This window comes from Lichenostomus cassidix, chromosome 3 (genome assembly GCF_008360975.1).
Source record: "Lichenostomus cassidix isolate B80296 chromosome 3, HeHo_3.0, whole genome shotgun sequence".
Lineage (NCBI taxonomy): Eukaryota > Metazoa > Chordata > Aves > Passeriformes > Meliphagidae > Lichenostomus > Lichenostomus cassidix.
Window position 1 is genome coordinate 75520035 of NC_139483.1, and position 72089 is coordinate 75592123.

Consider the following 72089-nt stretch of genomic DNA (forward strand, 5'->3'; position numbering starts at 1 on the left):
TACTAATAAATAATAATGTTGAGTATCTAGGGAACAGGGCAGTGGGAAACACTAAATAAAACCAATCTTCATTTCTTTATTATAAGTGAGACAAGTTTTTTATTTCATAAAGATGTCAGCTACTTTGATGGCATTACTTTTAATAAAAACATGTTGCAGGGTACAGCATTACATTAAAAATCTATGGTCATATTAGATTTGGGTAATTGCAAGGGCTGAGTCAATGGAGAAAAGAGAGTGCTCTTATATTGAAAAAGTTCCCCACCACATCACTTGTGCATTAGCAGCAGGGCTGGGGGTGGAGAAGCTCATTGCTTTCACAAGGCTGGAAACAGTTCCAACATTCCCACTGCCAGAATACTTTATTAATATTCCTTGTCTTACAGCCTGGCAAGTGAAAAACTAGAGACCTGTCATCAATTAGAATGGTGATGATGAGCCAGCCTAAAATAGGCCAATGAACAGGGTAAGTGCCCCTGTGGTTTGTCAATTACCTGAATTATTTGCAGTAGTTTTAGTGTCATCTGCAATGAATACAAATAGAAAGCACATGATGTCTGGAATGCAGCATGTTTAAGATCAGCTTTGGTGTTAACAGAGGAGGGGAAACAACTGACATGTTTTAACAGAAATATTGCAGAGGAGGAGCTCTCATTCACGTCTCTTTCCCCACCTTCACACATGTTAAATAGACTCCATTCTGTCTGGTGGCCCCATGTTTTTATAGAGGGTGAAACCCGGTGGAGGGAAGTGCAGCTCTGCTGACCCTGCAGTCTGTGTCACAGTGTCACTGGCCACTGCCACCACTCCTTGTCAATGACTCACCCCGAATCAGGAAAATGGGCCAGCAGGACCTGTTGAGTAAGAAATTTCAGGGGATCTCAGCTCACCAAGGCAACTTTCCCCAGAAAATTCTGTTGTAGACAGAAGGTGACAATAAATAGAAGAAAAGGCAAGAGTAAGGAAACCCCATATTCCTGAATCCAACCAAATAATAAAGAATAATTAAAAAAAAAGGAAAAATTAAAAAAAATAGATTGATCTTTTGTTGTTGTTGTTTGTTTGCTCAAAAGCTTCTAAGAAACTTTTGTGGAAAATTCCATGAGTAATATTTTACAATTACTCAGAAAATATTGTCTGTGCGACAATGATCTTTTATTCTTTACTGGGAAAACAGCTGGACTACCACTGGTTTGGTGAATACATAGACTGATTTCTCATTTGTTGGTCTTCCTTTTACACTTCTCCTTTTCTTTATATCTTTCCACCCTTCTTTGCTTTGCATCCTTGCCTCCCACTTCATCTTTAACTTCTTCAGAGATCATTAGGTAATTGCAAGGACTTGACGTTTGTAATTATGTATCTAGCCGCACTGACATTTTTTATAATTTGAAAGAATGCATGCATAGCTATTGGCATCTCTTCAAGTTTTCTGCTGTCCCTAGAAGATATTATGCATTCTATAAAGCTTGATAAATTTCCAAATTTTCAGTAAAATCACTGAATACAATAAAAATTTGGAGTGCTACAAAGGGACCTATAACTCTAGAACCTTCTTGCTTCCTAATTGTTTTTCCTATGACTCTTGAAGCTAAATCTGTTGCATACATCTAACCTGTATCAAGACATTTAAAATGTAGACACTTAGAATCCTGGCACTTAAAATGTCTGGCTTCCCCATTTGCCTAAGCAGTCAGACCAGGACAGAAAAAGAGGTAGTTTTGTATCTGATTTTCCACTACATATTCAGTATGCACCAGTAATACAGGCATCCCTACAAAAAGCAGATTATTTAGGAGAATTAACGCAGAAGCTCAGCTCATCTACAGGAAAAGCACAAAGTTCATTAGTCTCTCCAGGGCAAGCATCACAAACAGGCTAAGAGGTCCTAACCACTGAAATGAAGCAAGTTCCAAGACCCAAAATGTGGGCAGAGATCACTGTTTTGGAAGGAGCACTCTAAGACAGTGCTAAAATATCAATTGACTTTACTCTGTCTACCAATAACAGTGACTGCATCTTTTATAACGAGAAAGAAAGCTCAAATAATTGCAAATTATTATTGCAAAAGATCTTGCAAACTTCTTATTTTAGAATATACAAAATATTCAAAAGAAGTTCACAATCATTGGGAACCACTCTTTAAAATTATCTCAAAATCCCTCATTCACGTATAGAGATACAATAGAAGTAGACTAGAATTTTGGCTACGTTTTTACTTGGTGCACATGCTGTCATCATGCTACGAACATTAAATGGGCTGATTCACTTCACAGAATATCCAGTATTGTTACTAAATTCCACAGTGACTGTTTTATTATGCTAATTGATAATCTAGTGTGCTCCAAAGATTAAAGAAAAATGAAATTAAAGCTACAAAATCAAAGGGTAACAACTTTATAATGCCTCTTTAATTTAGTGAAATACAATTAAAGTCACACAGAGATAGAATTGACTATGAATACCAAAATGAATGTAATTGACAGAGTAAATGTTACAGAGCAGGGCTGCATAAGAGCAAAAAGAAATGTCAATAAACTTCAGTGCCACTGAGCTATGCCACTGGGCAGGCGCAATGAACATCACAAGTCTTGAAAGTCCTTGGGGATAGCCAGCCACCAAGAAAATTATGATAAATGTTTATGAAATCACAAGTAGATAGTATAGGAAGGGTCTGATTTTACAGTCCTGCAAAAAGCACTGGAATTGTAATGTGGACTGTAATTACAGTAGAAGTGTAGTAATGCAATTTTCAGATCTCCATGTGCTCCCTTTGTTTCCCTGCTCTGTACGCTATTGGTTCATTTTGAAATATGCATCATGCTATACCTGAAAACCTATTGGTGTGTACCTTCCGCCAATTTTCCCTTCCTCCTTCTGGGACTGGCTCAGAGAGAGCCAGCCCCATCCCTTTCCTTTCCCTTAAAAGCCAGTGTCTGCATCAGAGAGCGGTCTTCATCTCTGCTCTGGCAGCCCCTACCCCATCTCTGCTTCCCTTCCCTTCTCCTTTCCCTGTAACCCTCTCCCCCCACCCCAAATAAACCTCTCTGGCAGAACAGAGATGGAGTTCCAGTTCGTTCCTTCATCCTACTTCATTTCCTGCTGAATCTCTGTGGCTACGAGACTCACGCCACGCCGCGGGACCCTGGAGGTCGCACGCCCCTGATGCGGTGAAATTACACGGACCAGAGACCCCGGTCCAGGGGGCAGCCAGTTCGTGCAGCCCTCCTGGACCCTGCTGCAACATAGAAGCTTGACAGTGCACAAGAAAAATGCTCCATTGATTGGAAAAATTTGAGCTGACCATGCTGCAATTTGTAAAACCTTCAGTGCTGGCAACCTGCATTTAAAAAATGGTTCCTTTTAGGTTGTAATCTGTGGAGAAGTTGCCTCAATATTTATTTTAAGTTTTTGAAGTTGGTAAAGACATTGTAGTATAACCTTCAAATTCATGCTATTGTAGACCAGTAATTCAATAGCTCTTTTGTACTGGCCTACTTATTAAAACATCTTTTCATATACCAGATCCCCTGACACCTCCTTACTGGTTGCATTCTATCTGGGACAACTGCACCAATCCTATTTAACAGAGTATCATACCTTCAAATTACTTTGTGGGTTGCTGGGATCAATAACAGTATAAGACCTTTTCAGTGGAGATTGCCTTTGCCAATACAACTCTGATATTAGAAATTTTAAGGTGCTACCTTCTACAGGCCTTGTGGCTATGGTGACAAATGAGTCAGTTGTGTTCTATATCCCATGTGATATTCATGTTTATCACAAAAATCATTAGCATTTTTTTATCCCTAGAAGTAACATGTAGGGCTCCAGAAAGAAATCCTTCTTGGGGTATCTTCACTAAGCTTATTCTACAAAGAGGAGTCCCGTTCTTCTGGCTGTCAACACAACATATTTTTGAAATTATGAATTTACAGCCAAAGAACACTTTGCAAAATTGCCTATATATCTAGCAGACTGAGTTTACATGAGTATAATAATCAGATTTTACACAGTCAGGTTTTCACAACTTGAGTATTTTTAAATTACATAGTAAAAATGAATGGACCTGTACTGAGGGATTCCTCTTAGCTTTTTAGACATCTACAGTGTAGATTTCTACATATACTAAGCATTTAAACAGCCTCTATAACTGAAGGGAAAAATACTACCTTCTGAACGATGATTTGTTTCATCAAGGAAAGATAAATCATGGCCAGTACATGTCTAAAAAGCTCAAGTGTAGCTATCTACACTGTCAGCTTTTAATATTGAGTAAAAAAAATCCTTTTATTCTCCCAGTCAGGAGAGTAGAGGTTACAGTTATATGTTCTTTAGAAAATAAGTTCTGTTTATGAATAAATGAATTAAACAGATTTATTTACATTTGACCTCAACATGATTTTTATTTTTCTGTCAAAATTTGGGGGTGGGGGAAGAAGCTCTTTGAAATAACTCAGTAATTACATCCTGCCTCAGATAAGGGGATTCTGCACTTAATTCCAAGTCTGAATGAGAATATTTTACTTATTTAAATAAGCTTTACATCATAACCTGGTATTTTCCCCACTAAATGCAGTTCCTGCAAATCTTTCAGTTATTGAGTTTATGTTATAGGAGAATTAGACTCAATGGCAATACATACACCAGTAAATTAAGGATTCACCGACTGGTTTTGACACTGAGATTCACCAGCAAAGAATGTCCCATTTCCCTACTACTAAACTTTCATATTCAGCATAACATAGGGTCTGCAAGTTATCTGCCAGGGATAACACCTGTTTTAATGTCATTCCTGAGCTCTGCCTTGACATTGTTTTCAGCTGCTGTTTGGTCTGGGTTCAAAATAATTCTAGGTGCTTCGCTAACAATTTCAATTATGAAATAAAGTCAGACAATTAAGATAATCAAGGCCAGTGATGTCCTCAACACTTCATCTGCACTCTGATGAAATACATTCAATTCCTCTGCAATTTTCAGAAGTCAGCTGATCACTGATTTATTTTTTTCCTTAATATTGGGAAGTTCATAGTCTCTACCAACCAGCTAAAATAGGTCTATATAAGGATGTGGGTTGACCCCCCACAGATGATCAGTCATTCCACACCCACACCAGAAGGGTAAAAGCAAGAGTAAACACTTAGGTCAAGATACAAACAGTTTCATAACTAAAGGAAAGAGAGGGCAAAACCAAACGTGATGTAAAGGCAGTCATTCACCAACTCCCAGCAGGAGAACATTCCCAGTCAGTCTCAACACAAGCACAATTTTGGGAAAATCTTTCCCAAATTCATTGTTGAGCACAATGTTATATGGCTCACAACATCCCTTTGATCAGTTTAGGTCAGCCATCCTGGCTGTGTCACCTCTCAACTTCTTATACACCCCCAGCCTATTCACTGGCAGCCAAAGTGATAAATAGAGAAAGCCTCTATGCTTCAAAATTACTGTTCAGCAGTGGCCAAAATGCTGATGTGCTATCAGAACCATTTTAGACACAGGTTCTTACAGGTTCCTAGGAAGAAGGTTAACTCCAAACCAGCCAGACCAATGTGGTGGTTTTGATTGGCCCAAAACATCAGTGAAGTGTTTTTAACATCTAGGAGAAATTTAGACCCCTCAGAAGCTGTTCTAGTAGGCTTAGGGAGGTGTCTGAGGGGTGGGGTGTGGCACAAAGATGGCTCCTGTGTATCCTGAGTGCAAGTTCTGGAAGTTTTTACATCAAGTCCAGCAGAGCCAATCTCTGATGGCTCTGAAAGTGATGGACATGCTGCCAGCCAAGTTTGGGCCAATTGGAGGTGCTAGTTACGCCTCTGTGAAAACATATTTAAGAGAAATTCAAAACAAAGCAGGCACGCACTTCTTTCACTTTGTAATTGGAGGAGGAGGAGGTGCAGGTGAAAATATGTGAGGGAGAACAGCATAGAGAGTGCCAGGGTCAGTGAAGAAGATGGGGGAGAAAGAGGTGCTCCGGTGCTTGAAACCTGTTTACCCTTTTTCGTGCGTCCTCCTGACAAAAGTCCTGTCTCAAACCCACAAATTCTGGCATCAGCGTGTCCCATAAATTATAGGATTTTGTAGATAGTTAAACAGCCATTTAAAGTATAGACAGTAAGTATGTCATGTCTATGAATGTTAAACACCTCTGTTTAATTGAATGGTGTAGAATAATAAAGACCTAAATTTTGATTTGCAAAGTAGCCTAAATCTAGCCAATTTAAATAATTAAGTGCAGACCAAGTCAAGGATGTATATTTCATCTCAGAATAATGCATCTCTTAGATCAGAAAACAAAGTTTCACATCCTTTATGGGTAACGTCAAAGTTGAGAATGGAAAAAGTGTTCACCTTCTTAGGCATGTGCACCATCCTATTTACAGCAAGACAGAAATTTGACTCAGAGATTTTCTGAGGTATGAAGTTCTGACTCCAGTATGCACAATGTCAGAACTGCCTGAGATTCAGCTATAGATTTCCTGGCCAGAAGTGTGGTACACTAGAAATAAACAGTCACAGTGAGTAAGAAATAATTTTGTCTGGGAAGTAAACAGTCCAAGAGTATCATATGCTCATCGTAGATTCTTTATTAGTCCAATAAGCCGATAAAGCTCATTTGGGAGCCCTCTGTGAGCTGATGACATCTTTATAATATGAGGTAGCAAACTAATATATGAGTTTCTGTATTAATCTGTGGGTGGCTGAAATGTCTTTCAAAAACTAATGTACCAGGAAAGCAAAAGGAGCATCTATGTAGTCAGGAAGAAAGCATACAAGAGACAAGATCCAAGCCTGTATAATAAATATGGCTAGGCCCTGGATGAAATCCTGGATATGAGCACTGCTAACTTAATAATTGTCCAAGTATGGGCAGAAGGAGGAACATTTCATACACAGTGGAGGAGGTGACAACTCCCAGGGCCTGCTGGGTCAAGGAAGCACCTTCCCCATCGTAGGAAACCCCTGGGGGAGATCAGTTACAAACTGGCAAGTTGAAGTGTCAGATAGTTAAAGGAATCCTATCTCAACCATAGGAAAATAGACAAAAATTTTTCCTATGATAAGAAAGCAAATTGGATGTAAAAAAGCATAGGAATGCAATAAAGGTTAAAATTTATTTCACTGGCATAACAGTGGGAGGGAGAAAGAGTTATTTCTCTTCCCCCTACTTCTTTTGCTGTGATATCTGAAAGTGAGTTTGAACATTTTTCCTTCTTCATTTACGAAAAGAAGCTGCAAAAAAATCCCATCTTCACTTCTAAGTCTATGGAGACAGAACTATTCTTACACCAACTGGGATGTAAATTCATCTGTTGTGGGCTTCATCACAGGTTCATGAACAAACAAACAGTAAAGTCTGCTTCTCTCAAACTTATGGGAAAGCTGTGATTTGGAGAGGTGAATTGCATCTCTATTTCACGTGTTCTGAAAAGACATTCTTGTCAAAATTTCTCTCCAAATGTTATCAGACAGTTCTTGTTTCTTTCTTTTTACTATTTGACAGACAGTGCAGGGGAAGGGAGAAGGTCTTCATTTGAGGGATTTAGTTGCATTGTGTCAAGGCTTGCCAACAATTTAAAAAGTGTGTATGGAGGATAATTTTACTGATGTAGTGCAATCTGATCCAGCACAACCATTACATAACAAAAATGACATCAGTGTATTACTGTAAGTGTTTTTTTTATGCCATTATAAAGGCAGAAAGGAATGTCTAGCAGAATACTGACATAACTTTTTGGTTTTAGGGATTAAAATCTGAAAATTTCAATTTTACCCTTCAAATTAGCTTTGCTCTGAATTGAGGTCCATTTTGGGATCCTTTTTGAGAGCTGAGCTAACTGATAGAGATGTACTTGCCCAGATCCCAACTGAGTAACCAAGTATCTATTCATAGACCTCAAGTCTCTCAGTTACTTTTTTAAGTTTCATCTTCACCTAGATGAACTCAAATAACTTTCCAGGATATGTAAATCTTTTCCATACTCTGCACCAAATGATCTTCAGCCTCCACTGCATAAGGCTAAAGATAGTGAATCTAATGGTGAATCAGCACAAAGGAATTCAGGACTGTACGAAGATAACTAGTTTTGGTCCAGAGAGACTTTCAGCAAACTTACTTGAACAGAAGGGGATAACATGGCCCTACGTATGAATGGTGTAGACAGCAGACATCCCTTTTCAGTTCACATGAAACCTTCTTCTTTCACTTCAAGTTGCATGGTCACTACCTGCTGAGATGTAGAAACTCGCAGTAACATTCTCTGCCTTCTAACTGACATGAAGGATTCTACGTATGTGTGATGTATGGCAGGGAGAGAGAGAGACACAGAAAAATCAGAGCTGCTTTTAGAAAGCCCTTAGGCACATGCCTAATACAGACTTTTGCTGCTGGGATCAGTCTTGCTCTGGTCTAGCTTCATAATACTTACGTGTTTTAGGTACACAACAGAGAACACAACCTCTAAAATTAAAATTTGGTATACACAATATAGTCAGGCTGCCTTTCTGCATTCAAAGTTGGATTGCATTGTGAATATTTTTCAAAGTTTGTTCCACTGTCATTCATCGTTGCACTCTGATGGATTTTAAGGACAAGTAAGGAGAAAGTTTGTAAACATGTTAACTTTTGGCACCATTATAATCACTTATGTATTTGATTTTTTTTCCCCCCAGAATTATAGACAGACACATTTACCCAGAGCAGTATACTCACTGAATTATCTAGAAGAAAAAACTGATTCATTTCATGCAAGGGGAATATTTAGAATGTACGGTCAACATTTCTGGGAATTCATGACTGACACATTTATTTGAGGTTGTTAAGGAGGTCTTGCTCTGACTAATAAGTCCTTTGAGAGTCATAATTTAGGCCTGGTAGATTGATTACAATGGATAATTCTTTGTTTCCCAGGCATTTTTAAAAAAATTCCTTGTACTCTTCCTACTCAGTTGTTTATAAAATACATTATCTTTTGTTTTAATCTTTGTAAAGAAGTTAAATTAAACATGCCTTTGTATATCTGTGTTACATTTTCTCAAAATATTGTTTAGAGTAAGTCTCCCATATATACAATTTCCTTTACAGTAATTTTTTACAGAAGTACAAGTGCTGATTTAACTGGCCATAAAAAGAGAACATTTATTCACAGCATCTGGCTTATATGCTGTGTTCAGAATGGCAAATGTTTTTGTTTGAAACAGCATTGGTTTATTCAGACCATCCCCCTGCCAGTGTAACTACAGTACATATTGCACCATTTAATTGAAAACTAAGAAGCCAAATGAATACTATTTTGCAGCATCCAGCATTCCTCCCAAAAGAACAGCGATAATACATTGTAGGAACTACTACAAGCGGACAACAGACATTTAGCAAATCACATCTCAAAGAAGACGGAAAGAAAAGGATTTCAATCACACTATATACCTACAAAACTCATGTTTGCTGTAAGTTCTGATGTCTGGATTTGCTTGTTTCTCTCTATCTTTCTCCAACCCCTTCTCTAACTGCATCGTGCAACATTTATTTCCTTAAAGTTTTGATGCCAATTTCAGTATATTGGATTACAGGTGAGAGCACTTCGTTGGTACAAATGGCAGTGTGAACATCATTACGTTTATGTCAGAGTGTTTTTACAAGATCAGTTTTCAATTTGGTATATTCCAAATTTTTTAATATGTGTACTTAACATGAAAACAACATGAACTTATGAATACTACCTCACATTTTTCTAAAAATCTATTCTCTGTTCTTTTGTTCACATGGATTAGTATGGGAATCTTGAAATATGAAAATTAATAAAGAATTTTAAAAATTCTTTATTATAACATTTTATTTCTTTATCATAAAATATTTTTGGACCATATCAAACATTACTATTTACAGAAAGGCAGAGAAACTTTAATTTTGAGTGCATGATTAGGACTCGAAAAAATTACCCAGACAGCTTAATTATTTCTCCATTTTCCTTTTTGATTTAAACACCACCTAAAAGCGTATCTGTCTGCATCTTTGCATAGCATTGACATAAGCTTTAAAGCACAACAAAGCAGGGTTATCTAATCAATTCAAAAAGCAGCGGCACCCTTTCTACAACTGTGATCACATCTCAAGCAAATCAGGAGCTGCCAGACTCAACATGGATTATAATTCTACTCCACACTGTGTTTTCTTCTAAATAACACTCCAGTTCCCAAGAGACAAGTTTTGCAGTAAACTCTGCAGTGAATGACTGGAGACCAGAGGAGGCAAGGAAAGTTTTCTCATGAAAGGAATTTTAATTTGATCCTTTTTCATAGTCAGTAAAAAAATGTATGCAAGCATCACGTTTCCACCCCCACCCTGTGCTGAGCATCATGACCCTGCTGCAACAAAGACTGCTTACATAGCACAGAAATATCATGTGATCTTCAATGCATCATTAGCCCATGAAACTACTTTTCTCAAGGACCTGAGCAGATAGTTTGATGCTAGAGTAGTCACTTAATAATTTCACATCAGGAAAAGAAAATGTGCTGCTAACATATATGCTGCTGACATATAAGATTCAATATAAAGGATATAGACAGAGAAGTATTTGCAAGGAAGTGGCTCAGTGGAACATAAATTCATAGAAAAACCTGAGAGATTACTCTAGTGCAACAGAAATGGATAATGTACTTTTGATGTGGTTACTCATTTCAGGCAAGATATGAGCAGTAAAGTGAAAATCTAGTAAGAAATTACAGTAAAACTGGACACGACAAGGATCAATACCCTTGAATGATCCAGGTCCACATCTGCCACTGATCTCTACTCTCAACATCAGAGAGCCTATCTCTTAGTTGCTGTTCTAGACTTAGAGCAACTGGGACGAAATTATTACATACTCTATTCATTATCTGCTCTATCATATCTTAGTAGATCCATCAAGTTTATAACTGGGTAAATGTAGCAGAAATCTGCAATGATACACTAAAGTAAGACAGAAAAAAATATTTAATTAAATGGTAAATTCATTGATGAAATATGTAGCCTAACAAGCAACTTGTTATTTTTGCTGTCCCATGCTTACCAGAAAAGGAATTTGTTCATTCTTGAATGCATTTAGAGCCCATAAGTAACAACTCACACCAATTCTGATTGATGTTAGTTTTCAGAAATTATCCTTCTCTTGTTTATACCTTGAAAAAAGTTACCAACAATACATTAAACAAGATAGAATGTTCCAAGCCCAACACCAAAAGCCTTCCAAGACAAATGAAAATCTTCCTAATCTTTAGGCCAAGAAATAAGGCTTTAATTTAAGAATAGATTTCATTTATTTATACAATTTGATTGCACACAGAGGTTTTTAACTTTTACCCCTGGGTTCTGTGATGAGAGTCATTATTTATCAATGAGTGCCAAAGTGATCACCTGTAAAGTCAGGTAAAGCATTACTTGAAGCTTACATTTGCAATCCTGGGTCCTTGGTGAATATGATGGATATGAAAGAACATGAGTTTAACAATCTAAATATGCAGCTTTGGGAAATCAAATTCATGGTCTCAATAACTGCCCTGAGACAGGGCTTAGAAAAATATTTTTTGATTCAAAACAAACCATATTCTAGAACCATAAAGAGGAATGTTTTTTTCCTGCATTTATTCACATAAAACTATAAACAATGTGTATTTTTGATGAAATTTTAAGTGTCAACATATATTTTAGAGGACATGAAGCTCATTGCACAATTTCTATCTCAGCAAGTGTTTCTGCTACAAGTCTTTGATGGCAAGAAATGTTAAATGAAGATCACCTTCAGATATCTTGACCTCAGGGGCAGACTTGCCAGGTTATTGTCTTCCTTTGTAACTCTTCTGTCTCATCCATCCTCTCTCCTTCAGTTCACTTGGTCTTTGAACCATGCTCTGTAATATATCATGCCACATTTTTCAAACTGCAATGTATGTTAAAAGAATCAAAAGCAAACAAGCAGGTGATGCTGTCTGGTACTCTGTTCCCAAGCTGTTGGATAATGGACAGTTCTGTGCTGCTTTTTCTGACTATTAGACAAAAAACTGGATTCAGTTTCTTCACCACAGCCTTCCCCTCTGCTTTCTCTCATGACTGTACTATTCTCCCACTATTGCTGTTATTTGCAAGAACTACTGTTCTTGCAAAACAGTAGAAGAATGCTGTCTGGACCACAAAAAAGCCAGATTCCCCCTGCACCACTTTAATATATCCTGGTTTCATGGCACATTTCAGTCAAAGCAGTCACTCACAGCTATTTGTCTAACTCATGAACCACCACAAGACAGTCAGGACCTTCCAACAAAAAAGATCTTACAAGAAAACTGTCTATTTAAGTACAGATAACACCTACTTCAATGTGTTTATATATGTGTTGTTAGGTGGAATAGATAATAGATAGAGGAATAAGGTGATAAACCAGACAAACAAGCGTATAGACAGACTACTGGTTAGTACTCAGGTCTGGCCATGCCCTGCATCTGATCTGCAGTCTGCCCTGTCTTCTCATTAAACTGCATTTCTAACTATTTTCCTGATTGACTGTACTTTCTATTCCATGACCATGTGTGTGGATCTCTAAGAGCCAGGAATCTCTAAGAGACCAGGTCATGAGCACCATGTGCTCACAGTGTCAGAAACTGGAGACACCACAGGGTGTGCACCTTGACTGAATCATGTCCTGATGTGTCATCATGAGCTAGGATAAAGCTGAACTAGCTGGTGAGTAGGGTAGAAGTTTGGTAGCCAGATTTTAGAGCAGCTGTAAGTCTGGGTGAGATATTGGAGAGACTAAGGAGTCTGAGCTCTTGCTACTGAAGGTACCAGTAGGTCTAATTCAGCATCTGTGGAGACTGGCTGTAAGGTCTGGCAGTTGACTACTGGTGAGGTCATAGGTCAGGATCAGCAAGAAAGCCCTTTAGTGAGTGTGAGTCTGTACACAAAACAGCTGGGATATCAAAGGATCCAGTTTACAGCTACAGGTTAAATTTGGAGCATAAGGCCAGCTGATGGAGGATCCACAGTGCTTGTGTCTGTGAATATGTGTGTAAGCCCATGTAACAGCAGCTGAACTAAATCTACATGCCAGCATACTGGATGAGAGAGCAGGGATACAAGGCCAGCCACTGGACAGACCTGAGTCTGTAAGGTCAGCAAGTGAATATTGTGTATATATATGTATTTATATATTTCCCACTAACAGGCCTTCCTCTGGAATAGAAAGCAAGGGAGACAGATCAAGCCAGATCAGGCCATTTGAATTTCGATCCTCAGTCATTGCTAGAAGAGTGATTTTGCTCTTGATCTCAACAGGTGCTGTTCAGAGCTGAAACTCATTGAAATCCCTACCATCAAAAGGCATTTCCATCCCTTAGGATTGGCAAACATACTTTATGTTAACCAAATGAGTTTCTATATCATTGGGGGACTCTGCAAACATAATGCCCCCTGTATCTTTGAAGCCATGGATGTTTCCACGCTTAACTACATTCTCCTGCCCAAATCTTAGACAATTTCTTAGATGAAAACTTTCAGTACACCTACAGCAATGCCCCTTTGACTCTTAACAGCAGAGTTCACACAGCTTCTCAATGAAAGAAATGTTTGGAGGCATTCTCAGATGGCCCTTGCAACTGCAGGTAAAAGTTCAGGGGTCTGGCTTTCTGTTTATAATTCATCTACTGTCGTGCTCACCTGCATGTTGACTCCAGTTAACCTACATTTCTCAAACTTCTCCCTGAAACCTCCTATTTGTACCACCCTGCTCACATGCTACTTTTGCAAAAGCTTTTTCACATAAGCAGTTCGAAAAAAACTTAGTTGGAGTAGGAAAGGGAGACACTAATCGAGGACCTTTCTAAGGACCATCTGCTCCCCACAGGCAGGACATCATTGGGTTATATTGCCTACCTTAAGCAGTCAGCATCTAGCATCCAAAAACATCTTCTTTTCCCCTAAATCACTTAAGTTAAGGGACCTAAGCTTTCTTTACACCCGAGAGTGGTCAAAATAATAATTGAAAATGTTATCTCATTGTAACATTAATTATTAATGTAAATACAAGAGAAAACAGATATATAACGATATGGAATTCTTTCTTTATACATTTGAGTAATTTAATTTCCCTGTATCATACCTGAAGCAAAGGCTATAGCACTGACCTTGTGGGCCTTCAGAAATCTGCCCACACATATTATCTGACAGTTCAAGCTCCACCATTCAACACTATGGTACCAAATACCCAGAATTTTATATAGGATAGTAAAGGATATTAAACTTCCTCACAATCCAAATACAATATCTTCCATCTACTACAGCAGATGGAAGCTTTCTTCTGGAAGATTTCAGTTGAATAATGAGTCTTTCTGATAATCTACTGCAAGAGTTTTGAAAATAAAAGCCTAAAGTTAACTGCATAAACTCACATTTAGATCTCTACCTTATTAAAAGCTGAGCTCCCATTAATTTCTTTCAGAGTGTTTCAGAATCAAAGATTGCATCAGCTGGAGAGCCAGAGAGCACTGCTGAAAGCCAGGCAGGGGTCTGAATAGACCTTCATATTTATCTGTTCCTGAAATTTTCTTTTTTGAAGGTTTTGGCCCAGCATTCAAGTCACTTCATTGTGGGGAAAGAGGTAGGGGGAAGATTACAATTAAAAAAAGAAAAGAAAACCAAACAGAAGGTCTCTTGATTCCTGAAAGTCTCTGGCTACCCTTTCTGATGTGCAACTCATTGCTGGCTGGGAAGGGAATGAGCTTTCATAATGAATAATAAACTCTGCTGAAGCTCAGATCTGTTATGCAAATAAACATATTAAATGAATGCATTTTCCATGCAGCATAGCTTCTGCCAGGAAATTTGTTGAAAACATTGTTTTGCCATTGACAAAGGCAATGTGCCAAATTCAAACCTGGTGTGAGTGGGCGCAAGTCTGATGGTTTCAGTGGCATTGTGCCCATTCACACCAGGTCTGTAATCAGCCTATTGTGTTTCTAAGGTTTTCATGATCCAAGGAGTGCCAAAGTGCAGATAAACAAATTCTCTAACTATACAAGAGCTTTTTCTGGGTCAACACTAATTTTCAGTTCACTTAGCAGGCATAAACTCCTTCTGGCTGAGTTCAGTCTGTGACTGTACCAACTTTCCAACCTACAGTCTCAACTCCCTCTCTGCAGAACTGCTAAAATGAGCCAGCCTTGAAGGCACCAGCTTCAGAAATTGTATCTCAGTAAAAGATGGGAAACTGGACGGATTCAATAAAAATTGACCTGACCTTCCTGTTCTGACTTCATCCCAGGCAAAATCTCTTTCAAGTTTTAGAAATATTTTATTTATTCTTTCTCTCCACAAGTTATGTCAAATGTCAAAATAAAGACTAAGCATACAAAAGAGTGTAAGATGGACTGTTTCTGTAAAATCTTTAACTTTGTTTTATGTTTACAAATTATGTAAATAAACATCTCAATTTTGTGTGATCTGTACACAGATTAAGTCATACTTCAGAATTTTTTGAAGTACACCCATGCAATTTCAGACAAAAGATGTTTCTGAACTCATATTTTCTTTTACCTTAGCTACACCAAACATTATCCTGAGGATTATCTTAATAACTCTCATAAGGACATGAAAACAAACATGAAATTGGGCAGAATTACTAAGGTGAGCAGCACAATATTTGCCCTGAGATAGGTCTAACTGCTCTGTGACACTCTATGATCATTAGAGCAATATGGGTATCTAAGTGGTTAGAATAAATACTGACCGAGAGATCTGGATTCCAATGAGAGAGAATCAAAGATTAATGTGAGAATTAACAGAGTGGTATGCAGCATAAGAATAACAAACCACATATGATACAATTTCTTATTCAAGCTGACTTCTCTAACATTTTTGTAATGTAAACATGAAGCTGGCTGTACAACATCAGGTCACCTATTGCCTGGGGAGAGCAGACTGAATTTTATTGCCTCAATTTTGGAAGATTTAAGTCCTGATCTGTCATCATTCAGGCATAAGAAATCCTGGGGCAATTTCTCTCATGTACAAATTACTGATTTTCACAATATTTTCATCATAATTAGAGTTTGATTTTCTAGTGCACCTACCTTTTTATTACATTAGAAGTACAGCTGTTACATATATGAGCAGCTTCTCTGGCACAAAGCTTAAAAATCAGGTTTCTTGCTGTACAAGTATGGCATAACAGCAAACAGCGCCGTTAAATCAAAGCTGCAATAATCTGCAGCTCCACTGACAGATATCTGCACATAACTTCAATGTGACTTACGTGCAAAGATAATGAATTCTATAATGCAAATTTACACATGGGGGTCAAATAAGGAACTTCTTTGTATTTGACAGTACATTGGGTATTAGGTATTTGTCACAAAATAAATAATTCATCTCGCATAGCTACTTGCTATGTAAATGATAGTCTATGTATATTAAAGCATTTAGCACTTAGAATAAAATGGACAGCTGGGGCCAAATGAATATCTCTCAGGACACATTACCATTAGAGCTCCCCTGTGAGTTTTTAACTCTTTTCACTTCTGAGTGCTGTCATGAGGACATTAATTGAATAAGGCACAGAATTCATTCTAATGCATGAAGACCCAGAAAAAAGGAGAGGAAAATAATGTAAAGCAGTGCATTAATCTCAGATTTGGCTTTCACCCACTTTTAATGTTTCTCAAATCCCCCATGTAATTTGGTTCTGATTCAATTTAGGAAAAAAGAAAGGTTAAATATTTTCAAAATATCAAGCAGATGACAATCAAAACATAATTTAAATATGTTTAACACAAGCTGAGTTTTAGGCAGAATTTTAAATCCAAAACTACACCTAAACTCCACATGAATTTAGACCATCATTGAACACATTTTCTCATTCCAGACCTCTAACAGATTCTTCTCCTATTGACTCAGACCCAAAGTGAACTTATATTCCTTTCCTATTGACTCAAATCCAACGTGAACTTTAAACAGAGCAAGAAGATTCACCCATCAAAGAGTGGCTGTGCAAGTGGGTTAAGGGCAACTCTCCAGACCCTGTGGAGAGGGTAAATTGGAGTGCATGCTCTCAGTCCTACCCAGAATTGCACAAATTTCCTGCAAAGATAAAAGAGACAGAGGCTGTTTTAACATTACATGCCCTGCTCCTGAGTTAGAAACACCATGAGAATCAAATTGTCTCTCAGACTTATAGCTGTGAATCCAAGTCCACTAAACTCAGTATAGCTGTCTGAGAGTTACACCCTGGGTTAATCTCAGCATTTTCTCTCCACTGGAACTGCTCTGAAATACACAGGACTTAAACCAAACTGGACCTGATTTACTGATCTAGCTGTTGCATATATTTCAATAATCTTGTTCTCAATGGTTTTGGGATGATTATATGATACCCCTGCCAACAACAAAGGCTTCTCTAGGGCTAATTTAACAGTTATAGATCAGATTACACAGAAATATGATAGACAGAGAAGTAATCTGGAGAAATTCATAATACCTGTAATGATCACTGATACTATTGTATCAGTGTGAAAGCTAAGCTACAGTAAAACACAATATAAAGCCAAATAGTGAAAAAAGACAGATAAAATATTCTGATGTTTTAATCATTCCCAAAATATGTCTACTCTCAAGCTGAACTCCTAAACCTCAAGCCAGCATGAACTGTTACTTTTTAATACAGCATACCAACATTTATTTCAACTTCAGTTTATATTATAATGATACTAGCTATCATAAAATGAGTTCCCTGCTGAATTCAGCTTTGAATTAAGGTGATGAAATTGAAGGAGTTAGACCTATGTGTGTCCTGGATTTTTAGTATCCTGGTTCAGCACAAAATATATTAACATAAGCAGCATTTGACCTCAACATATCCTCATCCAGTTCTGTAAAACAAAAGAAAGTGGAAGATAGTATTAGTTTAGTAAAGATACTTAAATATTTTTGTGTTTTTCTAAATGAGAAGTTATAGTTTCTGCTACAAATCCAAAGAAAATCTTTGTCCTTTGAACTCTTGGTCATTTGAGCTTTCGAGCCTAGCTCAAAGACACCTGAGCCAGTAATACTCTCATGGACAAATCCATCTAGAACAGTGCAAACTTTGGCAAAATTAATTTCAGCCTCGGGTAGCAATACTGGGATAGTGCTGGGGAGCATCAGGCTCTCCCCAGGAATCTGGTGTGGCTCAGGTCAGGCAGAAACCAAGTGAGCCGTTTGTGGGGTGCTCTTTATTCTGCAGCCAACACAGGTGAATTCAGTGCTCCACTGCCAATATGCCCTTAGGCTACCTAGGTGCTTTGCTTTATTCAGGGCTGTAAACAGCTTGCCACATTTTGAGGCAGAAAAGAAAGCCGCCAGTGTCTGTGAGGGCAGAGAGTGAGGAGGAAGGGGGGGTCTCTTTGGGGTTGGTTAGGGTCATCTAAACATAATTTACTTGATAATTTCAATATTATAGCCTTCCTTGCTGCTTTAACAATGTTGGTCTACAACCTGATAATGCCTCCACAGTCAGCAGTGTAAAAAGAAGACCTTAGACCTTTTCTGCAATAACTCTAGTCCTGGTGGATTCAAACTCTCATTGGTTTTGCTCTCAAAGTCACATTTGTAATATGGTGACAGCTGGCTCAGTGTTATTTCATGTCATTAAAATCCAATGTCTTAAAAGAGTAAGTTTTGTGAAGTCAAGACACCATTTCAAACACAGAAAACAAAACAGTATAGTAAAATCTCCGTTTTTTCTGAGTTAGAGGTTTTTTCTCTCTGAAATAACCTTTCCTTTTATTCAGCAATGACTGAAGGACACGAACATGTGGCATGAAGTGGGCATGCTGCTATCATGTCCGAGATAGTTTGGACCTCCAGCTGTGGAAGCTGGGAGAGAATGGGAGGAATATTTCAGTGTGACTAGTGAAAGTGAAGGTTTGTTTAAATTGAAGGAGCACAAAGGGGATCATGAATCCCTCTCTGAGACCACCAGCTGTGGCACACGTATGCAGTGCCCATTCCAGTGGCACCTGCATGATGCCTGCCCTTGCAGATGAGAGATGTTTTGGGGTCTCTCTGGGTGGCATGATAACTGAGACCATTGTCAAGACTGCCCTGGCCACTGGGCTAGTGGGAGATTGGTCTAATGTTGATATTTCCCTCCCCTGTGCTTCTTCAGTAGCAGAATGCACAGCTTCTTTGCAGCTGGAAAGCTACATAATCTTGCTCATGAGCTGCATTCTCCCCTGCCTGCCTCCCTCCGAGGTTGCCCTTTCTCTGTGTGCTCTTGTTGTATCCTCAAGGTCAAAAGTGTGGAAGAAACATAATGTTTTTCCAGGTGTTTTTCCTGAACAGCTTATTCTCTGAAGATGCCATTGTTAAAGGCTGCACAATAATAGGAGTAGTTACATGCAGATGATGAGTATTTAATGCAGCATACTGAGTTTTCAAAACTTTCTTTATTTCAATTTGGGATGGTGATATTGCTTTGAGAAAGGAAATAGTGAAGTGAATAACTGGAAATTATTTTGATCAACAAAAACATTTAATTTTTATGAAATTATTCCTGGAATATGATTTTGAATTATCTCAAAACACAGTGGATACATGTAATAATCAAATACAAGTTTAGTAATTTCAAAGGAGAAATTAAGCCATCTTGCTCTAAGAATGTCAAAAAGCAGGTTTTGTTTTTGACAAAATGAAATACCAGTTGGATGTGAATACCCCTACAAACCATTCCAGTTTCAGTGAAATGGTATTTGCACATGGGAATTTCTTTAATTTTCTTTCCTGACCACTGCTAAACAGACATCACTTTCGCTGCAAAAGGTAAAGAAACTCACATGCACAAAATAAATACATAGTTTCCATTTGTTTATTCATGTGTACATTTTATCTATTCCCAATCCAAAGGCCGTTGGATTTAATAGAGATTTCCTTGAACTCTCCATACTTTTAATTTTTGAGCAAATGTTGAGACAAGCACAAGCAGCTTATGTGATTCCCGATATCAGAATCCTTCCATGAGTCTGCATGCTAATCCACAAGTTAGCCATTCTGAGGTCTGTCTTGATGAACAATTAGTGTATTGTGATGTGCAATGCTTTGACAAAAGTATTCCCTAACTCATGTTTGCCTAAGCAAGGAATTTGAGGTTTTGATCCCAAGAGCTTGTAGCACTAATCTGCTTCTTGTATGACACACTCTTTTCCTCTCCTTCTAACTTTGATTACTTTGGAAGTCTAGTTTGCTATTTTTCATTATTTGTTATTGTTTTATTATTTGTTATTCATTTCTTAGTTTGCTCTTGTTATTTGTCTTTCTTCTTTGCTCTTGTTTTATTTGTTTGCATTCTGTTTCTGCAATATTTTTCCTTTTGCTATTACTTTTCTTCATTAGTTGGAGTGAACATTTATCTCTGCATATCATGTAGCTTGTTTTTATTTCATTATTTCCTGTGTTTGTGTTACACAGTCACCACTGCTCAGCCTCACAAAGTCTTCTAAAGGCAACTCTTATCAATACAGCACCGCTGAACCTCGCAGATAATGCTTTATTAAATGTTACACTGAAGCTGAAATCTTACACAGTAGGTAGCACAAAATCATTACCAGCTTGAATATTTTTGAGGATCAAGATGAGAATGATAAGAGCAATGTCCCAACAGGGGACTCGCCACTTATTACTTAATCCACAAGCCCCCTATAGGTGTATTCTGGTGTCATTGAATGCCCACCCAAGGACTGCATGAAAGCCTGAAGAAGCTAAGACACATCAATGGTTCTGTAAAGGTCTTGTAACACAGCCTAAGCTCTCTGGGTTTTTTAGGAACTTTATGTTATTAATAAAAAGTTAATGGGAAGTAAAAATATTGCGTGGGAAATGTGTGCATAAAAGCCTTGCTTTCTTTATGACTCTCTCCTGTCAGGAAAACTGCCCAGGAAATAACATCCCACACTGTCTTTTCTTTTTAAATAGTATATGTGAGTGATCTCTTATCTCTTCTTTATCTGTGGAATATTTAGATATGTAATATAAAAAGGATTTGTAAAACAAATAGTGGTCCCCACACTCTAGATTTCTCCAGTCAGAGCAAATGCAATGTTATGCATTTCATAATCTGAACTATATTTCAGACATGAAAGGCTAAAGTAAGTTAATATTTTCTTGAGAAAAACTATCAAGCAGACAAACACTATAAAAATGTTATATGATCTCTCCTTCTCCTCATGACAGTGTAGATCTTTGATCCTCAGATCCAGTTTTAGAGTCTTAAAGGACAGAGAAGATCTACAATTTTTAATAATATTGGCATTTTCATGAATTGTGCAATGTCCTCTATCCAGATGGTCAAGATTTTCAGGAAGATTATGTCTCCCTTTTGAATTATTAATACTGTTTTGAAGGTCTGTGTTCTACTACAAGTCTGCATTTCCCTCTAAAGCTCTTAGGATTTATCTATTGGAACAGTTGGAGGGTGGTTTTGTGGGTCTTATTTTCTTTTTTTTTCCCCTCCATTTTGACTCTAGCATAAGCAGGTCAAGTCCAGCACTTCCCAATGAGATCAGTGTTACAGGAGCATGGACTTAGCATGTTATATCTGCTGTTCAGGGAAGAGAGAGGTCCCCAAAGTGAATCTAATTTGTATAAAATAACAGAGATCTTCACTGTCTGTCACTCTTACCATCAACATGCAAATGACAAAGCCCTCAAGTCAAGGCTCTACTACATCACCTAAAGAAGCAGAGGTAGCAGAGGTTAAATCCTAGCCCTAATTGAATTCCCACAAGTGACAGCTGGACCAGGAATTAAGCCACTACTGTATAGGTGTTGCATACCAGAAACTGAAATTTCTCACAAGATGTACTTTTGTATGAGGTAACTGAGTTGCACTAACTATAAACCGTGTTTAGCATCATAAAGGCCTAATTTTAGATACTTCAGATGCTGTGAATTAGTGTGTCTGATAAGCCCAAATTCCTACATTTTTGATATCTTCCCCTCCAACACAGACCTTGGAGTCTGAAGCAAGTTTTCATTGTCATGTGTGGAACAGAACCTTCTCTCTAGCTCAGTTTGCCTAAATGACATAAAACTTCTTTTTATGGGACACACAGGTAAATACATTAAATACATATTATAAAAGAATGGCACTTAATAGATTTCACTGAGACTGAAGCATAGACAACTATATTGATGACTCAGTCTTACAGTGAGGCCTCACTGGTTTTGGATTACTCTTCTGATTTTTTCTCTATGAAACTTCCTTTATTTCTCTTTCTCTTTAATGTTAAATTTTGCAGTTCTTTCAAGCAGTCAAATATTACCCATCCTCATTGGTATTAAACCAATGCAAAAAGGGTCCTATTATTTTTAGCTACATAATTTTCCTTCAAAAGTTATGTACTCATATCCATGGTATGCCTTACAAAATTGAGAGGGGGAGTAGTAGATACACAAACCCTTCTCTTTTCTTCCAGTAGCATGAGGTAAATTACACAATAAATCAATTTTTATGGATGCTGTTGACTTGCAACATTTGCTGCTTTTAAAAATTAATGGCTGAAATCATGAACACCCTCAAAAACTCTCTGAACAGTCAGCTTGATTAATTCCCTGATATGAAAAGCAGATGACAGGTGCAATATTCTCAGCTGAAATTTTCTGTAGCCTGATCAGACTACAATCTAAATCTATTCCAGTAACACAAGATTGTTTGCTTTGGTTTTAATTTGTGCAAAACAAACAAACTTAAGTCTCATATTGTTCTTTGCCTAGATGTGCAGACACACACACACACATCCATAAAATATTCCTTCCTGTAAAATGAAATCAAGTTTAATTTTTGTGCAAATATTGTTGTGAAGTCGTATTAGCACTGCAGAGTGCAAAGTGCAACTAGCACCACTTCATATTAATATTGCATTATTGCCAAACTGATAAGGATTTCCTGGGTATAAGGAAATGTGCACTGGATTTTGAGCATTTTCTAGATAGTGGTCCACATAATTACAAAGTGATGTAATTAGGAATACCTCCTTTGAATGAAATGTAGATACACAGTTCCACATCAGTGTTTCCATTTACTCTGCTTACTGGGTCTCCCTATTCACAGTCCTTTAACATAGGAGTTAAACAAGAAAAAAGTGATAATCATTACTCTTTCTTTTTTTCTAGAGTTGGAATTAAGTAATGCTGTTCTCTACAAAGGGAAATATTTGCAGTATATTTCTAGTTAGGATAAAAATATAAGAAATCCATAACATTTTGGTTAAGAATTAGGGCATTTGTTTAAATTTTAAAATGTTCATAATATTCAAAATACCTGAAATTTAATGCCATCACATGTTCATTATTGTCTTGCTTTGCATTGCTGAGATATTGGTCCCAAATAATCAAGACAAATGCCTGAAGTCATGATTAAAGAGGCTGCCTGAGATGTTCAGATGATCCAGGTGGCTCCATCCTGCATCACAAGCAATGAATGGGCAAAGAATGTTCATTTTCAATGAAAAAAGGTCACCAATTGCTCAGCTATATACAATCTCTGCTACCTAAAAATCCTTTAAAATTAGCCCTTGTGAGGAATATCTGCATGGAAAATAAGCAAAATATGTTTTCAGTCTGAATGTAATAAATTTGATCTCTTTTCTTATTTTTCATGACATTAAGGTCCATGGTATCTCCCTGTATACCTATGGGAGTTTTTTCTCCATTATATAGGAGTTTTCTCTGCTGATTAACAAATTCATTGTTGCTGTGAGAGAAAACTGTGGAGGGATGTGCTGTTCAGGCACTCATAAATAAAGCTATACAGGAATGTGTGAGTGAGACTGAAGGAAACTATAAAAGTTTCAGTTGGCACATGGGGGACATATCTATGTTGTTGTCAAAGATTTCCAAGATAATAAATATTACTCTCTTGATAATCACGTTAGATAACTTCTCCATCAGCAACTCTTGAAACTGTTAAGTGTCTGGGGGGTTTGTAGATTAACAAGATGTCAAGGCTGGTCTTTACTGTAGTCTTACAAAATAAAGGGAAACACTCAAGGGAGTCTGCTTCAACTGAATTCATTAAATTTCTCAAATATGCAGAGGAATAACAGAGAGTTAGGTAATAAAACCGTGCAATCTGTTTGTCAGATATGTCAAAAATATATTAATTTACAAAAATTAGACATTTCCACTACAACATGCAGGCAATTTTTAGGATAGGACTTCCAAATGCATACACGATCCATGAAAATAAAGTATCAGAGGACAATTGAACACACAGCAGGGCAAGATGGGTTAGAAACATGATTCTAGAGAAAAAACAAAAACTCATCAGGAATAAAGAAGCATGAAAACAAACTTCTAAATAACAGTGTAGACAAAGTGAGATAAGTGAAGGTTTTAGCTTTGTTCAAATAAAATTACGTTGTGTCTCCAGAGGACTAAGGCATCTTTCTGAATGAAGAGGAACATCAAGGTCTTTAGCATCAGCCAGTGTAATCTTACTATGTGTTAAATTCTGGGTCTGTTTAGACAAAGATGAAGACTGGAGGATTATCAGATTCTCAGTGGCATCCTGCTTACAAAGCAGCAAAAGACTCCACAGAGCAATGTGATTTCAGTGCATCGGGGCTTGATTGGAGAAAGGAATGTCTTATGTCACCCATGGTAACTTGCTGTCAGATGCAAATAAATTAGAATAGTGTAGATGGAACCCCTAGTACATGGCTGGTCTCGTCCTCCTCTGAGGAGCCTCTGCAGTCATAATTGTTTGCTTATATCTCCATTGCGCCTGAGTAGCACAGCTGACACACTCTGATGCTATGAATAAATATGGAAAGGCTGTGCAATCACCTCCTCCTAAGCACACTAGGGCTGTACTGCATATGTCCATCTACTACCCAGATCTATCCTGAGCATTTGCTTAGGTTATGAAACATTGATTTTAATGGTCCAGGAAGAGGGAAAGGGGAAATCAAGATCTCAAAATCAGACCAAAAGGAAAAGCATTGGAAGTGTTATTGTATAAATTAAAGTATACTAGCAGCAACAGCAGGAAAGCATGTCACTGAGCAGAAAAATTGTGCATTACAAGTTAAATAACAATGCCAATAGGCAGACAGGAGGCCAGAGTTAGATAAAACGGACCTACTTATTCACAATTCAGTCTTAAACTTTTGTTCCCTGACTCAGAGCAAGCACCCATAAAATGTTAACTCCAGATTTATTGATAACTCAAGATGGATGTGCACTTCAACTTTTTATGATTAATTATGGATAGATTGAGAACCAGGAAACTGCTCTGATAAGCTGCATGGGCCATGAGGAAAGAGAATATACCCAGAAATGTCCAGCTGTCAGCTTTGCTGGAGGCATCAACCCCAGGGAACCAACTTAAGGCAAAGCAGTATGAAGATGGAAGCAACACTAAGGAGGCTAAAAGACTGACTGCTTCACATCTTAATTGCTTGAGCTATTAAACAAACACATCTGGTGTTGGTGTCTCTGGAATACTGTACTTCTTGTGTATCACATATGCCTCTGTGTTAATGCTTTTATGAGCTGCTCACTTTGGGCTTGGAGAGTTAGGCTGCTAGCTTTTTTTCTTTCCTTTAATCTTCTAATGCAAAACTTATAGGCACTTACTTGGTGATTTCATTTTATTTATTTCTTATCCTCAGCCTTTTGGGGTTTTTCTATTGCATTGTATACCCATTCGCCTTCCACCACGTCTGCTTTCCCTGTTTGTTCAGGAGAAATTAGCAAAATTAAATAAAGAAAAATTTCACTCTGGCAGGCATGAATTTGTTAGAGTGAGTTAAAGGAGACAAGTTTACACAATTTCATTATGAAGCCAAGTAATTGTTAAAAGAGATGCTGCCTCTTATTTGCTCAATAATGCCTTTATACCTTTCAAGCTTTATGAAGGATTGATTTGATAAAAATATCCTTGGAGAATTGTGACCTTGAGTTGCCTTCTGTGGAGGAATTTTCTGGGTCTAACCTGAAAAAGAAATGGAAATGGAGATTATATAGAATTTGTATTTGTAAGGGAATAAATTTGTGCAGACATACAGAATAAGAGTTATTGATTTTTTTTTTTAAGTGTTACAGGCCACAAACATATTTCCACTCAGCTTCCTGAAAATTTCTTATACTCCTTAATCTTTAAAGATACAAAGTAACTATAAAAATTACATGTACAATACAGGGAGCTGAGACTGATAATTACTTAGAAGTCAAGGATACTGTAAAGGCACAATCCTATGTTGTTATCAGATAACATAAAAATGTCAGACTGCAGATGTTTTGGCTAACACTTTGGTCACTTTTTGTGAGATAATCCATAAGGAACTGCATTTCCCTCAAGCATGGCCTAGCTGTTTATTCCATGAGAATGAGAAACTTTTCTTGTTATCCCAATAAAATATGGTGTATTAACCTATCCAAATTGCATTTGCTGCAAAGGCTAAATACACAACAATAATGTTTTGCCAACAATAGAGCCTGCAACATTTTCTCTGAATGCAGAAATTTTACCTGAGTAAATGTGTCTATAAATAACATAAATGAACCTTTTTTTCCACTTACAATGATACAGATAAAAGACTAACTCAAGATTCTTGAAAGTCAATATTATATGTTCCTGTAGTTTCAATATATTTCTTATAAATATTTTAGTGGCTTTATTTATTTATCTTTCCTTCTGCAAAGTTGCTGAAAAAGTAAATTACATAAGAAAGTTATAGTTTCAAGGGTTTTTTGGGGGAAATCTTTTCCCAAACTTTATTTCTAATATGGTTAAAGTATGGACTATTTATTACGGGATTTAGAATTAGGTTCAGACTACTAATCTAAATTTTGGGTTACTGAATTTTCAGTGGAATTACATACCTCAACTTCCATTTGATCTTTCCTGCCATTTACTCTACACTGACAGTGTTTGTAACATGCAAGGTTTGATTGCATTTGTAACTATGAAAAGTTCATTTTATCCTTGTTTAAATAGAAAAAAATATTCAGCTGGCAACGAATATAATTTGCACTGCTGTGTTATTCTATCATATTCATTCATGCAGTGGCATTTGCTAACATTTGCATCATTTGCAATGGGGTTATGTCAGTGTTAATGAAAAGCTAAAGCAAATATTTAGCTCTTTGTTAGTTTGAAAGCTAACATGCAGCATAAAAATCTAAGTCTAAATTTCTAGAATTGTTCTATAACAAGGTAGTGTTTCAGCTATTCCTGTCCCCAGGAGTCCCAAGGAGAGTGCCTAGGTGTAATCATGCTTCTTGTTTACTGAAAGGAACAAGAAAAACTTTGATAAAATCATAACAAAATGGTTATTATATCATTGCAGTTTCTGCCTATACAAGCACAACAGTCTAACCAAACCTTTAATGTCAGAGACCTGTGTCAACTTGTTGCAGCACCTGGAGATATGCAAATGCATGGAATTAGCAGCTGCCTGGTTTTTTTCCTCCTATAAGCGCTTGCTTTAATGAACTCAGTGTCTCTGATGACCAGTTATGAGAATTATCTAAAAGTACACTCTTTGAATTTGGAAACTCCTACCTGTATTTTGGCACCATTTTCAGAAAACCTCAGTTCAACAAGGCTTTCTGTAAACTGCATTTGTCTTCTCCAAATCAGTGACATTTTTTATAGTTTTCCTTATAAAATCTACATAACTAATGAAAAGTCTTCAATGTTTATAAAATTTATGTCATTCAACCACTTATAAACTTCTCTGCTACAGATAGTCTGAAGGGTAACAAAAATATATCCAATTCTTACTTTGTTCTAATTTTCATTTGTGGAAAGAATTAAGAAAATATTGAATTGTTGAAGTGGAAATATAGAGAGAATTTATCAATTTGAATAATTCTGGCAATTATAACTTGCCTGATTAAAAACCAACCAAACCACAGCCACAAAGTCAATTCCAGGGGCAGCAAGGTAGTCTTTTTAAATTACAAACTTTTTTGTCCGATTACTTTTATGCCATAAACAACAAACCTCATAAAAATATTGCTGATGCATGCTATTTTGAAATAATTAGAAATATGCTTGTGAGGAGTAAAAGAATTATGTAATATGATATGCATAAATTGTAACAGTAACTGAATTGAAAGACAAAATAGTATATTCCAATTAAAAATGTCGTATTTCAATAGTATTGTCTATAATTTGGCAGCTGTACATACATGTGTGATACATGGTCACAGAAAATACAACAGGACTGGCAAAGTCAGGAAGTGCCATCAGTCATCAATTTAGTCTGCAGTGGGATCAAAAGCAGGTTTACCCTCTTTTCAAGGACAAGCTGGGAGAAGGTTTTCTGCCTTTGGCATAGAAACCAGTGCTTGGGAGATTACTGACATATAGCAGTAGGCCACTCTTTGTTTTTTCATCAGTTTCAATATTTGAACCCATTTTTCTCTCTTCAGGAGACCATTTTTCAAAGACCACATTTTCTAACTCTCTGCTCATTCTGATGGTTGGGTTTTGTTTGGGTGTTGGAGGGACTTTTTTAAGAACTCCTATTTTACTGACAATATTAGCTCATAAAATATAGTGTCCAAAGCACACCAGAAAATGGAACCAACTGAATAATTATAAAGGGAAATGTAAATATTACCTTCTATGTGTTATACACTTTGGTAAATAAATGCTTACATGAAGCTTATCTATTTTTGCAACCAGGTCTAACATCAACTGCCTGTTTCACTTCACTGTACATTTCTGCAAGGTTATTTTGCAATTTTGCAATAGAAACATGTCTCTTAACTGCACTACCTCACACTTGTCTTTGGTTAATTCCTTTTTATATATTTTGCATGGTTCTCTTTTCATTAAGACCATCTCCAATTTAATTTCTATCCATAAAAGTCCCTACTTTATACAATGTTCTTCTAAGTAAAATTGTTTGTGATCCACAAAGAGATGTATTGCTTATTTGCTGACCTAGTCAGTAAACAAATGTACTCAACAGCATCACTCTGAAACATCCTCCTACACAGAAGATTCTGTCTTACTTCAGTAACCAATCATTTATTAATTTCTTCTGAACTACATTTTCTTTCTTCCAATATTAGAATATTTTGGCCATGTGAAAAATTTTGCTAATATAATACATTGTCTCCATCATGTGTTTCAGAGTTGTGTTTTTCAGGAATTAATGTGATGGGGTTTAAGCACATTTGTTCTTAGCAAAATCAAGTCTCCTTTCTCTGAGCTTCCTTAAAATGATTAAAAATGTGTCATAGGAACTCTGTAATGTCTTTGTTAGTGCCACAGTTAGACTGACTTGTCTATAGCTCAACATTTTTATTTTCTTTCTAATCCCTCCCCTCATTTTTGGGATTAAATAATAGTGTATTTGACCTTCTTCAGTCTTGTAGGACCGCCCTAGAATTCTTGAACATAATTAAGAATGGTTCAAAGATAGTTCTGGCTTAGTTAATTTCATCACATCCTGACATCCTGGCTAAGTCTAACTTATTTAATATTCTTTAACCTGTCCTTTCTTTGTTCTGACCTATTCTCCTAACTTTTGCTAAAATTAATTGTGTTAAAAATTAGCTGTTACAATTTAAGATGCAAAAATCACCTTTGTGTTCATGCAAATAATATATGAAGGGAAGCTAGCCTTTGGAAAAGAGGGGGTTTAAGCTAATTTAATTCAACAAAAAGGTCATACTGACAGCTGCAGCAACCAAAAACCAATCCCAGTACAGATACAGGTAATGTAAGCTTCCCTATCCTCCTATTAGTTCAATATACAGTGAGAGCATGAGGTCAAAAGGGCCATTCATTCTTATGGGTCTGCAAGATCTTTGATTTCTCCAGAATGTTGCCACAGCGCACTAGACGATTTATTGCTTTTTTCAGCATGAACATTCTGTCTGGAAACCTGGTTTAAAATTATCAATTTATGTGATATTTGTTTCCCAAAGCAGTAACAAATATTAGCTGCCACTAAGGGCTGTATTTCAAATGGCACTTTGGATAGAAAAAACATAATAGAACAATGAGAAATTTACCAAGAATATATTAATTTTCTGTATCATCTTCTTATGGAAAGCCCCAAAATAAATATGGTTGTGCTTCTTTTCCTCTCTTCTTTCTGTTATCCTGTGGCCTCTGATGTCTGACTGTATAGTACCATGCAACTGGGGGGAACCAACACGATTTGCCCTTTTATTATTGCCCTTTACATAAGTTCTTACTTTGCATTTAAAAAAGAAGCTTCACTCCTCTAATGAACCCAAGCAGTACACTGCAGCCAAACCCCAAACCTATGTTACTGTGAACACTCAGAGGTTCTTCTGTCTAATCCTGCCATTAAAAGTTAATCTTTACTGTTAGAGACTCAACCACCACATAACACATAACTGTCCTTGTAGTTTATTCTTGGGTGGGACCTAAAAAACTGCATCAGAAGTGAATGCCACTGGACAATACACAAGACAATCTGTTATTTTGGGAGTAAGAAAGTACCCAGTGCACCCCTAGATCTAATTCTTCTATGGGGAGGAGGCTCTGAAAAGTTAATGTGATTTCTACTTCGTCTTTGCAGGTCATCTTCAATTTATCACTATGAAATCAAATATTTCAGGAGCACCATCATTAACCTCCACTAGCTTAGGTTCATCCATCAAGTCCTCATTCTGTTTATCATTATTATCAAGGAAGTCATTGTTCTTCAAACCACTGTGACTATTAATTTCCTACACATTAAGATATAAATTCTTTTTTTATCTATAAAACTCAGAAAAGCTGCAACATCCACAGGTCTGCATGGGGTATACAAATGAGTGTACAAATTAGTCACCTTGTGACTTTACATTCTTTTGAAATATCATCTGTGATAGTATATTTAGAATGTCCAGATAAAAAATATACAGCAGATAAATGTCAAAGTTCCTTTAAATAAAAGTACTAATTTCTCTTCTCTGTTCTAAATTCTTCCCTTTAAAGACTTTTTTAACAAAATATCATGCATTTGAAAGACAATTAGTAACTTATTCAGCAACCATGTCATCTATTCTCCACTCAGTGAGTGCTAATAATGCTTTTTAATGTCAGTGAATGTTGTGTTCATACATTTATAATAGAATGTACTCCCACTGTAGAGATTAAAGGTTTTCATAGAAACTGCAGGTCTATACACTCTTTTTCTGTAATTAATATCCCTTAAGATAGGAAAGAACTTCAACATCCTGGGTGTCAACAGCTAGTGTCAACAGAATAGGGTCAGGAAAATAATAAAAATACAATCATCTTTTGATTTAATTGCCTAATCTCATTTCTTTTACACTTCAGCATTCACATTAATTTGTTTTCAAACAATGAACTCTTTAAGTGGCTCCTACTTAAAGGTCAAGCATTTCCATGTCATACAATCTGTTTTACCATTGTAATTTGACAGCTTAAACATGACAGGTATAATGGGGTAGCAGTTTAGTATTAGGTGCAAAAAATGACTATAGCCTATAGATGAGCACAAAGTGCTCAAAAATATATATAAAGAAAATTCTAGGATATTTATGATTGGAACCACATAGATCCAGTCACAGAATTAATGTATTTCCCTATAATGGTTTGAGATTATCTCTGTGCTCTTCTCCCTGGGGATGCATTATACTCTATGCCCCATTACCCAGTTTGGGAATAGCTTAAGATTCATTGTCAGGAAGGGAAGAAGGAGGGTTCCTCCCATACAATGTGTTTTGAAAACACAAGAGGCACAGGCTGCTGAGAACAATTTTGCAAAAGCAAAGACAGAAACATGAGAGTGTGTCCCAGGCAGGCATAGAAAAGAGCCAAAAAGATCTGAGGTGGACAACACGGCAGTTTTTTGAGGGGTGGACACGCAATAAACTCGGGAGTTGCTTCTCAGGAGACCAGTAAGAGTTCCTCCCTTGGACAGAATGTTCTGAACAAACTGTGCACTTGATTAGGTTACTATTATCTTCATGGCTGGTGGCCAGTGTCAAAAGCGTAACAAAGAGGTATAAACTCTTTGCAGTGGAAAAGTTGATGTGTTTGCAACTCTTTCTATTACCTTATGTTTATGGTGGGAGAGGAAAATGGTTATGTGAAAATGGAAGCTGAAAAAAATGCTCACCATATTTATTCAGGGACTTTTTTGAAGCTTCAACCAGTTAGCCTCAAGTGAATTTGAGAGAAGACAAACACCTAGTCTGGCTGAGAGATACAACCTTTTCCTGAATCATTCACTCACTCAATTGACAGAACATAACCAGGTGTGCTTCACCAGGGGTGTTAAAGACTGACACCAAAGGGAGTACACTCCCTCACATCAGCACTAAGTGGTGAGACAAGTCAAATTCAATAAAGGCCGTGGGACATCTATTTTCCAGCCTGTTAGATACTGTGCCCCTTTTCCAGGTTCAGCCAGTGACAGGGCTTAGTGTGCGTACCATAGATGCAAAGTGAACACAAACAGAATAAAGGTACACACAGCAAAACAAGTTGAAGAGCAAGGTCTTTGCTTGGAGCTCCATTAACACAATCAGCACTTACACAGTGGAAAACACCACAGAAAGCCTCATCTTGCTCCTCATTTCCAGACAATGAAGATTAAAGCTTACAAGGACAACAATCTTGATTCACAAGGTTGCTGCATCATCTCTGGATGATCACCAAATTTTAGCATGGACTTGAGATTTTTGGCATCCAGATCTCACAGCTTTGGTCTCAACAGAATCTGGACTTCTACTGTCAGGCTAATCCAGCTCATTAAAGCTTCCTAGAAAACATGCCCCTGCACTCACACAGCCAGTGTTTTCTGTCCCCTCTCTTCTACTTTTCACACTTGTTCCACCTGGATCCCCTATTCCCCTTTCCCCAGCATCTGGCCCTTCCTCTGAACACTATAACAATTTTTGCACAGCCCCCTCCCAGCATGCCATAATAAATTTCACACAATCCTTCAAGCCCTCAAATACCACATGTATTTGCTCTTTCTTGTAAAGCTGAGCATAATCCTGCTTCCCCTTGTTCTCATCAGTTACAAAGTTCTAGTCAAATATCATCATGTTATACCAGAGTGGTTCTTTCTATGGCTTGTCAGTCCATGATAGAAACAACTCTGTACTGTTTCCACTACCTACCACTGCTCAAGTTTGCATTTCTGCGTTTAATTTACTTCTTTTCCTGTCTCTTCTCTTTCTCTCTTAAGCTGAATAGCCATTGATCATCTGTCTGTAATGGACCAGCTATTCTTGAATGCCACTTTCATTCACACTAAGGTCTTCAATCAGTTACCAGGCCAGGGCACAGCATGTTAGTATACAACACTGACTACTGTTTTTTATGACTGAAAATAAATGTGGAACTTATATTTTGGCTCTTTTTTAGTGTCTTACTTGTCTTTTTCACCCACTTGTTTATAAACCAACTCTGGATTCAAGATCATAAAAATTAGGAGGTTTTAATAGTTAATAGATGGATTATCGAGCATTAGATGAAGAATCTCTATCCAGATCATACTGTTAGCATTATCTCAATCAAACTGTTTTATTTCAGCCCAAACCTAAATTTACAGAGCCCATTTCACTTCCAGTTGTATTCAGAGTTCTGAAAGTTAGCTGTCTAGTGGCAGAGATTGTAGCAAAAAATACCTTGGTCTGAAAAGCCAGTTTTTAGCAATGTGACAGAGGTTTGAACACGTTGTGTGAAAGGTACTGAAACTACAGTCAACTTACTTGGATAAAATGGCATGGTGAAATATTTAAATATGAAGAAAAGATTATCCTGCCCTTATTTCTTGTAACACTTGGTAGACTATATTCAAATTCAAATGAGGTGCAATGGGCATGAAGCCATAAGAATTTGAGTCACTGCCTCACAGAAAGTGTTCTGTAGCTGTTAAGACTAACTAGTTTAAATAACCAAATTAACAAGGTAAGGTTAGAGGGCTGGCCTGTTTCACAGAGACTTTCTTAGGACTGGGTAGATTGGAAGGTCAGCAATTAGACATTATAGTAATTGATACCATGGAAAAACTAAAACCAGAAAATTTTCTGAAATGATAAGAGGTAGATTAACTTGGAATGCAGAGGAGGGAAAGCAAACAGTGAGCCAGAAGAGCTCCAAACCTGCTCTTATCACACTAGTGTTGATGGACAAGCCACATACAGCTAGAGTTTTCAATTTCCTTACTGTGCAATGTTGTGCTATATTAAGTGACATGAGATTTTTTTACTGTTAAATAAAGATTTATTCTTTAGACTTTGGACATTGATTCTAAGAATTTGGGAAATTCAGCCCATGGGACATTGTACTGGTATAAGTTTCCAATTATATATGTGTGATTTTCCAGTTGCAGCCAGTTATTTTCATGACATTTTGTATTGAAACAGTTAGCCATTACCTTTCTCTATCCCAAAATATACACCTTTGCAGTTTACAAAAAGTGAAAACGGAGAGTCCCTAATTTTTAAATTTCAAGATGTAGATACAAAATTGCTGTAATTAATCCTGAAAACATGAAAACAATAAAAATGAAAAGCCTTATCGATCTTACTATTGACATTGTTTGCCACACAAGAAACAGAATCTCTGTTGCATTGAGTTTTCCAGGTAAAGTTAATCAGAAATAATTTTATTTTACTCATAGAGCTGTGTTTTCCTGAATGCCAGCCTGATTCCAGCCTCATGATAGGCATTTTTCAGGCATATGAGTTTGGTTATAGATTCCAAAGTTTCTAAGTCCTCCAGCCAAGTGCTTTTTCATCAGAGCCCAAAGCTGTGATTTATGTGAGATTCTCCACTGTTGGAGAGCTCCTTCAGCTAACAAAGTTCAGCTGCTTTTCATCTCTTTTGCATCACTCATGAAGAACAAAGGTCCCAGAGAACCTGATTTTTGTGCACTTGCTGCTATCAGCCTTGGCTTCCCTGTTATCTTTTGCCCACTAATTTAAATAGCTGCACATTATGAAACTATATGTTATATTTTAGCATTTCTCTTGCTGTTGTTGTTCTATCTACAGCTGGGACTACATTAACTTTCTCAGGTTTTTGGTCAGTTTTACAATAAAGCAAACCACATCATTATCACTCCTCTCTTCTTTTACTGTTCACTTCTCAGTTATGACTTTTGGTTTTTTACTTCAGGTCTAAGTTTGCTAAAAGGTCTTGGCAAGTGTTTCACAGGGTGTAGCTGAAGGGTGGTATGTAGTGTGCATGTCCTGTCAGCACCAATAGGTGTGTGGTCGCTGTGCTAAGAGAAAAGAAAAAAATATTTAAACAGCTGCTGACATTCTGTCAGTACTACTCTTCCTGAGCTGAGCAACAAGAAGTGAGCTTTTAGGTCAGCTAACATAGCTAAATATCCTTCTTTCACTGAAATACAAATACATAATCCATTTGATTACTGAGAATCAGTACCAAAGACCATCAGGAGGCACTAGTAACGCTTGATCACAACTGATTCATGGTGGATTCAGATCTCTAATTCACAGTCAAAATTTTCTCAGCCATAACATTGCCTTTTATCTAGGTAAAACTTCAAGCCTTCCAGAACATGTCCACTATCTCAGTTAAAAAAAAAAAAGCCCAGAAACATTCTTTTTGTAGTGCATGAAGTTTCTCAATAAAAACCTGATCTAATAATGTCATGTAGCAGATTCCACAGTCCATAGGCAGTCCTGTTGATTACGTCCAATGAGAGGTTTTACACATGACTGCTTACCCATAATCAAAAGCCAGGCTTGCTGGGGAAGGTGGGGAGGATGACATTTTGATTGTATGAGGGGTCTAATTTTTCATAAACTTGACAGATAGGAGAAGAGAGATATGAGAAATGGAAGTTAGGCTGATACGGCAACATCTGGAATACAGAGAGAGTATACAGCAGCCTTTGGATGAGAGTTCCACCTCAAATAAAAGTAAGAGGGCTGAATAAATCAAATACACACTGTTTAGAACTAGCAGGGGCACTGTAATCTTTTCCTTCTGCAGCTTACTTGTCCTTTATGAACGTGAATTAAACTACCTAAGGCAATACGAAGAAACTGTGTGAGATAACCCAAAAAAAAAATCCCCTAACATTTCCAGATTCAGTAAGGTAGTTTTTGATAAGGACTTTTGAGCTAGATATGTACAAACAAGCAGCAAATACTGCCTCCAGCACTACATAATTGTTCTGAGTAGCTGTACACTTAGTCATTCCTCACAACTCCAGGGCCTTCTTTTATATGTGAAGTTTAATACAACAAGCATTAGTGCTATTTAGCACTTCAGGAATCAAGGAGCAAAGTTTTCTAATCAAGGAATTATGCTTCCAAACTTGAGGACAAGAGACTATAGGAGGAATACAAATGAACAAAAATTTACTGATACCATGAAGAATGTGAATTACTCTGGCTGCTTGGTCATGGAAGCCAGAAATCAAGGTTTTTATAAGAATCTCAACCACCCTCTGATCCCAGTTTACATCTGAAGATCGATGAGGTAAAATACCTCATAAGAACAGTGATCTCAAAATCATTTCGCTGTATGGGGGCAGTTGTCTCAGTTGTGTAATTTCTCCATGCTTTTTCCTTAAAACACTTGTATGGAGAACTGCTCTAGAAAAATACATTAAATAAATAATTTCATCCTTCCTAACCTTTTCACCTTCAGCATTAGCAACATCCCACAGTACTTAAAAAGATGAAAGCTGGTGCATGAGCTATTTTTTTTCGAAGGCTATTTACATCATAGTCCCACATAAGGTGTTGAAGTCCCTAAGCAGCAGAGACCAGTGTACAGCCTGGATTCTACCTATGTGAGTTCCCCATCTGATACCTGAAGCAATGTAGCTGCCTCTGGGCAAGGCTTACTCCCTCAAGCACACCACCACTGTCATTTTTAGCTTCTGGTGTTTCACTTCTGAATATTTCTGTTAGTACAAATGAAAACTGCTCATATCTGTTTGTAGCTGAAATTTGTATCTAAATGTAAATCTGTCCTTAAGCTAGCTGGGATCCATAGAGATTAAATGCAGAAGGAAATGTTTAGTCAGCTAGTCTGGTAAACTCTTGTATTTCATCCAGTTACCCTTTGCATATCTGAGGGATAGTAGCTAGCCCACGCTGTCAAGAAATACAGTGCAACTAAACTGATAATGTGCATACCTACCTGCAGTTGCAGGCAGTGGAATCAGATGGAAAGAGACAAACTAGATAGTGGGAGATAGTGGGTTTGCAAATCCCTTTTCTTCTGAGCTCTGATAGGGGTTTGCCTAAAATCTTGATATGAAAATTTCATTATATTTCTTATTTCTCACACCTATGAAAATAGGTTAATCGTGTATTCTCCTGGTGACAATCATCATCAAAAGAGCTGGACTCTTTGGCCTGATTGGCAAAACAATTATGCAACCTCCAAGGGAAGCAGAACATAGTAGGGCACCCTAATGTTCCTATTGGCACGTTTGCTCAATCTCTTCCCTGCTAAAAGAGATACAGTTTAAATCAGTTCACTGTAGAGGTAATGGCATTTTGTATTAGTAGCATATTAATGGTAGCATCCCATATCTTATAATGAAGATTATTTTGTGAATTCTCTTTAGGTTTGTATGATTCCGAAATCATTCTTTTCACTGGGCAGAAAAATCTCCAGCTATGTTTTCATCTAACTGCTAATAAAACATTAAAAATCTGAAAGGATAAATGTAGCTTTCTTCCCTCTAATTTACACAGAGGAATCAATCAAATAAAGACCAGGTGCATCTTGTGTTGACCAAGAAAAAACAGATTCTTTTGGGGGGCGGGGGGACTGGGGATCCAGAGGTGACTTTAACTGAAATGTTTCACATCTTTAGTCAACAATGTGCCCATTTGTCTTTGGGGATCTTGAAAAAATTAAATCAATGGAATTATTTCATTTAGAAAAGCACCTTTATTTATTAACACAGTACCTAAGCACTGCAGTCCTGCTGCCATGATTCATTGTGGTGGCTCCAGTGGCTCATGCATTGGTTACAGCTTGACATGTCAGAATTGTTCGTACTGTGTTTATAAACCAGCCCAAGGTGATAACCACAGAAAGGTCTTCCCACCTACTCACTGCTCAGTAGGTGCATGAAAAGAGGAAAAGAGTTTGTCCAGAAGAACTGCCACCTGCAGCCATGTCCAAAAGGCCAAGACCTGCATGGCAGCCTGTGGTCACTCCAGAACAGGCAGCACAGCAGGAGCCTGTTAGAATGTCCATACTATGGCTGCTAAAGCTGCTCTCCTCCATGCCACAGCAAAATTTCCCCATCTATCTTCCCAAGTGTTGATCAGCACTCATTTCAGGAAGGAAGGAAGAAAAGAAAGGGAGGAGTAAATAATATTCGGTGATGCAAACAAAGACATCACATTTGAAGTTTGCCAAGAATACAAAATCAAGAAGTGCTAGGACACAGTTCAAGGCACCACAACTTAACATATCTGTACAGTTAAATTTCTAGGACAGACTCTGGTATACTTTTGGCTGGCAGGAAGGAGCTTTCTCTCACCTGGCACTGTTCAGGTGTTATTGTGATCCAGAGCCCTCAACAGTTTGGATATGAACACCATATGAGCACCATGATTTTAGGTTCTGAAGTATTATTTATTTATATTGACACATTTAACCTTTTTCTTTTGGTGTAAGGGCAAGAATATGCCATGGTACTCTCTAACCTTGTAGGAGATTAGAAGGGTATTACTAATCTCCATAGATATTAGCAGTGACATAATCAATATCGGCAGCAAATTAGTGTAAACTTCTTTACATTCTGTTCTGTCCGTCATACATAATGTTATACAGACTAAAGGTTTCAAAAGTGTTATAATGTATTTTAAAAACTGTTCCGGAGGTGTTTGGCTGATCTTGATAAGAAGTGTGAATATATTGCAAAAGCTTTCAAAATATCATTGCTAGCCAAGTTGTTAAAAAAAAAATACCTAGAAAGAAATGATCATATTTCATGTGATGACTTTCAGTTTCTCTGAATGTGTATTTTATACACATGCTCACATAAAATGAATTTCAAAGCATATTCATTATGAAACTTAAGGGTTTATTCTTCATGAATTTCCACAAAGGAATAACTGCATACTTATCTCACACAAAGAAAGGTACATGGGATCTAATTATTAAATAATTTTCCAGATGGTAGATGGAATTAACAGAGTTAAAAAAGATAAGGGGGGGGAGGGTGGATCTGAAAAAAATCAGAGGACAAATACATATTTATGGATATCTCACAGGGCTGAGCAAAGAAATGAAACTATAATGTTAAATTACTTGATTCATTGCACATCACTGCCCTGTCTTTAACAAATAGTAACTAGATGTTCATCCAGTATAGCCTTAATTGCTAAAGTTCACAAAGATTTTTGTCTGATATTCTTTTTTAAATAACTCTGACAGAAAAGGAAATCTATTGAGGAAAAAAAGATTCACTTGTGCTGATACTAACTACCAAAAGCATTCTGTTCTGAATATAGAAATTGAATTTAACTTGAATATTACTTGTATATGTACTGGGTTAGTTAAATGGAGAGAATATGCTGAAATTACCAGGCATGCACCTTTGCTCACTTCAGGAATTGGAGTTTAATCAGTGTGACTAATTAAGACCTCTGTGCTTTGCATACACTGTATAATGGAATTTTCCTTCCAAATGCAATTTGAAAATAAACATTATCCCCATAAAAGTGATCTCATCTTTACTTTGGATAAAAGCATAGGAACGCTGGCTTCTGATGTAAGACCTTGTAGTCCTCAGAGAAATAGGCATTATCTGAGAGAAATTCACCTTAAGATGGGATGACCTTTAATAGATGTTGAACTGTCTGCTATCTCCCTCCATTCCATCACAGAAGCAGAGACACCTAGGGCTACATTCACTTACCTAATACAGACATCTAGAGCACAAATCAATTGCTCACTCACACTGGTATCTAGTGCAATGGAACTGCCAATGTCCTATTTGATGCAGTCTTTGATTGTTCCTCGGGAAGGGCACAGTTTGCCACAGGTCCTGTGCTGTGTTACAGCCCTGCAGTGACATCCTAGATATCCAGACACATTTTCAGATGAGACTAGAAACTGGTGGGTACACAAAGACCTACTCAATTCAGCTGACCAAATGGCTGTTTACTCTAGGATGAGCTGAGAACATTTCTGGATTGACAAACTGAGCTGATAATGGACTTGCTTCACTTCCCTAAATAGAGGCTGGAAAAATGAACAAAATTTACTAGAACTAGCATATTAATGAAGTGTCCAGGGTTTGCACACAGTTCCTATAAAAATAATACCAATAATATTCATCATCATAATAATAATGATGTTTTCATTACTCTTTTTTATTTTAAAGCAATACAAGCTTCAAGCTTTGTTACTTTTTTTTTTTTTAATTTTGTTTTGAGGCACGATCATCTGGCAGATACATGTACTAACACATCTGTTCTGATCTATATGCTGCTGCTCTCTCTAAGGATCAGGCCTCCCCAGATACCATCAGCTGCCTTTGCAATGTATTCTTTGTGTCTATAACGTTACATAAAATGTAACAGCTCATCCAGCTGAAGTGGTACAGCTCACATCCATGCAGCTAAACACTTCCAGCTTCCCAAAAAAAGCTGGCTGTGCACAACTTTCTTAATGAGAACAGCCCTGGCCCATGTTTAATCTCAGTAGCCTGTACCTTAACAGGGTATTTCAGCACTAGACTCTAGGTACCAGACCCTGGCACTGTTTAATTTACTGGGACTGCTATATCCAGATGACCAGTGGGAACTGAAACAAGAAGTACCTTGATGCATCACAGTGTGGTCCATGAGCCCAGTATTACTTCTTCACCAGTGACAGCAGGAGATATTACAGTACAGACTTGACCACTTTCTATATCCCAAATCCCTCAGGTTCTCCAATATCCAAAATTGCTTTACTAGCTTTTATCACCATTTTGCTGCAGATTCTAGGCTGTTTGTAGACATCTTCTTTTTCAGAATACAGCTTTATGTTGTCATTTTGTTTTCATTATTTCCCTCATTTTTACATTGTTCTATGTCTTAAATATTCAATAATTATGTCAATATTTGTGTGCTAGATTTATTTGATCTACTCTTTCCTAAGACAGTGTTGAACCAAATTCCTTAGTGATCACTGCTAAGGAGCAGCTCTCCCATTTACTCCTCTTGAATCAGGCCCTCTGTCCCAAGATACAGAACTACACATTTTCTTGTGGGGTCTGAATCAGGATTTTCTAGGAAGCAATATTTTATTGCATTCATCTGTTCCTGATGAGGCTCTCATCCAGTCAATATGCAGGTGGTTTAAATCACTATCAGGCACCTATGCTAAAGCTGCAGCTACTGCAACCTTATTTAACATATCCTGATTTTTATCAAGTTACAGTACAAGAACACTACATTTTTATTTTTGGGGTATGGGATTTCCATCTGCCAGTAACTTCTTATATTCCCATAATATTTTATGTTGCAACACCTTACATTATCTTTTGTGTACTATGTTTGTTCATCTCACTCTGTCATGCCTGGAAAGTTAGCACCAGCATCTCCTACAGAGTTCCACAAGGTCTCAGAGATATTTAAATCAGTACTGTCATTTGATGCCAAGCATTCATTTCCTCATCTTATTCTTAGGATTCCAGATTGGTGTAGAAACACTTAAAAGTTTTGCCCTTGCACAGTCACTCAGTACCACATGTGCCAGTCTAGTGGCACTGTAGGAGGTGTCATTTGCCTTCCATATTTATTAAGACTGTGCTGTTTATTTCCCTCCTGGTCCTTTCAGAGACACACTGAACATTAGTCTTGTCCCCCCTCATCTCTGTTTTACTGAAATAAAAACAAACAAACTTCACCTTGAACTGTGCATTCCTACATAGATTTTCTGCACTGGATTTGAAGAATTTGTACTTAGGAAGTTCATTGAAATGAGAATCTTAAAGCATCCTTATTAAACAAATTTATAAATCAAACCAATATACTCCTCAGAGATGTTTAGAAAGAAATTCATTGGGTTTTATTTTGTGAAAAAATATCCTTTTCTATTGGAGATTACAGGTGAAGAGCAAGGCTTTTTTTTGATGCTTTCAAAGGAAGTAAAACTTATTTATATTTAATTTGAGCATTGTTTTGAAATCATTTATAAAGAACTTTCACATAAAGCACATTAGTTCAATGTTACTTTTATATTTTGAATAAAATTTATTAAAAAAAAGAAAACCCATTTTGTTCAGCCTCAATTTAATTTGAATAACAAGAAAACAGCAAGTGTCTGAGGTCTGCCACTCCTGTTGAATGAGTATTTCTATTTATTATTCATACTGAAATCAGTGAGTCTACTCCCCCAACAAAAAAAAAATATTACACTTCAAATTACATATATATACATATATATATATATATGTATTTTAATCTTACTCCAGAAAGAAAATTCTGAAAAATAGGAGTGGAAATGTGACATTTTCAATCACAGCTGCATAATTCAGTGAAAGACAGTATAATTCTTCAACCAGAATCCCTTTTTTTTAAAAAAACCTCTTTTCTAAGCCCTCCAGCATATTAAGTACACTGGTCTTGGAACCTGTAAAAATTTTGAGTACTGATCTCTACTAAGTGATGTGATCGGAGTTGAAACTGAACAATTTCATGTTCAAAGACCTGAGAGAATTGACATGGATGAACATTAGCTCTTGCATGCACACAAATAGTTACAATTCCTTTGTTTTCATTATTTTCCATACTGACAGACATTTAGCCCTTGGGGTCTACTATTATGTGCAGAGTGAGTGGTTTAGCTTTGTTTCCATTAGTATGAGAGACAAGAGAGTGACACAGCGCAGAAAAGAAAGGCAATACTGAGGTGGATGTTCAAAACAAATCCAATTTCAAAGGTCTGTGCTGCTGAAATGGAAAAGCCTCTGTGTGTGTGTATGTGTGTGTGCTGGCAAATGTGTGTTTCACTGCAATATGAGGCAAAAGGCATTTCAAGTGCTCCCTGAATGACAATGAGGTATTGGAAAGCAATGACATTCTAATCATTGCTGCAAATGTCAGTGCAAGAAGCCCGTGGGTTGTGGGTCCCCAGTGCACAAGTTAACAGCTTTACAGTAAAATCACCAGGGATCAATTAAAAGAAAACTGTTAGTAACCTTCATGCATCCTATTGCTGAAATGTCTGGGAAAAAAAGGCCTAATTATAGTCCTAACCTTTCCCAGTGGGCCATGAATGAACTTCCCAATGGGCCATGAATGAGCTTCCAAATATGGCATGGAATAAGGAGGCAAAAAAATGCCATGGTGTGCTATTTTCACATGTTTATGATTTCTTATGTTAGGCACTCAATAACACAGCCAGTGACCAAGTAAACCAAGCTGAAATGAATGAATACACTCTAATGCTAACTATTGAGTTAGTAAGAACTTCAAAATAAAAATGAAACCAAAAATGAACTGCAATAGGAATTCAGGTTTATCAGGAGAAAGAAATCAAAGTCAATCTGAAAAGTAAGAACAAGGTTCTGATATAAAAGCATAAATTGCATACAACTGTTGTGGTACTAAATTTCATGGGACATTCTGCATACTAACTTTACTCTGTATCATGCTTCACTTTAGCCATGTTTCAAGCCAATGTGAAAAAAAGAGAGAAGTGATTGAAGACTTTTCCAGCAAATGAGGCTATTTCAAGATTTTTACCCAGTAACTATCTGAGGTGGAAAAAACAACCCAAGCTAATTTGCTTTCGGCCATTCACAACCTCAAAAATACTTTTGCAGTCAGTATAGACCACAGAAGAGAAAGGGCCTAATGAGGACAAACTCTTCCTTTGGCCAAGTGTGGCAATGTCTTGAAGCTGATTTTCATGCAGACAAAGCGTTTGTTATTTCAGAGAGACAAACATGCCTGGATCTATCAGCTTTGCAAAACCAAGTGCAAATGGACTGATGAAAAACAGACCCAGCAATGAAATGCATAATGACAATAAACCACTACATGCTATTACCATACAAGACCTGCTTTAATAAGTCATTTACGGTAACACAATACCATCATACCTTCGGGTTTGTCTCCTTCTCTGCCTTGGCCAGTCTCTGGGGCATCCCTCTACCACCTGAGCACTAAGCAGAGCTAATGGGGGTTACAGCGGGGACACTTTTCTAATTCTGTGATCTGGGAAGATTGGGAATCGAGAAGAGCAGCTCCCATATGTAGATTTAAGCTCCAGTCCTTCTCTATTAACATCATGAGACAATGTGCAGTTCTGAGATGGGGGGGGGTGTGGAATAAAAACAAAGACTATATCCTCCTGGGATCTCAAAGACTTTTACCTCAGGTGTTGACACATTGACTTGTTCTGTGAAGCTATGAGCTTATTCTTAAACAGTATCAACAGGAAACAGCAGATGGCCAAATTGCTTGCAAATGCTTTTATATTATGGTTTATATTCACCAAGACACTTCCACGCTGACATGAGCAATGTCATTTTCTAGTAATGTTTGGAATTAGTCCCTTGGGTCACCAATTCCCAGGCATTACCAGATGATAACTCTAAAACTGTGATTACTTAAATATTTTCAGATCCTGAAGTACTCTTATAAGGATACAATTTGTAGCCATGGGAGCCTTGTAACAGTGTTGCTATCCATACAAATATCACTAGAGTTGTGTTTCGAGCCTCCACCATACACCCCCTGGTAAAAGAGTTGATAACTGAAAAGGAAAAATTTTTTTAGGCTGAAGCACATTTTATAAGATCTTCATCAAGTGTGGTTTCTCATTTCCCTTTAGAAGAAAAAGACACCTATTTTTACAAGAAACCAGTTATATTTAAACTAAAGGAGATACATTTTAATTTCTTATAAATTGTTCTAGAATATTTTTTACCTTGCAAAAGAGAGTAACACACCTTTTGACACTATACAAGGATCAAAATATGCATAAGGGAATTAGATATTCAAAATCTGCTAGCATTCAATTGTCTCCAGCTCCTCCATAAAACTTCACTGCTGTTAATTCCACAGATTTTATAGATTCATGCTGAGTATTTTATTTGCAAATCACAAACTGTTTTCACTCATACTGCTATGTGACTCTTAACTAAATCTAAATATTATCCTGTTCATAGTTGTCTAAAAATATATATGCAATGTGCAAGATAACGTGCAACTAAAAACCCCAGAACATATACTTATTAGTAAGATCCTGCCTTAAACTTTTTACATTAGCAATAGCAGTTTCCACTATTAATTCTGCAGTTTTGGTGCATTTAGTAGTTGAGATTGTTTTTTAACAAGTAGCATGACCATGTTTTCATCTATTAGAAGGAGAAAATATATTAGATGGAAGAATATGTACTTCTTTTTATATATATAATTTAGTAAGACCATATAAAAAATTCAAGGCAACTACATCTTAAGAGGGTTTTTTCTTTAGCAGTGATCTAGATACCTATTCAGTAAATTTCTAGAAATCTTAAGGGCTTCAAGGGCTTTAGAACTTGTATGTGTAGAGTAATGCACTACTAAATTATGGCCCAAATCAGAATAATAAATAAATTTCAAATAAAATCTTTCAAATAAACAGAACAGAAGTATGTAACAACAAAAAGAATCATATTTTAAAAAAGCGGCTTGAACCAGTAATAGCATGAGCAGTTACATCAGAATATTTGATAGAATGTATAGGACACCTAAAAGTCAAAGTCTGAACACAGACAGTATTCATAAACAAAAATTTAAATTTTTACAAAATCTTACAATGCACCATTGTTAAACAATTAAAAAAAAAGAAAAAGCTAGATAGAATGGCATCACAGAAAAGAGGCAATTAAAAGTTTACCGAACTTCCTGCTATAAAATTCTTACATAATGTCAACAGCTATATCAATAAACTAGCTGTGATATATTGAATAATATCTAGATATTAATCTGGAGTATCCATTCATCACATCTGTAGTAATGACAGATACATCTGAAAAGGTTCTAGTTTCAAATGTTAATAAGGTTCTTCAGAGAGTTTGTCAGATTAATTCCAAAATTTTGTCACACCACCTCATTTTACCAAAGCTGAGACACTGTGCTGGATACATCTTTTTCAAAAAACATTTCACTAAGAGGTTTTTTTGAGGTTTTTGATACCTACATTTTATTTAGTATGCATGTTGGTTTGGCTTGGGGTTTTTTGAGGCTTTTTTTTGTTGGTTGGTTGGTTGGTTGGTTGGTTTTTTGGCATTTTTCTTTACAAGACCTAGGATGCCTTGACATTTCTTTCAAACTCCAGATAACAGCAGCAATATGGAAGTGTCATCTCACAGAGAGGTCTGGGTCCTGTTTTCAAATTTATATTTGAAAGTTTTCTCACCAACTCTATCTGAGTTAAAAACATGTAAGTATTGCAAAATAACATTGTTGGTATAAATGGCAGCACAAATCTCTTCAAGCTGATAGTTCAGACAAAATTTTCTTGTGTTGGTGAGCACCTAAAGAACAGTGTTCTACTCTACAACTCCCTTCATCCCCTCCAGGGAGCTGAAGCCCCTTACACATTATTTTTTTGACTGTGCCTTCTAGGGTGAGTGTGAGAATAAGATGCCTAACCTGTGCTCTGTATCATCTTTCTGCAGCAGCTTCTATCATCTTCAGTACAGCATAAACAAACTGTAAGCTGTTCGGAAGGATTTAGCTAAACATCATTAAACTTAGAAGAAATTTCACTGCAACTCCCTCCTGATACAGGACGTCCTTGACTGTATTTATCTGTTCTGGAAATGAGCAGTACAGAAAATAATTCATTAAAAAGTGATAAACTGCATTATCCTTCAGCAGTTGATAAATGCCATGACTCCCAGCTGATTGTAGCATATCTATAATGGAGTGTGGGGGTGTGGGCTGTGAATATTTTCGTTATTCATTCTGAGGTTTATAAAATGCCTACCGCTACAATAGTGAGGCTTTATATACAAAAATTAAAGGCATAAATTTCATACACGGCCCACAGTGGGATGTGCTATGTACAATGACTGCTGCTGTTGCAGCTAGAAATTCATTGACAATCCAAGCAGGGGTGTAATGTGAGACGGAAAGGGACCAATTGACTGAAAAACAGAATGAAGTACCGAAATTTCCTCTCAAAGGGATTATGCACAGTAGCATAGTTTTGATTCTGTACCCAGCTTGGGAGCTGGCTGAGCTGAAGTCCTGGTTTAGAATGACAGAAGTAGATTAGGGTGGCTAAATGCTGCTCAAGGATCTTTGCATGGGAGGTTTGCACTAATCATACTCCACAACTGATTAATTGCTGCATCACTTGAAACACTACTTTATTCTTTCAAGTTCCAACCATCAAAGAATAGACCAGACACACTTGGAGGTCTCAGGCCATGGTGAGTCAGGAAGGAAAGTGGGACAGCCAGGAGTATGAGATGTTACAAGCAACAAGAACATCCATAAAAAGAGAACTTTGTAAAGTGTGTGGGAGAAGTGAGGCAGGACACAATGGAAAACTGGGTGTCAAATAAAATATAGGAGAGAAACAGATGGGAAATGGGTGGTATAAAAACTGCTGAGCAGTCAGACTTGGGAGATGCAGTGTCGAAAACAAATGCAATGGAAGAAGAGGATGGGAATGGGGAGAAACTAAAATGAATCTATGAGATATCCTGTGGATATAATGAGTGGAGTGGGAGAAGTAGGTTTCAAGAAATTTCCTCCTACCTTTGACAGTAAAGGAAGTGTAACCTCTAGAAAATGTCATAATCTATATATATAGAAGACCTAATATCCCACAGATGCCTCATGAACAGTATTCAGGACATTTCATCTGTGTGGATTTATTTTAAATTCTTATACTGATATTTTGAGGGCTCTACAGGTAACTTTAGCCAACTGATAACTCAGTCAGAGAATCTGAACATGCTTATGGGCAATGGACACATACAGAGACTCCAAAGAAATCTGATTCAGTGCTGCAAAAAATTTAATTTTCTTAAGATAATACATGAAAGTTTTCATGGAAGTGTAATGACTCCTGCACATCATTTATTTAGGAGATTTACCATACCAGAAGCCTTTATGAGATCTACCCAAAGCCTCTTGGATTCAAGCTAAGCTATGTGGTCTCAATGCTAAAAAGTAAGAGGCGAATAGAGTGGCAGACATAGGCATGAGCTCTCAGCAAAAATTTATTCCTTAATAGGAGTAATACATCAGCTGTATTCCTACCTGCCTGTCATCTGAGTCAAAGTGAGCAATTGGCAGTACCCCTCCAAAACAGAGAGTAACATTTAAAGCTAAAGAATTCACATCCTTCTTTATAGAAAATAAATGACTCAACAGCTATCCAAACTTAAATGTGTTACAAAATGCATTGTCTGTGAATCAAGGAATCAATCAAACCATGTTTCCAGCTGATCTGTGTCATACATTCCGTGTGTCATCTATTCCTTGCTGCAATACCACATCCTATGTTAACACCCTTGTTGCATTATTTCCAGATGCTTTTCATATCAACAGGCAATACCTTTTTTTCGCTTTCTGTGCCACTCAGAACCCCTTCCCCTTTTTCCCCCCATGTGCACTACCTATGTTTTGTCTTCTATCTAGACAAGAGGGAATATCTGCTACAGTTAATTGAGTGTTATATGTATCCCAAGTGATCAGCTCATGTATACATGTTAACTGACAAGGGATTTGCTGAGGTATAATGGATAATGATTGAATTCACCCTGTCATTCCCAAAGGGAGGTACAATAAAAGAATATAACATTTTTTTCAGGTACTTAACACAGGCTTCAGCATCATAAAAAGACATCTAAATTTAGATATTCATATTTAGGTATCTAAGGAAATATGATACCTCTCAGCTCCAATATTATTCAATGGAGATCCTGTCTAACTAGTTAGCAGAAGCTAGAGAATGATCCAGCTGACCAATTTGTCTGGGGACACCGACCCTCTCCCTGGACTTTGTTAACTGAAGTGCCTCAGAACATAAGTCTGTGGTCAGGAGTCCACCACTATTTGAGAAGCACTTGGTTACCATGTGGGTTAGGCAAATTGGACACAGGACCTAGGAAAGACTGTTCTGTAGTGGCAGGAGGAAACCAGGCTGGATATATGTTTGTAAAGGCAGTTGTGCAGGCAATTGAATTGAGACTAGGTGTCCACAGACTGTACCAGGAATTTAGACATCTACTCTCTGTAGGTACCAACTCTCCTAACACATTTATATTTACATAGTTCATCTCTAACTGAATGTCTCCTTTAATGTCCTTGAAAATTTTCCAGGTTTGGCTGGATGGATGAAAGAGTCCCTGTGGAGAATATGTGATGACATTAACCAGTCTAATGCTTTGGTTTCCAAGTCTTGCAAAACAATCTGCATAGAAAGCACTCAAAATCAGAAAATGTCAGAATTTGAGCTGCCTTAATCTGTCTCTCTCATGTGAATACATGATGGTATATTTTTTAATTACATAGTCACATTTTTTTTCCCCAGAGGACCTCTACTTCATTCAGTGTGCAGATGAAACAGTGCTCATTTAATGAGCAGCAGTTCAGTATTTTGTTTTCTCCTTATTCTTCACTGTGCAGCTCTAGACCTTATTTATTGCATACAATTATAACACTGCTCAGAAGACAGAGTTATTAATTTCCTCATGGGTTTTTCCGTGCAACTCATCTCTATAATGCATTCATTTTCACAGCACCCTTTCCAAACACTTCTTCTATTCACAGCTGAGATGCTACACTTGGAGAGACTAAAGTCCACAGTATCCATAGATTTGAAGTGGCCAATTTAAGTCACTAAACAATTTTTTTTTTCAAGGACTTAACATTGCTTCACATTTATAAGCTCTGTATCCCTGTTGGTATCATTCTTGCACAGAGTGCTCATCATTCCTGTAAATCAGATGCCAGGAATTAGCTAGGTACTTGCAAAAAAAAAACCCCAAAACAAACAAAAAACCCCCAAATCAAGCCTAAAAAGCCCAAAAAAATCAGTAAGCTATCAAAAGAAAATGTTTCTTGTGCGCCTTGATTAACATTATAGGCTTCTAAACAAATCTGCCTCAATTTTCCATTTATCTTCTTCACCAACTTGCTTGTTCTCTGTCCCAGATCCCTCACTGAGTTAATCTTAGTTTTCCTCCTGACCTTGCATTCAAATTCAGTCTTCTAATCTGTACTTAGTCTCTTAAAGGAAACCCATAGCACCAGCAGTCACTAAAGACTTCTCAAAGTCTTGGTAAAACTTAATTTTATCTTCAATGCTTAAAAGAGGCTGACTGAATCCACTGTCTGTAGCAGAACTTGACACAGACAGGAAAATTCTCAGAGACACAGGGTTTCTAGTGATGTCTCTGGCAGGCTGAAGGGATGTGGGTGGGTGACAGTGTGTGTGTATAGACATGAAGTACTATTAGTTTTTCTCCCATCTTTAGCTCTTCACCCCAGTAGGTGCCACAGGAATTTGGCAAAGCAGAGAAGACAGTGACAGTTTGGCTGTCTCCAGCTAACTAATTCCCTGAATAAACGTGTATTTTGTCTATGCATGGAGATGGTCTTGAGTAGCTGTCCTAGGTTGCAATATAGATGTATTTAAGTATTCTATTACAACCAGCTGTGGGCTGTTAGCTGCTATCACCTGCAAATGACCCACCCCGGATAACAGACAATGGGCCATCAGGGACCCACTGCATGACTCATGGACTTATCTCATCCCATTGTGAGATGCTCTGCCCAGGAGGGAGGAGCCAGGTGTTCCCACCTGGATATAACCTGGCCCTGGAACTGCCTGAGCTAGTCCTGTCTACTGGGTTCCCAGAGGACCAGAGCTACCACTGGATCTTCAGCTGGAGACTAGACCTTCACAGGATCACCGCTTGAACTGGACTACTTCAGTTGGACTGCTACTACCACCCTAACAGGGTGTTAGGTTGTATCTGACTTTGTCAGCGCTTTTCCTTGTATTATTTCACTTATTTTTAATTTCAATCTTGACTTGTGATCTCCCACTGGTTTGTTTTCAAACCAACACAGTAGCCCAATCCATTCTATGGTTTCTTCAGCTCTCCCACTTCTTTTTGTCTTTGCCACCCTCCTCACTTATGGAGGAATGACTTTATTGCTGTCGCCACGGTAACCAAACACAAGAGCTGACTCTGTCCAGCACAGTCTACATCTATCATGTGCCTCCCATGACATTTCAACTGAGCAATATTTAAACAATACTGAGAAATCAAGAACCATTTGGTGTCATTCCCATGAAGCTGGTGTAAAAGGATATTGATTTTGCAATTTGATACTGATAACCCTCAGCACTTTCCATCCCTACCAGCCATGGCTATCTGCCCTGCATCTCAAACAGCTGCCTCTTGTTTCAGGCTCCTTCACAAAGAGCTGCCTGTTTCCTTTGGCACCATCCTTTCCCCAGCTTTGGCAACATCCATTAAATATGGAGTTTGATATTATGAGCATCATATCAAATGGCAGCTCACTTAGGCCTCTGCCAAAAAACAGAGATATCCTTAAAAAAAAAAATACAAATCCTGAGAGTCTTCTATAGAGTATCTCTAGGGACACTGACAAACAGTGGAGCAATGGACAAACTTGCTTCAAGAAAATAAAACAAAGCAAAGTTCTCCATATAAAGAGAAAATTCTGACAGCAGGATTGCAAACAAAGCACTTCAGCACAGTAATCTTTGTTGTAAAACAGAAAATATTGTAAATGTAGAACAGAAATGAGATTATATTAGAAGCGAAAGTGATTAACAGTTTCCATGACTCTATGTTAGCTAAAGCCTGGTAGATAAAGTCTCAGAAATAAAATCCCTCAGACTGAGAGGATGTTGAAAGGAAAGTTTAAGCAGAAGATTCCCACAGTGAATATAAATAATGAATGCTGATTAATGAACATACTAAAAAAATTATGAGTAAAGGTAAAAGAAAACATCAGCTATATCAAAGATGATGAGAAACATTTAATTTAGTTGTTTAGAAGCTTATGCAATCAGTACAAAAGGTTCCAGAATGAGAGTTAAACAAAAGCTCTGGAAGAATAAATATCTATTGACACAGGAGTTACTGAGTTTATTTCGTCCTGGTGGTGTTCATTTCATCCAGCTGCTGTTTTTGCTGGAAAAAAAATGAGAAAAGCCTGGGTGAGTAAATAACTGAAAGATAATGTCTCTGATCTTATTTAAAAAAAAAAAAAGGGTAGGGAAAGGATGGGAAAAGGGGAGAAAAGGGAGGGAAAGCGAAGAGAAGTTCAGGGAAGGGAAGTTCAGGGAAGGGAAGTTCAGGGAAGGGAAGGGAATAGGAAGGGAAAGAAGGAAAAGAAAGGAAGAAAGGGGGGGAAAAGGAAAAAATAGAGAAAAAGGAAAAAAGGAAAAAACTAAACAGGAAGTGAAGGAGAAAAGGAAAAAGAAAGGGAAAGAAGGAAAGAAAATTCAACTATCAAATTGTGATTTACAAAGAAAAACACTGTAACAAAGAAAGCAACAAGCTAATTCCAGTCCAGTAATCATTGTAATCAGCAGAAGAACTTCCTCAGTTTGTCACCTACTTTGAATCTGGACTGAGGAGAACAACGAAAAGAGCTACCACACACCAGAAATAAAGGTCCCATGGAGGGGAACTGAAAGGTAACTGAATTGCATTTGGTGGAATATTACTTCTACAGTGTTTCCCAGTTGGGTGTCCACTATTTATTTAATGGATTGAAATTCCATAAGCGAAATATTTACACTCAAGGAATCAAATCCTCTGGGCCTTGTGACCAAACAGTGTCCCAAATCCAAACCACCATAGTGCTGTTTGCTCACTCAGCTGTGCAAAGATTTCCAGTTCTGATTACACCAGCTCAGCCTTTTGCAGGATGCAGGGATTATTTTCTAATTGGTCTGCACCAACTTTTCAAAACGGCCAGCAGTCAATGAATTGCCCATTACAACTGAATAAAGGAAGTTTAATGCCTTCAACAAATTCCTTTATACAAGCTGAAAGTACTGACACTGAAACTGCATCGTTTGGCCAGCTACCAAGCATCCTCACTGTTCATAACAGCAAACGCATGGTTACCTTCTCTGTGCTTTATTTTTCCTGCTCTTTTGAAGTATTTTAATTTGATTGATCCTCCCCTGCTATTGGAAAAAGGTACTCCAGTTTGATCATTAATTTCATAATGCAAATTGTAGGGCAGCACTGAAATTGTTTGATAATTTGCATAATGTTTTTAGTGACCTGGTGAAAGATTACTTAAGAGGGTTTATCTGAAAACACCACTGCTTTGACCAGCTGTCATAAAATACATCAGCTTATCAAGCAAGCTGGGGGTGCAGTTGACCCTTCTGCTTGTTCTGGAATATAATTATGGTGCCATTGATGGCACACATGGCGGCACAAAACTGTTAAGGAGAGGGAGATCAGTTGGGATAAATGGCAAACTTGTCTGCTACTTGTACCTTTAAAGTTGTAAAGTGTCAAAAATGTAGTGGTCAAAAAGACAAATAAAATAATTTTGTTTTACTATAAATAATATGTTCCACTGGAAAACTGAGAGGAACACAGAATTGATGTAACAATGTATAATAATAATAATACCTCACACCTCATATGACTTCTTTTGTGCATGAAGGTATTCAGCACCTCCAGGGTTCTCACACTCTACAGTGTATCTGGACATATCATAATCTCATATATCTGATTAAAATATTGGCAATTTATCACTAAACTTCATGCCCACTGGAAGTAGGAAACACTAGTTAGCCAAATATGACCTGACCCACAGCCTTAGCAACAAAGGTGAGGACGTCATGAGTTCCGACATGGATTCTTGGTGTGGCATTGGATATTTAATTTTCTTATGCCTCCTCACGATCACGTTTTCACGATTTAAGGAAAATAACATTAATCAGCTATTTCTCCAGGGTATATTAATGTTTAACCAATCAACAATGAAGCACGATATTTTCCAGAACTTCTGTCTTCATGATACCATGAATCTTTAGCCTTTTTGCAACCAATTTTAAAGGGAAACAAGACATGGGGCTGTCACAGATTCAGTCATCCCATCTGAGTGTACATGATCTTGTCTGGAAGTTAAGCACTCAAGGGCCAGCTTAGCACTTGGATGAGAGACCCCTCAGGAATCCCACAGGCACAAGTCAATGAGCCATGCTAAATTACAGAAACTGAATTAGCTCAAAGACTCTATTAGGTTCTGCCTTCATGACTGAGCATTTAAAAAAACAGGAGCAGGAAGGTGGTTGGATGGCTAACTATAATGCTTGCCTTTGAAAAACTGCTGCTGTTAACATCCTTTTCTGCCCCATTTTTTTTTTCCACTTCTATTCTTTAATTTCTGTTATTTTCTATTCTTTCCACCACCTGATTAGCTGATTTTCTGGCCTGTGAGGACCCACCCTTGCTCTGAGAAGGGGCAGGAGGGAGTCAGCAGCAATTTCTGTGCCAGCCACAGGTCAGGGAGGGGAGCAGAAAGGAGCTCCTACTGTCCTGCTCCTCAGTCCACTGAAATGTTCCCAAGCCTGTAATATTATCAAGCTAGCTGGAAATTTTAAAAAGTCAGGCAGGTTAGTATAAGGAGCCCCAAGGAGCAAAAATAAGATAAATGGTGGCTTCCTGTCTACATTTTCTTGCTTCACAGCAGCTAACAAAGTATGCATTAGTTTTCTTTAGGGGCATTGCTTCAAATCTCTCTTTAATATCAGGTTTAAATGTTCCAGTAAAATTCTTAGTCTTTCAACAGTTCCCTCTCATGATACCATATTACTGATGGATTTTGGCAGTGACAAATGACAAAGCATGCCTGTCTCTGAAACCATTCTCATTTGTATTCTTTCCAGTTCCTTATCTGTCCCATTGGAATAAAAAATTAAAATTAAAAGATAATATTTCTGAGGATAATATTTAAGTAACATAAACTGTGGCAGTGTTAGCATGACATTAAATTCAGTGCAAAGTACTTTCTGATTCCCCTGGATACAGAGATATCTGGTTTAGACATAGCTGAAAGTGTTTTTGATTAAAACCATTTCTTTCTCTGAAGAAAAGTTTTTCTTAAATGAAAATTGTTGCCTATAAAATATGAAAACAGCTGATGAAGCTTTCTTTTTTTTTTCTTGATTTTACTGGTTTAGTGTTTTGAAACAAATGTAAAAGTTTCAGTATTTTATATGGAAAAAAATGTGATATTGATTTAATGAAACTCTTAAACATATTTCAGTCAAACCCTTTAGAAGAACATATGAACATTCTTGATCTACCAAGCTGAAGCCTGCTTTTGCTTTCAAAAAACCCACATGAGAGGTAAAGTTGCAAGAAATTGCTCTTTTTAGAGCTTTGACTTAGAAACATGTATCAAAAGACTTTCCTTCCTTTTTGTACAGTTAATTTCATACAAAATATTCTTGGTATTTATGCAGCAGAAATTGTACATTTTTTGCTCATTTTTGAAGAATAAAGCATTTTCTTGTTTCATTTCATACAAATATTTTCTCAGATTCCAAAGATTTTTCTGAATAGCTTCTACCTGACGGTTGATCCTAGCAAACTCTTTCCAGGCTCTTCTATTTTCTCTTTCTGTAATGCTGATGTCCTGCTAATACATACATGATCACACCTATGCCTGTATTTTGAGCTGAATCCAGGCATGAGTATGACGTTGGGTATGACAAACTGCTTAGGAAAGCTTAAGCAAAGCCCTGGTTAAACAAAGGAGAACTGGGGGGTGTGGTTGGCACACCTGAAGGACAGGACACCACCCAGAGGTACCTGGACAAGCCCAAGCAGTGGGTCCATGGGAATCTCATGCAGTTTAACAAGACCAAATGAAGGTGTTGCACCTGTATCTGTGCTGTCACTGGTGTCAGCAGAGGCTGGGGAATAACAGACTGAGAGTAGCCCTGCCCAGAAGGAGTGGAGAAGAGAAGGCTTCAGGGTGACCTAACTGCAGCCTTCCAGTATCTGAAGGGGGCCTACAAGAAAGAGGGAGAGGGACTTTTTACAGGGGCATGTAGTGACAGGTCAAGAACAAATGGCTTTAAACTGAGAGAGAGTAGGTTTAGATTAGATATTAGGAAGAAGTTCTGTATTCTGAGGGTGGTGAGGCGCTGGAACAGGTTGCCCAGAGAAGTTGTGGATAACCCATCCCTTGAAGTGTTGAAGGCCAGTTTGGATGGGTCTCTAATCAACATGGTCTAGTAAAGGTGTCCTTGGAGATTGGAACTAGATGATCCTTGATGTCCCTTCCAACCCAAGCCATTCTATGATTCTACGATTATTCTATGAAAAGTTTTTTAAAGTGTGTGTACCAAGTGATCAAACAAGAGTAAGAATGGTCTTCCCAAGTATGAAATTCAAATAAAACCTGGAAGCACATGGTGAGCTTTGGGCAGGACCTCATGGGCAAGGGCTGGGAGCTGCACAAGGAGTTTAAGTTTAATACATGTGCATGATAAATATTTTCTAAGGCAAGGTGTATAGCTACTGTAGAAGCCTTAAAAAAAGGAAAAGAACAGAGCTTTAGAAGCATAGACAGCTATAGCTGCAGTAATTAAGGCTGGTGGGACACAGGCCTAGAGAAACTAAAGAGAGAACAGAATAGTTCAAGGTCATTATGTGAGGAAAAATACACAACACTGACCATCAGCATTAGAGAACAGGGAATGAAAAAAAAAGGGGTGATATGGAGAAGAATTGAAAGTTCACAAGAGAGCTGTGAAATACAAGTGTTCATGCAGGAAAAGACTTATGGAGTAGGAGGAGAGCCAGACAGCCATTACTGATAGTTGAATCTATGTGATTTTGTTAGATATGAAACAGGGAGTTTTAATGAAATGCAGTGAAATATGGGAAAGGAGAAGATGTAATTACTAGTATTAGTTGTACTGTAACAAAAGACCTCAGATATCAGTGCCCAAGCTGAAGTGAAATATATTCTAGACTGGAAATCACTGTCAACGAGAGCAGACAGTGGAAAGGATGAGGGTGAAGAAGACATACAAGTTGGCTGCGAACACAAGTAGTGATTTTGTCAAGGACAGTTCAGGGATGCAGCAGATGAGATGTTAACAATAAGAGGTGAGGAAAAGGTAAAGAGAGAAACTGCTGAATATAGTGAGCTCCTATTCTCTAGGAAAGGTCATTTTAGACAGAAATAATCTACTTTTTTTTAAGTGATTTTCTAGATTCAAGAATCCTCATCTTTTCTTTGATAAGGGTAGTTTAAGTGCAAAAATATCCTTTCAACAGGTGCATGTGTGAGAGAATAGAAAAAGGTTTTTATATGTTTTATATGTTCCATAGCAATTGTCTGTTCTTTTACTCTGAACAAGAAAAATACTATATATAGTTGAGACACCATCAAGAAAGAATGTTTGGTTTCAACTATTTCCAAAAGAATGTAACTTAAGGGTCATGGAAATGTATTATGCAGAGAAATATGTAGATAAAAAAGAAAATAAGACATCATCCTATCAACAAGTTATATTAAACTGTTGAAAAGTCTTTCAAAGGAAATACAGAAGCCCCATCCCTTGAGGCTTTAAAATTAAGTGGAATAAAACAGTAGAAAACTATAGAGTGTGATATAATCTTGCAGTGCTAGTAGGATAATCTAATTGATCTCTTCCAGCTATAATTTTTACATTTCAAAATCCATGGCTTGTGTGTTTTGCTGCCTCAGCTCACTGTGGGAATACAATCATTTTGGGTTTGAAAGAGTGGTCAGCAGGAAAAGAGAAAAAGAGTTAATGAAAGCAAAAAAAAAAGTGCCTCCCACTAGAGAGGTAACTGGCAGTGCTAACAAATATCTCAGCAAGTCTGATTTCCCATGAGACTGTCTCTGATAGCCAGACCCAGGCAGCCAAACCTGAATGGAAGGCAATAATAATTAGATTCTGATGAGTGAAGAACTCACAGGAGGACCAACTTTGCAGGAGTTAATGAAAGGAGAAGGAAATACCTACATTTTCAAAAATATCTAGAAGGTAATTTTATTATGGAATAGTCTTTTGAGTGGTTAGATGCTCCTTACTAATGTATGGATGTGTATTTATGTAAGGAAAGATGCAGAGAAAATGGCTGGCACCTTAATAACACTGATCACAGCTGGGGGTGTGACTATATGTGCATTTCCAGTACAGTAATATTCAGGGTGACCCATAGCTGTTATTCAAAGTCAGTATCAGACCATTTAATTTTCTGCTTCAGTTCCTTTCCTGTTCCTCTCTCCAACCTGAGTGTTATGACCATTCAGCATCTTCTCTTATGCTATTCTTCCTCCTCATTTGCTTTTGCTCTCAGTGGTGTTTCAGGAGAATAAAGTCCCCCAGTGCAATATCCATCTTCTTGAACTAATCTGAACTTGGAACAAGTGCTAATAGCTCAATAAGCATTTTCTGACCTATCTCCATGAACAAAACTTGAACCACAGATGTGAATGTATTCACTGCTCGAAGTCACTGAACACTGAGCAGGATTAATATTAGTGCTGCTGGTGTGGTGTCTCTGTTTTGGAACTGAGTCAGAGAATGAACCTTTAGAGAAACACCCAACACCCATTTCAAGAGAGGAAAAAATATCAAGTTACTTTTAAGTTATCTTCCAGGAACAGCATTTTTTTCTGGAAAGATGTTCATCCACTGAAATGAAATGGTTCACTTACTTAGCAACACACATTTTCAGTCCATATAATTTCTTTCTTTACTTCTTTGTATCGTCAAGCTTTTATTTAACAATCACAAAATAAATAAAAAAAAGAAGTTATATTTTATTCACAGCTGCAAGCTACTCTCTCTCATATTTTAGCTGCTGAGTGTCAGTTTGTCTCCAGGCTCTGTCTGTGCATCCACAGGTATGGGTGCCACACCAACCAGCGTTATTCCAGTAAAACTCTGCTATTCTGCTGTACACATTACTGCTGCTGACAGAAGCAACTGGCTGATACCTCCATTGTCCCAGGAAGGGTGGGTTTTCCCTCTAGGAAGAAGAGATCATAGATTTGAACAATGAAGGTAATTCATAACATTAAGAAGATGATAAAACTGTTACTGCAATATGCAGAATATATTTTAAATTACAATATTGCCTTCATCAGCTGAACATCCTTTAGTTCACCAAGAAATAATTATTTATGTAGTTTCTTAGCACTGTACTGCATGAGATCAGTGCCAGGAAGTTTGGTAAATTAGTTGCATGCATGATAGTTGCAGTAACATGTTTGCAATTCTGGAAAATAAGGCTCCACACTAATACTTAATGGGACATTTCTGTTTCTTGGTGATGGAATATTTCTCATATAACAGAAGCTATGTATTGCAATGTGTCAACATGTTGACTCCAAACATTAAAGCAAACTTTTATCACAAGTTCACACAAACAAGGTTGAATTATCTGTTTTGGCATTTGAGTCAGAGTTACTTTATGATCTCCTGTACCACTGACCATATTCCTGCCTGCTCATCCTCTTCCCTTCTTTCACAGTACAAATTGCCTACCATTCAAGTACAGAGAATCCAGTCTCTTGATAGAAGAATCAGCTACCAGCTCTTAATGTTATATTCCCACTGTAGAGGACACAAAATCAGCTTGTAATTCCCTGAAAACTGAATTGGGCTGGTACCCTGTGTTTTTATGAGCTGGATCTGAAATCTTTCCACGCGATTCTCCAGAATAACCCTTCTGCTATGTTTCAAAACTAGTTTATTCTCCTTTCCCCTATGAATTTTGCTGCTTATCTTATCCTGTACATGATTTGATGCATACTGCCAGCTCTTATTGTAATTCATCTACTGTAAATCCTTGTGCTGATCAGTCCACAAATAAGACAGGTTGCTTTGTTTCTTTATTTTGAAGATGAACCCTATGCAAAAGCTTCTGGGATGTACAGGATCCGGCATCAGGTCTTAAAAATCTGATTTCAATTGTGAGTTATTTTATTTACATGCAAATAGTGAGGTGATAAATTGTCAGACATCATTCACACCTGTAGGATAAAATACATTTTATAGCCTTATACAACCTCATACTAAAATCTGTATAATTTATGACGCATTTACAATGCTGTAAAGGCCATATTTGTTCTCCATATGTCGTAATTCTCATTTCTTGGCTCCCAGGACTGTGAAGGGATTTATTGTGTCATCTCAAGTGTACTTTCCTAGGAAGAATGAACAGTTTAGCCCACTAGATTTACCATTTACATCTGTCCTGTGTGGAGCTGCTATACAAGGTGTAATATCACACTGAGATTGATAGGGTACTACAACAAGCTGCTATTTCTATATGGTAAAAGCATTGTCAGTGTCTTTACTATAAATTTACCTTAAAATCATAAAACTTGATTTAGATCTTGGAGTGGCCAGGTGTAGGTCAATAGAAGCACAGAAAGGAAGCACAGGAAAGCTTCATTTAGAGAGGTTAATTGGGCTCTTTTTCCTGGTAGAAGGTATTTTGATCTGTATTGTTTTCATGTGGATGGGGGTTCAAGTTTTGTAATTGGGATTTACAAATATTCTCCCATGCAATCTTTATAATCATATTGAATACTAGCTTTTAAATTGAATAGTCCTATTTCAATGTTCTTAGCAAGATTAATCATCAAAAAACCAAGAACTTTGGAAATATCCCTCAGCAGAATTAGCTGCATCATTGTACAAGTAGGGCATAAAGCAGGGCATAAAGGCTTGAAATGAGAAAACTCTTTTAAACATATTGAGAGTGCTAATAATTTTTTTGCATATAATTTATAAGAAAGGATTGGATTCTTGCCATCACAACACAGGCATCTTAAATTTAAGGATGGGATCCAGCTGCAAAAGGATGAATGATTAAATGTCCTAGAATATCTTCCCTGATCTCCAGATGTGCAAGTCTCATAAATCCCAGGGCAGTTCTGGTGTCATTACTTATATATCTTCAGGGAGCTGAATACCACCTTTAAGTCTAGCCTAAAAAAGTCCTCTAGGTTCTCTGTGTCATCTGCTACAAAAGGAAAAAACTGCCCAAGGAGTTATTTACTTCAATAACCTTTAAAGTTTATAACATTTGCTGTCCTCTGAAGACACTTAACTGTTCATGTATCAGAGGGAGTTTAGACAAGAAATTAAATTAGGTACTTAAAAGGTAGCTAGGATAGAACTCAGTCTGAGATTAAGACCCCTGGTACTATTTTCTTCATGACTATATGCTGGAGAGAAAGACTCAGGAATCTTCCATACCTGCTAAGAGGATCCTTTGCAGCCATGTTGTATTCAGAACTGTGTAGAGGAGACTGCCAGAATAAGTCTACTTTTCCAAAGAGGGATGCTCCCAAACCACATAAGAATTATTTAAACATTTAGCCTAATGTTCAGTCTTCCCCATGTACACACATGAATGAGTATATTATTCTCTCCAAAAAGGGTTTACAGATTTTATCAGAAATCTCATCAAATTCTAAGGGCATTTTTTCTCTCTAGTTTAGTTATTTCCTAATCAGTTACCTATATGATGAAGATGTCACTTTGAACCCCTGCCAGTATAAGAATTATAACTACTTACAAAGCTTAGCTATATAGAGTTTCTTTCAATGAGTGTAATATTTCAGTAGTCTTTATCTCAAATAGCTGCAGTGTCAAAACCAGACGATATTAGGTGTGAGAGATTTGAGTCTTGGATATTTAGTCCCCATTTATAAGAGACAACTGAAAGTAAAGCAAAAATCAAATGGCAGCAAACTTAACTCTTGACATTACAGAGCGCTAAATGACAAGACCAGAACATTAAGACTACTGGAATTTTAACTTTAATGATACATAGAATGTTTTTATTTTACCTCTACAAGGCAATTGGGAGAAGAGTTTACAGGTGGTGACAAGCCTATAAATTCATAATGCACTAGAAATATCACAATTAATTCAATAAATGTTTTTATGAAGTGTTTTCTGAAGAAAATGCTAAATTAAATGGGCCCCAAAAGTGCAGTAGAGTAAGTACTGTCATTTATACCAGAAAGGAGGAATGTAAATCTTGTAGCAGTTTACAGATGTTTTTATTTAATATCTCTGATCCAAAAAATATGACAAGATGAGGCCACCCTAGTGTACTTCGATGTCAAAACCCCTAGGGCTTCTACACTTTGCAACAAATAGGAAATCCTTATTAATCCCTTTAGCAGTTGTTGTAATGACATTAATCATGATGAACTGTTCCAGTATTAATTTGGATGTCATATATAATTCCACAAGAATCCCACTGAAATTTGAACAGAACAAACCTCATCTAATTGGAATAGCAAACATAAAATAACTCAGTGTTCCAATTTTACTGAAAATAGCTAATCACAGCTCCTTTCTAAAGCCCAGCCAAGTTAAGTGTTAGCCCTTGGAATAGTATTGATTATATTAATTTTATTTATGGAAGTCACATATATGTGGACTATGTTTTGGCTTTCAAATGAGCATCTGTCAATGGATTCTATGAAATAAAGTGTCTGAGTAGTTAATCATTGGTTTAGACTTGTAATTTTTTGTACCAGACTTTACGTCATTATGCATTATGTTAACTGCAAGTGTAATATATCTAATGTGTACTCAAAAACTATTTCACAAAGCCTGTTTACACCATTGAATATCTGCATAGTGGTACTTCAGCTCTGCTTTTGAGGAGAACTCTGAACAACCTTAGGGATAGCTCCCATTTATTTTGTGGGTGAGGGATCTGGGGGTTTTTTAATTGCAAAATGTAGTCAAGAAACATTTCCATGTATTACTTATACAGAAAGATTATATACCTCTAGGGTACTCACAGAAAAGATTTCAAAAGTTCAATTTTGAGTTACACGTGCTGCCTTCAGAGCACCTCCTAAGGTAAGATGTTCTGTCTATACCTTAATTGAGCTATCAGGGGCTAGAGGTGGGAGAAGTATGTAATCATCCCTTTGTTTCTGTTCAGTAAAAAGCTGACAGATTTGCCAAGGAAAGAGAACCATGGCAGCCAACCAAGAGTAATGAGTCTTGTTCTAGAGAGCAGGGATTCTTCAGTGAGAAAGAAACAAGGGAAGATTTGTTCTTTCTTAATAATCAGGGCACAATACAGCTTTTATAGTTTCATCATGAACTGCTGGCCTCAAATCAAAACATTGTCATTTGCTTCAGTAGATGCAGATCAGATCACTAATTGGGTATAGAAACTGGAGTAGACCAGAACTCCTTCTTGCAAGACAAAATTACTAAAATGTATTTGTTTTGTAACATAAGAGTATGTATTTTGCCATTTGAAAATAGTACTTAATGGGTTCTGAACATTTTAGCAGGGCATTTAACATAATAAATTTGCTTTTTATTCATATAACAAGAAAAGAATGTAAGGCTAATGATTAGGTTCAATGGGTTTTCCACTCTACTGTCAACTTTGCTTGTAATCTTGGGTGAACAATTTATGACTACATGCTTTGAGATATTTAATGCATTAGAGTGCAGAGCATAAGGGTTTATGACTTGGGGATTTTACTGTTGCAGACAAGAGGGTGCCCCACACATCACCATTGTGGAATATATCTTTGGAAACTAACTGAATGAGGTTGTATTAAAAAAGAGGAAAATATTAATGGAAAAGAGATGGGAATTGTATTTATAAGTAGGGACCTGATCATAGTCATGTCCTCTGGCAAGAAAGCAATCTCTGTACTTCAGGAAGCTCTGATATGATCCTCATACTGGTATTAGGAGAATCAGTCTTCTTTTTCTTTCTCTCAAAAAGAGTAAAGACAGACTGTCTCATGAAAAAGGCAGATTTACTTAACCCTTAGTATTTAATTTATCAGCCAACACACCAGGAAAGCTGAGACTCTTGTGCCCAACCAGTTTGTGAGGCTCCCATTAGGGGGACCCTTCAGTGAGCAGTCCTTCTGGACAGGAGGGTGGTTTGGCTGACTTATTCAGGGAAATACACCAACATCTCAAGGGAGATCCCTCAGTGGGTCTTCCTCTTTATTTGAGTATGTTCCCTACTGCCAGCAACTGCCAGTGTCCGTGAAGGACTCACACGAACAGTTTATGGAATAACAGCCTTTATTAGTATAAAACTGTGATAGGTTAAGATTTGAAGATTGCCAGTGATAGTATCTGACCACAAAAACATATTCAAAGAAATATACAGACAAGCTCTAATGCCTAAGAAAAGTATTCAGCATGGAGAGAGTGCAGTTCTTACCCAACAGGAGTCCCTACAGGGGAGAAGACATGTTCAGCCTGTCAACTGATCCATGCAGTTACAACGGAGTGTTCCTAACTTTTCCCCATTCTCAACTCAATTTTCTAGTACCTCTTTATGCTTAGGTGGAGCTTGAGTGACTCTAGTCACACATACCTGTGTTACTGACTGGTGTAAAAGTCTCTCACTTTGTTTTTTTCCTGTCTTTTTTCCATAGCTGAGTAGTCTGGTACAGAGCTGCTGAGGAGTGCTGGCAGGTAGAAATTTGTCCTGCTAATGCCATATCATCACTGATATCTTGTGATACTTGAGGTTGTCATGCAAACACTTACCTGAGTTTTCAGGTGCCCACAGCTCAGTACTTATGTCCTGATTTACAAAACTGTCAATCTCCCACAGTTCATTCTGTCTCCTCGTTGTTAATGACAGTAGTAGCAGTGCAGTATGAATCACTTCACAATCATCAGATGAAAAGCTCTTGGGAGCCTACTTCTCATTTGTGCTAAGAGCCTTTACATTGCTGTGGAAATATGAGGGAGATTTAATGTGGGTGTAAATGACATTTTTACTTAACTGCAAATCTCTTTTTCATTATCAGTGTCTTGGATAAATTAAAAATATTTGTACATGTAGAATAACACCTCTTTTTATTAGTGCATAGTGTCCTTTTGCATAATTGCATTATTCCTACTGAATAACCTTTCTCAGTTCATTTCTTGTTCATGGAGAAAGCCTGCCATAATCATGGATCATAGGCACAATGACATCTTCAACAGAATTATTAAAGCAACCACATTTCTCAGGATGATTCCTTCTTCCCTCTCTCATCATGAAGCATATTGAGTAGGAGCAATTTCCACATAGTTTCTATAACTAAAAATCTAGGTGACTGCATTAACTTTTTTTCCTCACCAATCCACACAAAGGAGACAGGTAATTCCAAAAGCAGATCCATCTGATTGTGTTAAGATAGTTTGGCTAGAAATTCCTAGCCCAGAAAACTAGATGAAACTACTGCTTACATTTAACAGCAAAACTTATTGATCTGCTACTCATACAATAAGGAGAAAAAGATATTTTTTGAGGCAGACAGTGACAATGTTTTTTTTTCTATATTTGTACAGATTTAATGAATTAACTTCAGGGAAAAAAAGGACATTGTTTTCTTAAAACAAGAAAACTTAACCATCTTCCTACGCACCCAAGACTCTGTGTCAAAGTTATTGACAGCAAAAATTTGTGAGTGAAACTAGTTGTAGATTTTACCAAGAAAAGCTTCAGTTTGAACACTGTGAGACTGAAAGTTTACAAATCATTATATTAGAAGGGAAAAAATTACAATAAAGAAAATTACCTTCTTCCTCATTCCATGAAATAGAAAAGGTGGAAAAGATTAAAACTGACAAGTATAAAATCTTTAAATACCACAAAGAATTCTACCAGAGAATTTCCTTACATAGATTATACAGTGACAGATATAAATGGAAATTGAAGAACAACAGATCAGAACAAACCATTTTTCATGCAGAAAATGTATGAAGGAAGATTGCTGCTGCAAGCATACTGACGACTAAAGAAGAAAATTCCACTCTAAATCGGGAACAGTGATATGTTTGTATAATTTTGATATGCTACATACTCAGAGACCAGGCTGAGCATCTAAATGAAAAAGATAGTTTCTCAAAAAAGTTTACTATCTGGCAAACAAACCTAAGAATTGCATCATCTTCCATAAGTCTACAACATTTTTTGAAAATAATGTTGTTTTCAAGTTCTTTTACTTTATAGAAACCTTACAGATTCTTTTTCTGAATCTAAGCTTTCAGAAATTTATTTTCCACTCTGTTGGTTACAGACAGTTCAACAGATAAAAATAGAAAAAATTATAGATACATCAAAAAGAACTTTCATAAAATAGCAATTGCTCATGGCTGCTTTGCCCATGTTATTCATTTTAAATATGGCTGCATGGCATTTTTTTATTTCCTATTTAAAAGTCTGACAAAAGCAATCACAGGAACTCAGAAACAAAATACATCAGAGTTGGGGATGGGATGAAGTTGGAATTTCCTCTAATAAGAGTTTCTGAGATTCTACCAGGACTTGAAAATGTCTGCTTTATAATCTTTTGTATCATTTCCTGTGAAACATGGTCTAAGCACACATTACTTTTCTCACTGAGTCAGTAAACTATTTGGTACTCTATGGATAGGCAATAGTCTAACTCAAGACAGTTTCAAAGTAGTGGACCAGGTCCTATGGATGTCATTTTGCAGTCCTTCAGTAACTTAAACCTATCACTTTACCAATTTCATTCTTTTAAATTAAAGCACTATTAACAGAATGAGCAATCAGTAACTAACATTTACATACTTTACAAGAGGGACAAAGCAGTGCATTGTAATGTATATATATTTTCTGTGTGTAACAGTAGATATATACCTTCTTACAGGGAAAATATTTTTAAATGCAGTTCTGTACACTCTGTCCTGTACAATGCACACCTGAAATAGAAGTGTTTAATAGTTTATGTTACAATTCACAAAGCAATTAATTTTGCATATGAAATGCAATGTGCAATCATCCAAAGACTGTGCTTCTAATTAATTCATTTTTTATCATGATCTTAGCAAAATCAGGTGAAGAGTAAAGGAAGGAGAAAGAAATATTCACATTGTTAATTTCAGACAATTAGAAGCATGGGAAATTATGAACCTGTATTCTGTAAACAGTCAGTAGGGAGTGATAGGAGGCCTGATGTTAGGCAATGTTGGACAGTCAGACTGTTCATGCTCTGTGGACTCTCAATGTCCTTTGCAATTATGTGAGGAGCAGTTGTTTCCAAGTTTGTGAAATATTAAATGAAAGTGTTTTTTCAGCCTTACTTTGCATATGTGCTTTAGTGAAACATCAAGACTATATTTCAATTGTACAGTATTTCCACAGACACTGGAAATAAAAAAGTCATTTAGTAATTTTCTTTAAGACTCTGGACCTTTTTGAATGAGATAGACAGCATAATGGCTGAGTGAGCTTTAATTTGTACTCTCTTAGCACCCTGAGTACTTGATTCATATTGTCATATAGAATGCTTGGCATTTTGGAGAAAACAGGATTTCTTGCTTGTTCTATTTTTTGGGTTTTTTCCCACACAATCAGCAACTAGGAAATTACCATCAGTCTTAAGATTAATTCTTAATGATCACTGGCTAAGAAAATAATTTTTTTTTGTTCTCTTTTTCATCCCTCTCTCTTTTGGGAGGATGGTTAAATCATGGTACTCATGGCATCAGATGTGCATGCCATAACAGATTGAGCAGATACTGTAGAGATGATTTTCACCCTCTTAGGATCAGTAGCAGTTTCATCCAGTGGAGAGTGACTGCCTGCTTTTCAGACATGGTGTGGGGTGGAATGAGAACTTTGAAAGCAAAATAAACACTTGAGGAAACAAGAGGATGTGGAAGATCTGGCTGCACAATCAATACCACAAGCATTGGAGAGGAAACTGGAATAAAATGAATAAGAAAAGATTGAATGGAAATAAAGAAGAATCAGGCAAGAGAATTAAGACAAACACTGTTAAAGGAATTAATTATGTCAACTTCTAAGCAGATAGTGAGATTTATTTGTTTCCACGTTTCCACTTCCAGATTTTTTTTTTACCTAATTATCAAGAAACATAAAATAACTGCTCAGTGATAAATTTCTAGGGTTGTCTGTTAATTGAAGATGATCTAGAGCCAAGATATTGCATCCAAACAAAAGCCAGGATTACAAAAATGTTCAGTGTAACTCATCTGACCTACCTGAATATATCAGTGCATTGGATACTGTCATTTCACAACCCGATGGGATTTTCAGATTTGCTTTAAGCTTTGAAATTCTCACAAAGCTTTCATTATACCTTTAAGTCCCTAGGTATTACAGAAAAAATAAAAACTGCTTCTGCTTTTGACACCTTTATGCTACTAAAATTAGTCTTCTTTTGATGTAGCTACTGCTTAGTCAGTTCTATTTTTCAAACAAAATTTGAAACAATCAATGCTCCTCATAGACATCGGTCACTGTATAACCTCTTGACAGCAACCTATTCTATTTACCAGTCATTCACACGATTACTTAACAAATAAGGCACCTCAGTTCTGTCACGTTATTCTATTTTTCAAAGCACAGAGAGTTGTCTTAATTTTAAATTCCTTACACCAGAACTTCAGCTGACAGAATTCAAGTGGGGACTCCACTGAAGAGTCACTAATTTCTGCTACCTCAGGACCCCAAGCAGATGTCTTTTAGATGTTTAAATCCATTCAGTGGCATTACTATAACGAAACCTGGCTTTGACTTGTCCATAAAGTTCAGTGGACTGCAAAAATTAATTATTTTTAGGAGTTATTACAGTGTATAGCAAAGTCATTTATAAGAAACTACTATATCAAATATATCTATGTTCAAGAATAATGACACAATAGACAAGCCCACAGACACATGCAAACACATGGCCATACATAAAAATCACAACAATTTCCTCTGAAAATAATGCATATATATGCACGCTACCATTTCATCTACTTTGGATGAATTACTGTTTGGAAAGCTGATCTATTGCATAAAATTGTTCTTATTTCTGATTATGAAGCCTTTTAAATGGCTTCTAGATGGGTGAAAGCGAGACATATGTCAAAAAGAAAAGGTTGGGATTCATTTTTCTTACTTGTATGTGGTTGCCAGGTTCAAACTAGGTGAAGTGTGTTTTAAATAGTTTGCCTTAAGCACTAGCATATGAGCTGGCATGAAAGATTACCATCCAAAAGGCAAATTCATTTATTACTAGCCCTGGTAGTGTTTGTCACTTTATTCACTTGGGTAGCAAATATGTCACCCAGACTTTCATGGGGAATTGAACCACTGTGCAATCTGACAATAACAAGAATATTTTTAGCAACTCTGACAGGTATCTGGCACTCCTGTGTCTACACATTCTTAGTCACAATTCCCTTAACAGGTATTTTGAAAGTAATCCCTTGGTACACCTCTATCAGACCTTCTTGCTGCTTGATGGACAAACAGTTCTCGACAGTGAGAGTTGCACACCTCTCTACTGTCCCTGTTATGCCACTATGGCATGATAGTAAATTGCTGCAGCAAATTGTTACAATAATTTGCCATAAAGAAGAGCACTCTGCAGTAATCTACTCTTACGGTGACAAACTGTAGTGTACTGTGCTGTGTGGTTCATTCCATATCTGAAAGAAAATGTTCAAACTTCCTGGTCAAATGTAATTGATGGAAAAGGTTTCTCTGCCATCATGATGACAGGGGACCTACAGATTCAATAACTGCCTAAATTTTGGATTTAGGTAATGCGAGTAAAGGGAGAATCTGCAAGTAATACTCACTTCTATATTTCTTTTTCCCAGACTACTATTTTGAATTTCTCAGGGTTAATAGTGCAAATAAATGAAACTACAGTTTTTACAAGTTAAAATAAAAAAGCAACTTCTATTATTTTAAAAAGTAGGCCAAGTAAAGCCAGAAACATTAGGTTAAAAATGAAAACCTTTTCCATTAAAAAAACTTGAAAAGTAATTTGCACATCATCATTTTTTCAGATGCATCTTTCATAAAGAAAATTTCTGCTATATTGACCATTATCTTCAGGCAACATGAGGCAAAATTTATAATTTTCTTCTCTCATCTGCCTTCCAGAGCATCCTCAAGTTTTGGCTGGGACTCCAGAGAGGTATGCCCATACTGCACCTTGTGATTTGGGATATATATGCCACAGAGATGGTGTGCACAGAAGCTTTCACCTATTCCTATTGTCACCTGACAAGTGCTGAGCAGGCAGGACAGTCAAAAAAAATCTTAGAATAGTTTTCCCCATGTCCTAAATTGAGGGTAAAAAACAGGAGTTCAAGCTGCCCACAAAGCAAGTATGTAGGTCTTCTGGGAACTAAGGGTTTCAGGACACTCTTGGGATCTGAGAATCCCAAAAAGCTATATATTAGAGAGCAGAGAAGCTTGAAACAGCCCCAAGCAAATGCATAAGTATTAATGAAGACCCGAAATAGGAGACAGAAAGGCACATGTCAATCATAGGCTGCAGACAGAGCTGCCAAAGGAAGAGGGCAAAGATCTCAGGAACCTCCCAGCAGGGACTTATTGAGTAAATACCTTGGTGTCCTCAAGACAAAAAGGAACTGAGCAAAAGTTAAAGGTCTCTAATTTTAGTAATATCCTAAGGCTCAAAGTGTCAATGTCACCTAATGATCCAAAAACATTGACATGGATACGTGAGTGTTACCTTTCACAGAGGATCAGAGCAATTAGTACAGTGCCTACATCAAATTCAGAGCACTGGAAAATCAAAGTTGCCCCTGGACTTCAGGCAATTTTAAAAGTGCATTAAAGATCTCTTCTCTGTGACCTTCAATCAGAAGGGTTACTACTGCCTTTGAGGTCTAAGACCTTGGAGGTCAATTGATGCACACAGATTTGCTACCCTCACAACACTAAGCTTTTTTGGGAAGAAAATACAGTGCTTCTTTTCCCTTCTACCCACGAGTTCTTTAACACTTTGAAACTGATGAAATATGGAATACCACAACACTCATACAAGATAGGGACATGCTATCTCTTGTCTGTCTTCCCAGAACTTCTATTACAAGGGTGTGGGAAAGGCAGTCTGTAAGGGGATTGTTGACTATTTCCTCAAGCTAGCTGGCCTTGCTAAAGCAGTACGGAGTTCAGGGCAGGCTAACATGTAATATTTAGCCCAGCTTTGCAGAAGGATTTTGCAGCCCACAGTAAATTCCAGGCCATTGCCAACACACTGCTGCCGGTAAAATGAGAAAGTTACAGTAACAAGATCAGGACCACACCTTGATCTGGGCTGCAGGCGCATCATGGGGCTCCTAGACTCAAAACCTGGTGTCAGAAATGTCAATAGGCTTTTTTACTTCAGAGGTCATTTTTGATGTGACTTAAGATTTCACCATCAGAATCCAAATGCAACTGACTTCAAGGAGACTAAAGTTTCTAAAGGTGGTTCTCAGCTTTTGATGTGTATAAGTTCATCTTCAGAACCTCAGCCAGTCACTTCAGTCAATAAGGCATGTCCAGAGTGGGAAAGGAATTGGCTTCTTCCTATGCCTGTTTATTGGACCAAAAGAAAAAACAATTTAAAAAATTCAAAGGTTTTAATTTTAGGCTTACAAAACCATTTCAATGGTTGAGTGAAATTAATTCTGACAGGTAGATCTGCTTAAGTAGGATTTAAGGCATATATGTCTGCCACAATTGAGTTGCTCAAAACCAGTGTGTCACACATCTCAGGCATAAACATTTTTGGAACAAGCATGAGAGACACCCGAAGAAATCTCAATGTCTCAGGGAAGTCAGTATATTCAGCCTGCACGCACGAAAAAGAGAAAGGGCTGATGTTCTCATGGTACCTGGAAGCTCCTCATTAAGCTCAGCAGGCTCCACAATCTGCACTGGCTAAGGGAATTGTCACCAGAAGCCACCTTTTCAGTGCACAGAAATTTGTGAAAAAGAGGCATGTAGGCACTTATCTCTTCTTGCGTCTTATAGGCCACCATGGTTTGAATGGGAGCCTACACATCAGCAAATAAGTTTTTCAATTCATAAAGTTTCTTTTGCATATTTAGCTTTTGGCACTTAAATCACTTTTGAACATAGATATTAACTCATGAGTAACACTGATCCTTTAGAAATCCAGATGTTTTTAAGGACTGTACTCAGAGTGAGAAGGAAGTACGGTAGACTAGATATGTGAGGCATTCAGTATCTTCTGTATTCATAAGTATTATAAGCTGTATAATATCCATAAAAAC